The sequence below is a fragment of the Heptranchias perlo genome, chromosome 9 (assembly GCF_035084215.1).
Source record: "Heptranchias perlo isolate sHepPer1 chromosome 9, sHepPer1.hap1, whole genome shotgun sequence".
NCBI classification, from domain to species: domain Eukaryota; kingdom Metazoa; phylum Chordata; class Chondrichthyes; order Hexanchiformes; family Hexanchidae; genus Heptranchias; species Heptranchias perlo.
This window is the reverse complement of record NC_090333.1, coordinates 3,030,479-3,093,447: the sequence shown is the minus strand read 5'-3', so window position 1 is coordinate 3,093,447 and position 62,969 is coordinate 3,030,479. Positions and strand designations below refer to the sequence as shown.

Genomic DNA, 62,969 nt, shown 5'->3' with positions numbered 1-62,969 from the left:
ACGATTCCATCAGTCAAAATCCACACACACAACTCCGGTCAAGATCCACAGAGCAAGGAGTCTCGCACACACTCAATCACTGTTAGAGCAAGGAGTCCCGCACGCACCATCCTACAATACACTTTCATTACCTGTACAGTGAGACAGGGACCAAGAGTTTAAACATGCTTACACTCACCAGTCCGTCTTCAATAACACATCCCAGGAGAAAGAGTGAGAGAGAGAGGGGTCAGTGCACCTACCTGCCCTGATATAACAGAAGCTTGTCAGTCAAAAGTCCTCTCCTCCCAGTCCAAAGCCCCTATCCTACCAGCTAACTGCTTTCTCTGTCTCATTAATTTTATTTTTAATCCCACAAGCTTTCGGGGGCTTGTGGGATTAAAAATAAAATTGTTGGACTATAACTTGGTGTTGTAAAATTGTTTACAATTGTCAACCCCAGTCCATCACCGGCATCTCCACATCATTCTCTGTCTCAAACAGCCCCCTGCTGTGGAAAGGTCCAAGTTGAGTCCGTCTGTGAGGGGGGAGGGCATTTTGTCTTGGTGCAGTGACCCAGATTGTTCCTTCCCGGGGCTGTGTGAGGTGAGACCTCCTGCTGGGAGCCTGGTCTAAGGTCTGCTACCTGGAGAGGACAGAGCTCTTTTCACCATTGTGTGCAGACAGGCAGTGAGCAAATGAACTGAACGGAGCCCTCAATCACCTGCAAAGCTCCTTTGCTCACACCTTCCTTTCATTAAACTCACCTCAATTGTCTGATTTCAAAAGTTTCCTTTCTTTTATTTTAACCTGCTACTTCTTTGTCTGTTATCCATCTGCTTTTTGATTGCTTTTTCCCTGTTCCCTATCGGTCATAGAATCAAACAGCACAGAAGGAGGCCATTGGGCTGACTCTTTGAAAGATCTATCCAATTAATCCCACTCCCTGCTAATTCCCTGTAGCCCTGCAAATTTTTCCTTTCGAAGTATACATCCACTTTCTGCTTTTCCCTCTGCTCTTTTTCTCCGTCTCCCCCCGTTCCCTTTATAATCACGACGTTTGCTTCCATTTCCCCCTGTGACACTGTGCAGTCCGTGTGTACAGGTCTCTGTGTCTGTGCTTCAAGCAATGTTTGTCTCTCTCACTGTCTCTGTCTGTGGTAGTCACTGTACCTCAGCCTGTTTTTACTACGTTAATTACTTTGCGTCAGTATTTACAGTAGAGGAAGAGGATAGCATGCTGGACATCCCAAGGAAACTAATTTTGAATCAGGGATGGGGACTCACTGTAATCATAAATCATCAGGTGGCACGAATGTTACGTGCTGCCTGCATCGCAAACAACAGGCGAAGGTTAATCACCTACTGCGATCCCAGCACCTGTTTTCAGGAGTTAACAAATTTAACCCAAGAGTTTAAAGATAGAGAGACACTTGCACTGTCCTACAATATACTTTCATTGCTTGTACAGGCATCACTTGTCATTTAAATCCTTCTGTGCTGTAAGGTTCTATGATTCCATCAGCAAAAATCCACATTCAAAACATCAGTAAAAATCCACAGAGCAAGAGGTCTCCCACACACCATCCTCCAATACACTTTCATTACCTGTGCAGCAAGACAGAGATCAAGAGTAATACTCACCAACCTGCCGACAGTAGCACATCCCAGGAGTAAGAGAGAGAGGGGCCAGTGCATCTGCCTCCCCTGATGGAGCAGAAACTTGTCAGTCAAAAGTCTTCTCCTCCCAGTCCAAAGCCCCCAACCTACCAGGTAACTGCTTTCTCTGTCTCAAACCCAGCCCCCTTCTGTGGAAGGGTCCAAGGTGAGTCTGTCTGTGAGGGGGAGGGCCTTCTGTCTTGGTGCAGTGACCCAGGTGGTTCCTTCCTGGGCCTGTCTGAGGTCAGACCTCCTGCTGGGAGCCAGGAATAAGGCCTACTACCTGTGGAGGCCAGGGCCCTGTTAACCATTGTGCACAGAGTCAGTGAGCTGAAACTGAGGGGAGCCCTCACTCACCTCCAAAGCTCCATTGCTCACTGGAGCATTAATGAAAAGAAGGATCTTCCTTTCATTACAATCACCTCAATTGTCTCATTTCAATGTTCCTTGCTTTATTTTAACCTGCTGCTTCTTTGTCTGTTACCCGTCTGCTTTTTGGTTGCTCTTTCCCTGTTCCCCATCTGTTATAGAATCAGAATCAAACAGCACAGAAGGAGCCCATTGGGCCCATCGAGCCGGTGCCGGCTCTTTGAAAGAGCTGTCCAATTAGTCCCACTCCCCAGCTAATTCACCGTAGACAAATTTTTCCTTTGAAGTATCCATCCACTTTCTGCTTTTCCCTCTGCTCTTGTCTCTCCATCTCCCCCTGTTCCCTTTGTATTATAGTAGATACAGCACAGGAGGTGGCCATTCAGCCCCTCGTGCCTGTGCTGTCTCTTTGAAAGAACTATCCAATTAATCCCACTCCCTCTGCTCTTTCCCCACAGCCCTGTAAGTTATTTCCCTTCAAGTATTTATCTAATTCTCTGTTGAAAGTTACTATTGAATCTGCTTCCACCACCCTTTCAGGCAGTGCATTCCAGATCATTACAACTCACTGCATTAAAAAATGTTTCCTCTCGTCACCTCTGGCTCTTCTGCTGATTCATTTTGTCCCGGATTGTTGTCCCTAAAAGTTTCCCCACCACCGACGTTAGGCTGACTGCAATTGCCGGGTTTATCCCTCTCCCTTTTTTGAACAGGGGTATAACATTTGCAATCCTCCAGTCCTCCGGCACCATCCCCATATCTAAAGGAGGATTGGAAGATTGTGGCCAGACCCAACGCAATTTCCACCCTTACTTCCCTCAATCACCTCGGATGCATCCCATCTGGACCGGGTGATTTTTCTACTTTGAGCATTGCCAATCTTTTAAGCACCTCCTCCTCCTGTAATCCTGACATCCCCAGCCATTTCCCATTGTGACATCAATAGAACCATGGAAAAGATACAGCACAGAAGGGGCCATTCGGCCCATCGTGTCCGCACCGGCTCGAAGAACAACCAGGTGCCCATTCTAATCCCACCTTCCAGCATCCGGTCTGTCGCCCTGCAGCTTACAGCACTTTAGGTGCAGGTCCAGGTACTTTTTAAAAGAGTTGAGGGTCCCTGCCTCTACCACCAATTCAGGCAGTGAATTCCATACACCCACCACCCTCTGGGTAAAAAAGTTTTTCCTCATGTCCCCTCTAATCCTTCCGCCAATCATCTTAAATCAATGTCCTCTCGTTCTTGAACTCTCCGCTAGGGGAAACAGGTACTTCCTGTCTACTCTATCTAGGCCCCACATAATTTTGTACACCTCAATCAAGTCTCCCCTCAGCCTCCTCTGCTCCAAGGAAAACAACCCCAGCCTATCCAATCTCTCCTCACAGCTGCAATTTTCAAGCCCTGACAACATTCTTGTAATACTTCTTTGCACTCTCTCCACAGCAATTACATCCTTCCTGTAATGTGGTGACCAGAACTGCGCTCAATACTCCAGCTGTGGCCTTACCAGCATTTTATACAGTTCCATCATTACATCCCTGCTTTTTATTCTATACCTCGGCTAATAATGGAGAGCATTCCATATGCCTTCTTCACAACCTTATCAACCTGGACTGCCACCTTCAGGGACCTGTGCACACGCACTCCAAGATCTCTCACTTCCTCTACCCCTCTCAATATATTCCCGTTTACTGCGTATTCCCTTTTACTGTTTGCCCTCCCTAAGTGCATTACCTCACACTTCTCCGGGTTGAACTCCATTTGCCATTTTTCCGCCCACTCCACCAAACCATTGATATTTTCTTGGAGTCTACAGCTATCCTCTTCACTATCGACTACACGGCCAATTTTTGTGTCGTCTGCAAATTTGCCAATCATGCCCCTTACATTCAAGTCCAAATCATTAATATGTACCACAAACAGCAAGGGACCCAACACTGAGCCCTGTGGCACACCACTGGAAACGGATTTCCATTCACAAAGACATCTGTGTGCAGAAGTCCTCTGCACTTGAAGCATGTGCTTCAAGCATTGTTTGTCTCGCTCTCGCTGTCTGTCTGTGGGAGTCACTGTGCCTCAACCTGTTTTTACTGAACACTTTCATTTTTTACATGTATCACACAGAACAGTGCAGAACCGTTCACTGCACTGCATCACCCCTCATTTAAACAGGTGGAATGGTCAGGACCTTGATCAAACTCTTCCCTTTCTGTGTCTTTATATTTACCAATACACAACTGGATCTATCTCCCTCTGTATCACTCACACCTTTATCTATCTCTCTCTGTTGGTGTCTGTTTCAATTACTGTACTGAGTCTCACTTTTAACTACCTCCCTCTGTTGGATTCTCTTTGTATCACTCACTATACTGAGTCTCACTTTTAACTAACTCTCTCTGTTGGTTTGTCTCTATTACTCACTGTACTCAGTCACACATTATCCCTCTCTGCTGGTGTCTCTCTGTCGTACTGTACTGAGTCTCACCTTTATTTATCTCCCTCTGTCGGTGTCTATCACATGGGGACATGGAAGCTGAACGTGAAACTGTTGACCCCGGGAAACATTGAGGAACTGACGAGGGATTACAAAGGTTGGAGAACCGTACAGCCCCTCTTTGATTCCCCAGTGCACTGGTGGGAAGCCATCAAGGCGAACATCAAGAGGTTCTTCATCCTCAAAGGTGTTCAGAAGGCGAGAGAGGCAGAGGGAAACGTCCCGACTCCAGAAAAGCATGCAGAATCTTCTCCTGCTGCAGTCGATGGGGATCGATGTCGGGGAGGAACTCAGAGAGGTGAAGGACCAGCAAGCCTCGCTCTTTGCCTCCGAGGCCTCCAAGATCATCTTCCGGTCCAGAGTCCGCTCCGTGGAGCAGGACGAGACTTGCTCGCGCTTCTTCTTCCAAAAGGTGCACAGAGAGAGAGCTCTGTGATCAGCAGCCTGAAGGAAGAGAACGGCTCGGTCACGTCCTCGCAGCCCGACATACTGAGGATCTGCAAATCCTTTTATGCCGGACTGTACGACGCGAAGCCCACAGACAGCGCGGCCTCCCACTCCTTCTTGTCGTCTATCACGGAGGTTCTAGACGACAGCAAGCGGGAGAGTCTGGATCACCCGCTAACTCTGGACGAACTGACAAAGGCCGTCCGATCCTTCGAGAAGAGTAAGACTCCCGGAAGCGACGGCTTACCGATGGAGTTGTACTCGGCTCTGTGGGATTGGATAGGCCCAGACCTGCTGGAAGTGTACGGGGGTATGCTCCTGGCAGGCAGCATGTCAGACTCCATGAGGAAAGGCATCATCACCCTCATCTACAAGCAGAAGGGGGAGAGGGAAGAAATCAAAAATTGGCGACCCATCTCACTACTTAACGTGGACTACAAAATTCTGTCCAAGGTCATCGCCAATCGGGTCAAGTCAGCCCTGGAGGTGGTGATCCACCCCGATCAGACCTGCGCCGTACCCGGCAGGAAGATCTCTGATAGCCTGGCGCTACTCAGGGATACGATTGCCTACGTACAGGACAGGGGGGTGAACACCTGCCTGATCAGCCTGGACCAGGAGAAGGCCTTTGACAGAATATCCCACACGTAGGACCAAGAGAAGGACGACGTAGACATAGAAATACGGCAGGGGGACTGTGATATACTCGAACATATTAACATCGAGCGGGAGGAGGTATTGGCGGTTTTAGCAGGCCTAAAAATGGATAAATCCCCAGGCCCGGACGAAATGTATCCCAGGCTACTGTGTGAGGCAAAGGAGGAGATTGCGGGGGCTCTAACACATATATTCAGAACCTCTCTGGCCACAGGGGATGTGCCAGAGGACTGGAGAACCGCTAATGTAGTACCATTATTCAAGAAGGGGAGTAGGGAAAAACCGGGGAACTACAGGCCAGTGAGCCTAACATCAGTGGTAGGAAAATTATTGGAAAAAATTCTGAAGGACAAAATTAGTCTCCACTTGGAGAAGCAAGGATTAATCAGGGATAGTCAACATGGCTTTGTCAAGGGAAGATCATATCTGACTAATTTGATTGAATTTTTTGAGGGGGTGACTAGGCATGTGGATGAGGGTAACGCAGTGGATGTGGTATACATGGATTTCAGTAAGGCCTTCGATAAAGTCCTGCACAGGAGACTGGTCAAGAAGGTACGAGCCCATGGAGTCCAGGGTGCCTTGGCACTTTGGATACAAAACTGGCTTAGTGGCAGAAGGCAGAGGGTAATGGTCGAAGGTTGGTTTTGTGACTGGAAGCCTGTGGCCAGTGGGGTACCACAGGGATCTGTGCTGGGTCCCTTGCTGTTTGTGGTCTACATTAACGACTTGGATATGAATGTAAAAGGTATGATCAGTAAGTTCGCTGATGATACAAAAATTGGTAGGGTGGTAAATAGCGAGGAGGATAGCCTCAGTCTGCAGGACGATATAGATGGGTTGGTCAGATGGGCGGAACAGTGGCAAATGGAATTTAACCCGGAAAAGTGCGAGGTGATGCACTTTGGAGGGACTAACAAGGCAAGGGAATACACAATGAATGGGAGGACCCTAGGCAAGACAGAGGGTCAGAGGGATCTTGGTGTGCAAGTTCACAGATCCCTGAAGGCGGCGGAACAGGTAGATAAGGTGGTAAAGAAGGCATATGGGATACTTGCCTTTATTAGCCGAGGCATAGAATATAAGAGCAAGGAGGTTATGATGGAGCTGTATAAAACACTGGTTAGGCCACAGCTGGAGTACTGTGTGCAGTTCTGGTCGCCGCACTACAGGAAGGATGTGATCGCTTTGGAGAGGGTGCAGAGGAGATTCACCAGGATGTTACCAGGGCTGGAGCGCTTCAGCTATGAAGAGAGACTGGGAAGATTGGGTTTGTTTTCCTTGGAGCAGAGGAGGCTGAGGGGGGACATGATTGAGGTGTACAAAATTATGAGGGGCATAGATAGGATGGATACTAAGGAGCTTTTTCCCTTCGTTGAGGGTTCTATAACAAGGGGGCATAGATTCAAGGTAAAAGGCGGGAGGTTTAGAGGGGATTTGAGAAAGAACTTTTTCACCCAGAGAGTGGTTGGAGTCTGGAACTCACTGCCTGAGAGGGTTGTGGAGGCAGGAACCCTCACAACATTCAAGAAGCATTTGGATGAGCACTTGAAATGCCATAGCATACAAGGCTACGGACCAAATGCTGGAATATAGGATTAGATTAGACTGGGCTTGATGGCCGGCGCGGACACAATGGGCCGAAGGGCCTCTATCCGTGCTGTATAACTCTATGACTCTATGACTCTACATGATGGACGTGCTCTCCAAATTGGGGTTTGGGGAGGGAATCCGCAATTGGATCCAACTGCTCTACACAAACATCAGTAGCGCAGTTTCAATCAACGGGTGGGAATCAGAAAGCTTTCCGATCAAATCTGGAGTCAGGCAGGGCTGTCCTCTCTCCTCCGTCTTGTTCGTGTGTTGCATCGAACCCTTTGCCGAGTCCATCAGGAGGGATGCGGGCATAAGAGGGGTGACGATCCCAGGCGGCGGAGGCACTCAGGTCAAGGCCTCCCTGTACACGGATGACATCGTCGTCTTTTGCTCGGATCAGCTCTCGGTCCGCAGATTGATGAGCATCTGCGACCAGTTCGAACTGGCCTTGGGGACCAGGGTAAATCGTAGCAAGAGCGAGGCCATGTTCTTTGGGAACTGGACCGACCGATCCTTTGTCCCCTTCACCGTCAGGTCGGATTACCTGAAGGTGCTGGGGATCTGGTTCGGGGGGGCCGGGGCGTGCACCAAAAACTGGGAGGAGCGTATCTCCAAGGTTAAGCAGAAACTGGGACTGTGGGATCAACGATCCCTCTCAATCGTGGGCAAGAACCTGGTCATCAGGTGCGAGGTGCTCTCGGTGTTGCTGTACGTGGCGCAGGTCTGGCCCATACCTCGCTCCTGCGCCGCGACAGTCACCCGAGCCATCTTCCACTTTGTCTGGAGATCAAAAATGGACCGTGTCCGCAGGGTCACGATGTACAAATCTCCAGAGAAAGGGGGGAAAGGCGTGCCCAACGTGGCCCTCATCCTGATGGCCACCTTTGTGTGCGGCTGCATCAAGCTGTGCATCGACCCTTGGTACGCAAACACAAAGTGTCACTACGTGCTGAGGTTCTACCTGTCCCCGGTGTTGAAAAGGATGGGCCTGGCCACGCTGCCACGGAACGCTCCGTCCAGTTGGACCGTTCCGCCCCACCTGTCCTTCGTGGAAAGGTTTGTGCAGGAAAACACTTTTGACCACAAGGCGATCAGCAAGTGGTCCGCACGTAACGTCCTCGAGACCCTGCGGGAAAAGGAGATGGTGGATCCTGTCGGTTGGTTCCCCGAGCAGACTGCCAATGTCATTTGGCAGAACGCCTCATCGCCAGAGCTTTCAAACAAGCACCAAGACCTAGCTTGGCTGGTGGTGAGAAAGGCCCTTCCCGTCAGATCCTTCATGCACTCCCGGACTCAGCGCCACCGTGCGCTGTCCCAGAGGAGGCTGCGGTGGAGACGAGACCGTCACCCATCTCCTTCTGGAATGTGCCTTTGCAAAGAAGGTCTGGAGAGAGATGCAGTGGTATCTGTCCAGGTTCGTCCCGAGCAGTTCCGTAACACAGGATTCTGTGCTCTATGGGCTGTTCCCGGGGACGCACACTGAGACGGACATCAGCTGCTGCTGGAAGACCATCAACTCGGTGAAAGACGCCCTTTGGTCTGCCCGAAACTTGCTGGTCTTCCAGCACAAGGAGCTGTCCTCGACCGAGTGTTGCAGACTGGCACATTCCAAGGTCCAGGACTACGTGCTGAGGGACGCACTGAGGATGGGTGCGGCCGCCGCAAAGGCTATGTGGGGAAAGGCAACCGTTTAGAGCCTTCCCGCCATTGTAAACCGAGGGACTGCAATCAGGGAAAAACCCCCTCGGGCAGAATGTAAAATTCAAATTGATGTAATGTAACTGTAATGAATCTGTAATGAACCTGTAAAGAATCTGTAACGTACCTGTTATCAAAAATGTGCATTGAGTGTAATGCAATGAGGCACCCTCGAGTGTCATGAACTGTAATTATGTCCAATGTGTTTCATTGAACTGTACTTGATGTAACCTGCAGGTGAAACAGTGATTTCCTTGTACTTCTTTCAATTTACTATACTGTATCCGCTGCACACATGCGGTCTCCTCTACACTGGGGAGACCAAACGCAGACTGGGTGATCGCTTTGCTGAACACCTCCGCTCTGTCCACAAGTGTGACCCTGACCTGCCGGTCACTTGCCATTTTAATTCCCCGTCCCACACCTACTCTGACCTCTCTGTCCTCGGCCTCTTACACTGTTCCAATGAAGCTCAACTGAAGCTCGAGGAACAGCTCCTCATCTTTCGTTTAGGCACTTTACAACCTTCTGGACTCAACCATGATTTCAATAACTTCAGATCATAACCACTGCTCCCATTGTATCGGACAGCGAGTGCTGGTAATCGTTCCGCTGTTACCATTTACAGCTCCTCTGGACCATCTTTTGTTTCTTTCATTGTCCCGTTATCACCCTCCTTGCCTTGCACCATCATCTCTTTTGTCATTTAATCACTCCTGCCCACCACCCTATCACAGGCCTTTCCCTCCCTCCCCTTCCTACCGCCCATTCCCTGGCTCTGTACTTGCTTAAAAACTGTTAAATCTTTAGCTTCTTCCAGTTCTGATGAAAGGTCTTTGACCTGAAACATTAACTCTGTTTCTTTCTCCAGAGATGCTGCCTGACTTGATGAATATTTCCAGCATTTTCTCTTTTTATTTCAGATTTCCAGCATCCGCAGTATTTTCATCGAATCTTAGATTGGCTACAACACAGGAGGAGGCCATTCAGCCAATCGAGCCCGTGCTGGCTCTTTGAAAGAGCTATCCAATTAATCCCACTCCCCTGCTCTTTCCACATAGCCCTGTAACTTTTTCCCTTCAAGTATTTATCCAATTCCCTTTTGAAAGTTACCATTGAATCTGCTTCCACCGCCCTTTCAGGCAGTGTATTCCAGATCATCACAACTCGCTGCGTAAAAAAAAATGTTTCCTCATGTCGCCTCTGGCTCTTTTGCCGATCAACTTAAATCTGTGTCCTCTGGTTACAGACCCTTCTGCCACTGGAAACAGTTTCTCCTTATTTACTCTATCAAAACAGTTCATGATTTTGAACACCTCTATCAAATCTCGCCTTAACCTTCTCTGCTCGAAGGAGAACAATCCCAGCTGTCCCAGTCTCTCCAAATAATTGAAGTCCCTCATCCCTGGTACCATTCCAGTAAATCTCTTCTGCACCCTCTCTCAGACCGTGACATCCTTCCCAAAGTGTGGTGCCCAGAATTGGACACAATACTCCAGCTGAGGCCTAACCAGTGTTTTATAAAGGTTTAGCATAACTTTCTTGCTTTTGTACTCTATGCCTCTATTTATATAGCTCAGGATCCCATATGCTTAATTAACAGCGTTCTCAACTTGTCCTGCTACCTTCAAAGATTTGTGTATGTGCACCCCCAAGTCTCTCTGTTCCTGTACCCCTTTAAAATTGTACCATTTTGTTTATCACCCCTCCTCATTCTTCCTACCAAAGTACATCACTTCATACTTCTCTGCGGTAAATTCCATCTGCCTTGTGTCTGCCCATTTCAACAGTCTGCCTATGTCCTCCTGAAGGCTGTTATTATCCTCCACATTTTTTACTACATTTCCAAGTTTCGTGTCATCTGCAAACTTTGAAATTATACCCTTGATACCGGAGTCCAGGTCATTAATATTTATCAAAAAGAGCAGTGGTCTTAATACTGACCCTTGGAGACCACCACTGTGTACTTCCCTCCAGTCTGAAAAACAACCGTTCACCACTACTCTCTGCTTTCTATCCCATAGCCAATTTTGTATCCACGCTACCACTGTCCCTTTAATTCCATGGGCTTCAATTTTGTTAACAAGCCTATTATGTGGTACTTTATCAAATGCCTTTTGAAAGTTCATATACACAACATCAACCGCACTAACCTCATCAACCCTCTCCGTTACTTCATCAAAGAACTCAATCAAGTTCGTCAAATATGATTTTCCTTTAACAAATCCGTGCTGACTTTCATTTACCAGCCCATACTTTTCCAAGTGCCAATTAATTTTGTCGGGATTATTGTCTCCATAAGTTTCCCCACCACTGATGTTTGGCTGACTGGCCTGTAATTGCCGGGTTTATCTCTCACCCCCACTTTGTGAACAGGAGTGTAACATTTGAAATCCTCCAGTCCTCCGGCACCGTCCCCATATCTAAGGAGGATTGGAAGTTTGTGGCCAGAGCCTCCGTAATTTCTACCCTAACTTCCCTCGGTAACCGAGGATATATCCCATCAGGACGAGGTGACTTTTCGACTTTGAGACCTGCCAATCTTTCAAGTGCCTCCGCTCAGGACTACATGCATGTTAAACAGCGGAAGCAACATGCTATAGACAGAGCTAAGCGATTCCACAACCAACGGATCAGATCAAAGCTCTGCAGTCCTGCCACATCCAGTCGTGAATGGTGGTGGACAATTAAACAACTAACGGGAGGAGGAGGCTCTGTAAACATCCCCATTCTCAATGATGGCGGAGTCCAGCACGTGAGTGCAAAAGACAAGGCTGAAGCGTTTGCAGCCATCCTCAGCCAGAAATGTCGAGTGGATGATCTATCTCGGCCTCCTCCCAATATCCCCATCATGACATAAGCCAGTCTTCAGCCAATTCGATTCACTCCACGTGATATCAAGAAAGGGCTGAGTGCACTGAATCCAGCAAAGGCTATGGGCCCAACAACATCCCGGCTGTAGTGCTGAAGACTTGTGCTCCAGAACTAGCTGCGCCTCTAGCCAAGCTGTTCCAGTACAGCTACAACACTGGCATCTACCCGACAATGTAGAAAATTGCCCAGGTATGTCCTGTCCACAAAAAGCAGGATAAATCCAATCCGGCCAATTACCGCCCCATCAGTCTACTCTCAATCATCAGCAAAGTGATGGAAGGTGTCGTCAACAGTGCTATCAAGCTACACTTACTCACCAATAACCTGCTCACCGATGCTCAGTTAGGGTTCTGCCAGGACCACTCGGCTCCAGAGCTCAATACGGCCTTGGTCCAAACATGGACAAAAGAGCTGAATTCCAGAGGTGAGGTGAGAGGAACTGCCCGTGACATCAAGGCAGCATTTGACCGAGTGTGGCACCAAGGAGCCCTAGTAAAATTGAAGTCAATGGGAATCAGGGGGAAAACTCTCCAGTGGCTGGAGTCATACCCAGCACAAAGGAAGATGGTAGTGCTTGTTGGAGGCCAATCATCTCAGCCCCAGGAAATTGCTGCCGGAGTTCCTCAGGGCAGTGTCCTCGGCCCAACCATCTTCAGCTGCTTCATCAATGACCTTCCCTCCATCGTAAGGACAGAAATGGGGATGTTCGCTGATGATTGCACAGTGTTCAGTTCCATTCGCAACCCCTCAAATAATGAAGCAGTCCGAGCCTGCTCGCAGCAAGACCTGGACAACATCCAGGCTTGGGCTGATAAGTGGCAAGTAACATTCGCGCCAGACAAGTGCCAGGCAATGACCATCTCCAACAAGAGAGAGTCTAACCACCTCCCCTTGACATTCAACGGCATTACCATCGCCAAATCCCCCACCATCAACATCCTGGGGGTCACCATTGACCAGAAACTGAACTGGACCAGCCATATAAATACTGTGGCTACAAGAGCAGGTCAGAGGCTGGGTATTCTGCAGCGAGTGACTCACCTCCTGACTCCCCAAAGCCTCTCCACCATCTACAAGGCACAAGTCAGGAGTGTGATAGAATACTCTCCACTTGCCTGGATGAGTGCAGCTCCAATAACACTCAAGAAGCTCGATACCATCCAGGACAAAGCAGCCCGCTTGATTGGCACCCCATCCACCACCCTAAACATTCACTCCCTTCACCACCGGCGCACTGTGGCTGCAGTGTGTACCATCCACAAGATGCACTGCAGCAACTCGCCAAGGCTTCTTCGGTAGCACCTCCCAAACCCGCGACCTCTACCACCTAGAAGGACAAAAGCAGCAGGCACATGGGAACAACACCACCTGCACGTTCCCCTCCAAGTCACACACCATCCCGACTTGGAAATATATCGCCGTTCCTTCATCGTCGCTGGGTCAAAATCCTGGAACTCCCTTCCTAACAGCACTGTGGGAGAACCTTCACCACACGGACTGCAGCGATTCAAAAAGGCGGCTCACCACCACCTTCTCAAGGGCAATTAGGGATGGGCAATAAATGCCGGCCTCGCCAGCGACACCCACATCCCATGAACGAATTTTAAAAAAACACCCTCACTGGTATTCAACACTGAACTCTCAGTAGCTGGGGGGTGACCACCTCTTGAAACGTGCTATCCACAAAACTCTCAGCTTCCCGCATTCACTGTAGTGACGCCAGCCGCCCCTCAAACTCAGAAGCCCTGAGCTTGAACTCCAGCAGATGGCGGCACTTCCTGTACATGTGGTTTTCCAGGACACAAAGTGCGTTCTGGAGTTCCCACATGGCACAGGATGTGCATGGGACGGGCCCCAGCTGTCCTGCCACGTAAACTGTTTCTTTAGCTTTAAGGCACTTTACTGTTTATCTGACAGTAAAACACTAACCAACCACTAAAAAACACTAACCAATGAACTAAATACTTACTGACCTGCCCTCAGCGCGCCTCCTTGCCTTGATTTGATTCCTCCTGCGTCTCCCTTTATGCTCCGCTCAGTCCAAGTCTACAGTTCTTGGGTTTAAATCACTTAGCACCTCCTTCCCCCTCTGCACCTAATTCCCACATGCACCAAATTCCCAGTTGAATGTGTTCACTCCGTTCGAGGCTCACTCTCTGTCTTTCCCAAACTCTGTGCTCAATCTCCACACTCACATCATCAGTAAATCTCCACACTCACATCAGTGAAAATCCGCATTCATCAGTAAAAATACAGAGCAAGGAGTCTCGCACACACCATCCTACAATTTCCTTTCATTATCTGCAGCGAGACCGAGATCAGAGTTTAAACACACTAATACTCACCAACCTGCCTGCAATAGCACATCCCAGGATTTTTATTGAATTCTCTTATTCTCCATTTGTACCACACAGAACAGTGCAGATCCCTTCTCCTCAGGGCACTGCATCACCTGTTATTTAAATCCTCCTGTCCTATAAGATTCTACGATTCCATCAGTCAAAATCCACACACACAACTCCGGTCAAGATCCACAGAGCAAGGAGTCCCGCACACACTCAATCACTGTTAGAGCAAGGAGTCCCGCACGCACCATCCTACAATACACTTTCATTACCTGTACAGTGAGACAGGGACCAAGAGTTTAAACATGCTTACACTCACCAGTCCGTCTTCAATAACACATCCCAGGAGAAAGAGTGAGAGAGAGAGGGGTCAGTGCACCTACCTGCCCTGATATAACAGAAGCTTGTCAGTCAAAAGTCCTCTCCTCCCAGTCCAAAGCCCCTATCCTACCAGCTAACTGCTTTCTCTGTCTCATTAATTTTATTTTTAATCCCACAAGCTTTCGGGGGCTTGTGGGATTAAAAATAAAATTGTTGGACTATAACTTGGTGTTGTAAAATTGTTTACAATTGTCAACCCCAGTCCATCACCGGCATCTCCACATCATTCTCTGTCTCAAACAGCCCCCTGCTGTGGAAAGGTCCAAGTTGAGTCTGTCTGTGAGGGGGGAGGGCATTTTGTCTTGGTGCAGTGACCCAGATTGTTCCTTCCCGGGGCTGTGTGAGGTGAGACCTCCTGCTGGGAGCCAGGTCCAAGGTCTGCTACCTGGAGAGGTCAGAGCTCTTTTCACCATTGTGTGCAGACAGGCAGTGAGCAAATGAACTGAACGGAGCCCTCAATCACCTGCAAAGCTCCTTTGCTCACACCTTCCTTTCATTAAACTCACCTCAATTGTCTGATTTCAAAAGTTTCCTTTCTTTTATTTTAACCTGCTACTTCTTTGTCTGTTATCCATCTGCTTTTTGATTGCTTTTTCCCTGTTCCCTATCGGTCATAGAATCAAACAGCACAGAAGGAGGCCATTGGGCTGACGCTTTGAAAGATCTATCCAATTAGTCCCACTCCCTGCTAATTCCCCGTAGCCCTGCAAATTTTTCCTTTTGAAGTCTACATCCACTTTCTGCTTTTCCCTCTGCTCTTTTTCTCCGTCTCCCCCCGTTCCCTTTATAATCATGACGTTTGCTTCCATTTCCCCCTGTGACACTGTGCAGTCCGTGTGTACAGGTCTCTGTGTCTGTGCTTCAAGCAATGTTTGTCTCTCTCACTGTCTCTGTCTGTGGTAGTCACTGTACCTCAGCCTGTTTTTACTACGTTAATTACTTTGCGTCAGTATTTACAGTGGAGGAAGAGGATAGCATGCTGGACATCCCAAGGAAACTAATTTTGAATCAGGGATGGGGACTCATTATAATTAACGTGAGCACATTAACAGTAATGAAGAAAATAATGGCACTAAAGAGTGACAAATGCCCAGGATTTCCATCCCAGGGTTTTGCAGGAAGTAGGTGAGGACACTGCAGATGCCCGAACTATAATCGTCCATAGTTCTCTCAATTCAGGAACCATTCCTTTAGAATGGAAATTTGCACATCACTCCGCGATTCAAGAATGGTGAGAGGGGGAAACCAGGAAATTATAGACCAGTTAACCTAACATCTGTTGTCGGGAAATTACTAGAGTCTATAATCAAGGATAGAGTGACTGAACATCTTGAAAATTTTCAGCTGATCAGAGAGAGCCAGCATGGATTTGTAAAGGGTAGGTCATGGCTAATGAACCTGGTTGAATTTTTTGAAGAGGTGATTAAAGTAGCGGACAGGGGAATGTCTATGGATGTTGTTTATATGGACTTCGAGAAGGCATTCAATAAAGTCCCTCATAAGAGATTGTTAGATAAAGTTGAAGCTCATGGAACTGAGGGCAAATTATTGACCTGGTTAGGAAATTGGCTGAGCAGCAGGAGGCAGACAGTAGGGGTAATGGGCAGGAACTCCAATTGGCAGGATGTGACTAGTGGTGTCCCACAGGGATCTGCGTTGGAGCCTCAACTATTCACTGTATTTATTAACGACTTAGATGACGGCATAGAGTGTCACATATCCAAGTTTGCCGATGACACAAAAGATAGGCAGCATTGTAAGCAGTGTAGATGGAAGCATAAAATGACATATTAATAGATAAAGTGAATGAAATCCATTTGCCACAGTTTTGACCAATGTAAGCAAGTGTGAGGTCATCCACTGTGGACCTAAAAAGGATAGATCAGAATACATTGAATTTCTTCCTGCACTGCATCCAGATTCTTGGGGCTAATTCCTCCCACTGCCTCTGGAGGGCCTCTTGCCCTGATATGGGATGCCCCACCTTCTGTCCATCTCTTGCACCAAGGTCTCTAGTGCATCATCAGAGAACCTTGGTGTTCGCTCTTTCCCAGCTGCAGCCATTCTTCCAAATATCAGAGCCCAGGAATCACTTCTCTCACCACTTTCTGCAGCCACAGTGCACCTCCCTTTTAAGAGGTGCAGGCTGCCTTTAAGTAGTGCCAGTCACTCCCGATATTGGGGCCCCCTGCTCATGCGTGCAGCCAATGAAAAGTGCAGGTAGCGCTGATTGCACACAGCAATCACAAATCATCAGGTGGCACGAATGTTACGTGCTGCCTGCATCGCAAACAACAGGCGAAGGTTAATCATCTACCGCGATCCCAGCACCTGTTTTCAGGAGTTAACAAATTTAACCCAAGAGTTTAAAGATAGAGAGACACTTGCACTGTCCTACAATATACTTTCATTACTTGTACAGGCATCACTTGTCATTTAAATCTTTCTGTGCTGTAAGATTCTATGATTCCATCAGCAAAAATCCACATTCAAAACATCAGTAAAAATCCACAGAGCAAGAGGTCTCCCACACACCATCCTCCAATACACTTTCATTACCTGTGCAGCAAGACAGAGATCAAGAGTAATACTCACCAACCTGCCTGCAGTAGCACATACCAGGAGTAAGAGAGAGAGGGGCCTGTGCATCTGCCTCCCCTGATGTAGCAGAAGCTTGTCAGTCAAAAGTCCTCTCCTCCCAGTCCAAAGCCCCCAACCTACCAGGTAACTGCTTTCTCTGTCTCAAACCCAGCCCCCTTCTGTGGAAGGGTCCAAGATAAATCTGTCTGTGAGGGGGGAGGGCCTTCTGTCTTGGTACAGTGACCCAGGTGGTTCCTTCCTGGGCCTGTCTGAGGTCAGACCTCCTGCTGGGAGCCAGGAATAAGGCCTACTACCTGTGGAAGCCAGGGCCCTGTTAACCATTGTGCACAGAGTAAGTGAGCTGAAACTGAGGGGAGCCCTCACTCACCTCCAAAGCTCCATTGCTCACTGGAGCATTAATGAAAGGAAGGATCTTCCTTTCATTACAATCACCTCAATTGTCTCATTTCAATGTTCCTTGCTTTATTTTAACCTGCTGCTTCTTTGTCTGTTACCTGTCTGCTTTTTGGTTGCTCTTTCCCTGTTCCCCATCTGTTATAGAATCAGAATCAAACAGCACAGAAGGAGCCCATTGGGCCCATCGTGCCTGTGCCGGCTCTTTGAAAGAGCTGTCCAATTAGTCCCACTCCCCAGCTAATCCCCCGTAGCCAAATTTTTCCTTTTGAAGAAAACATCCACTTTCTGCTTTTCCCTCTGCTCTTGTCTCTCCATCTCCCCCCGTTCCCTTTGTGTCCGCAGGGTCACGATGTACAAATCTCCAGAGAAAGGGGGGAAAGGCGTGCCCAAAGTGGCCCTCATCCTGATGGCCACCTTTGTGTGCGGCTGCATCAAGCTGTGCATAGACCCTCGGTACGCAAACACAAAGTGTCACTACGTGCTGAGGTTCTACCTGTCCCCGGTGTTGAGAAGGATGGGCCTGGCCACGCTGCCACGGAATGCTCCGTCCAGTTGGACCGTTCCGCCCCACCTGTCCTTCGTGGAAAGGTTTGTGCAGGAAAACACCTTTGACCACAAGGCGATCAGCAAGTGGTCCGCACGTAACGTCCTCGAGACCCTGCGGGAAAAGGAGATGGTGGATCCTGTCGGTTGGTTCCCCGAGCAGACTGTCAATGTCATTTGGCAGAACGCCTCATCGCCAGAGCTTTCAAACAAGCACCAAGACCGAGCTTGGCTGGTGGTGAGAAGGGCCCTTCCCGTCAGATCCTTCATGCACTCCCGGGCTCTCAGCGCCACCGCGCGCTGCCCCAGAGGAGGCTGCGGTGGAGACGAGACCGTCACCCATCTCCTTATGGAGTGTGCCTTTGCAAAGAAGGTCTGGAGAGATGCAGTGGTATCTGTCCAGGTTCGTCCCGAGCAGTTCCGTAACACAGGTTTCTGTGCTCTACGGGCTGTTCCCGGGGACGCACACTGAGACGGACATCAGCTGCTGCTGGAAGACCATCAACTCGGTGAAAGACGCCCTTTGGTCTGCCCGAAACTTGCTGGTCTTCCAGCACAAGGAGCTGTCCTCGACCGAGTGTTGCAGACTGGCACATTCCAAGGTCCAGGACTACGTGCTGAGGGACGCACTGAGGATGGGTGCGGCCGCCGCAAAGGCCCTGTGGGGAAAGGCAACCGTTTAGAGCCTTCCCGCCATTGTAAACCGAGGGGCTGCAATCAGGGAAAAACCCCCTCGGGCAGAATGTAAAATTCAAATTGCTGAGATGTACCTGTAATGAATCTGAAATGAATCTGAAATCAATAATCTGTGTTGAGTATGATGCAATGAGACACCCCAGAGTGTCATGAACTGTAATTATGTCCAATGTGTTCATTGAACTGTACTTGACGTAACCTGCAAATTGTATAATCTGTATTGTGTTCGTTTGGAATGTGATATGACAACTGTTTTGTATGTACTGCTGCAAATTTTATGAATAAAGTATATTTTTTGAAAAAAAATCTGTTCTTATCAGTTTAATATCTGATACGTCCCCTATCTGGGGACCATATATTAAATTGATTTTTGGAACAGGGAGATGGAACAGGGGCTTGCTCCGTCCACTCCACGCATCGACCCAGTATTGCAGTGTCTCTGGGAACGGTGCACCTCCCTGTGGGGAGATATTCAAAAGGAAAAACAGCTCTTTCCCAGTGTCTCTCTACGTGTGTATGGATTATTACTCAGAATAAAGCTGATATATTGCACTTACTTTCTCAGCTCATTGCTATTCTTTTCTTCTCCTGGGCTGAGTGCCCCTCGCTCCCTCGCAGCGATATAATTCAAACTGCAAAATACCTTGACGTCGTTGACTTTAAACGAGCAGGGTCTGCGTGTCTTTGTGCGTACAAATGAAAACTGCGAGATTAAAGTGTGCGTGCTCCTGAACTCTCTGTCTGTCTGTCAAGGAGAGGAAAAGGCGGTGGTGGTGAGGGTGGAGCATCGCGCTCAGGAAAGGAGACTTTCTTTGATGGTGCCAATTAATCCGCACCAGAAAGTCGCTCCCCCCGACCGGGATTCGAACCCAGGTCTCAACGAGTTTGAAAGGTTGCGTCCTGTCAGAATTCTGGGAATTCCTCCTTTTCCGAGTATGTAAAACTGTGGCCATTGACCAAAATCCTAAGATGGAAGGATAGGTGAGACGTCACCAGTCTCTGTTTCAATGCAAAACCTACAGCAGGTGGTCAATGATCAGCACTAATTCGAGAGGCAGTCGGTCATTGAGAGAGGCAACTGCTCCAGACATGGCGGAGCCATGCCTCGGTTCTGATGCAAAACCAATCGACAGCGAGGACGTGGGGTGAAAAGGGAGCCTTGTGTGGCAAGTGCTCGACGATCGGAATGAATTCGAAGAACAATGGCCCATCGAGAGAAGCAATTGCAACATGATGAGAGACCATCAAAAACCATTAAAGACTCTTAACGACTTTGTAAGAACTGCTAAACAGACATGGAAGGGCCTCATTTAACAACGAAAACTATTGTAAGAGAGGGGTATATAAGTGGAAGCTCGAAACCCCTCTCTCTCTTGTTTGCTCTCTTGCGTTTGGTCTCTTGTTTTTTGCTCTTGTTTGCTGTCTCTGGTTCTTGCTCTCTTGCTTCTTAGCTCTTATCCCTTTTCCAGCTCTATCTCTCTTTCTCTCTCTCTTTGTTCCTGCTCGCTCTTTTTTTTTCACCCGAGCTCTCCAGGGAGACGAGCAGCTTCCAGTGAAACCAATGTGAGAGAACCGATCAGCCAGACCGAAGAGTGCAAAGGAATGGTGAGCCCCAACCATACGTGTGTGTGTGTGATAGGTGTCTCCAGGGTCCCCACCAGCCTCTTAGTTTAGCGGGATAAGGTACTGTAGTGGGTGTGTGTAACTCAATGTACTGTGCAGGACCGTTTTTATCGTTATTTTCTTCGTGTTGATGGAATAATAAAAGCAACATTCCAATTAAATTCAAACACCGAGTTTGTGTGTTCTCTGTGCTATTCGGCTACGTGATCCATCACCGGGTGCGTTAGCAAAAGTCCTGTCTTCCTGAACCCCCGGTCCGTGAGGTATAAGTGTTCCTTGGCTAGACCGGGGACCAGATATCTGCACCGATCAATAGGGTGAGAACAACCCCAAAGCACCCTACAGTCCTAACCACTAGACCTGCCTCAACCTCCCTGAGGAACCTGCACATGAGGCTGAGAACATGCACGCCGGCCCCACTGGCAGCACCGACCAGCAGGGAGCTGTCCGTCGGGTCCTTCCCTTTCACAGGCTTTTGGCCCTCGATTAAACGGCAAAGGTGTTCAGAAGGAAGGACGGGAGGGTGGGAAATCAGTGGAATGTCACACCTCCGACCCAGAAAACAGGTCTCCTGGTCAAAGCAGTCCTGCCCCGCCCTGCCATTAACGTGACAATGGACAGGGCCCAGCAGCTTGAGACACATCTTTCTTTCAATCTGCAAGTTCCTTTTAAAAAGCTTTCCTTCCACAGCAGCCTCTGAGTGAGAGAGAGAGAGAGAGAGAGACTCACTGACTGACACAACATGCACACACACACACACACACACACACACAACACCGCCTCCCATCCGATTGGTGGACTGCTGGATCGAAAATCAAACTTTTAGTTTCAATGCAGGGGAGAGCCCGAACGCAGTCCCCCACTACCACAAATTTTGCAGTTAAGTATCCCGCATTTGGGGACATCGCAGGCGTCAGCGCACCCCGTGTGCAATGGGCTAGCCTCATCCTGGGAGATCCACCTTCAGGATCACAGATTCTCCCCTGCCAGGTAAGTATGCCTTATGTCTCCACACAGTGCCACTTGACAGCATTCACTACCTCTTCACTCACAATGTGCTAATGCTCAGAGATTAATTTTGCTCCTGTATTGTAACATGTATCCGATAACATACTCAGAGAAAATACTGCAGCGATGCAGTGGTCTTTCCCCATGGCCCTGTCAATTTTTTTCCAAGTCAAGTATTTATCCAATTCCCTTTTGAAAGTTACAATTGAATCTGCTTCATCCACCCTTTCAGGCAGTGTATTCCAGATCATTACAACTGGCTGCATAAAAAAATGTTTCCTCATGTCGCCTCTGGTTCTTTTGCCAATCATTTTATCTCTGTACCCACTCGTGACTGACCCTTCTGCCTCTGGAAACAGTTTCTCATATTTACTCTGTCAAAACCGTTCATGATATTGAGCACCTCTAACAAATCTCCCCTTCGCCTTCTCTGCTCCAAGGAGAACAACCCAAGCTTCTTCAGTCTCTCCACATCACTGAAGTCCCTCATCCCTGGTTCCATTCTAGTAAATCTCTTTTGAACCCTAAGGCCTTTCCATCCTTCCTGAAGTGCGGTGCCCAGAATTGAACACAATACTCCAGTTGAGGCCTAACCAGTGTTTTATAAAGGTTTAACTTAACTTCCTTGCTTTTGTACTCTATGCTCTTAATAAAGCATATGGGATCCTGGACTTGATTCAGAGCCTTCTCAACTTGTCCTGTCACCTTCAAAGGTTAATGTATATACACCCCCAGTTCTCTCTGTTCCTGCACCCCCTTTAAAATTGTACCATTTAGTTTATATTGCCTCTCCTTATTCTTCTTACCAAAATGCATCACTTCACACTTCTCTGCAGTAAATTTCACTGCCATGTGTCTGCCCATTTCACCAGTCTGTCTACGTCCCCCTGAAGTCTGTTACTATCCTCCACATTGTTTACTACTTTTCCGAGTTTTGTGTCATCTGCAAACTTTGAAATTATACCCTCCAGATCCAAGTCCAGGTCACTAATATATATTAAAAATAGCAGTGGTCCGAATACTGACCCCTGGGGAACACCACTCTATACTTCCCTCCAGTCTGAAAAATAACCGGTCACCAGTACTCTCTGCTTTCTATCCCATAGCCAAGTTTATATCCATGCTGCCACTGTCGTTTTAATCGCAATGGGTTAGAAATTTGCTAACAAGTCTATTATGCGGTACTTTATCAATTGCCTTTTGAAAGTCCATAAACACAATATCAACCCTCTCCGTTACTTCATCAAAGAACTCAATCAAGTTAGTCAAACTCGATTTTCCTTTAACAAATCCACGCTGACTTTCATTTATTAGCCCATACTCTTCCAAGTGCCAATTTATTTTGTCTGGATTTTTGCCTCAAAGTTTCCTCACCACCGATGTTGGGCTGACTGCCTGGAATTGCCGGGTTTATACCTCGCCCCTTTTTTGAACAGGGGTGTAACATTTGCAATCCTCCAGCACCATCCCCGTATCGAAGGAGGATTAGAAGATTGTGGCCAGAGCCTCTGTAATTTCTACCCTTACTTCCCTCAGTAACCTGGATTGCATCCCATCTGGACCAGGTGACTTTTCTCCTTTGAGCCCTGCCAATCTTTTAAGTATCTCCTCTTTATCTATTTTTATCCTGTCCAACATCACTACCACCTCCTCCTTTACTGGTACAATGGCAGCATCCTCTTCTCTAGTGAAGACCGATGCAAAGTATTCATTTAGTACCTCAGCCATATCCTCTGCCTGCACAAGAAGATCTCCTTTGACTACCCTTTTACTATTCGTGTGTTTATGAAAGACTTTTGGGTTCCCTTTTATATTAGCCTCTAATCTATTCTCATCCTCTCTCTTTGCCCCTATTATTCCCTTTATTTTAAACAACGTCTCCACTGTACTTCCATTATTCAGCCTGGTTCTCTACTGTATTATGAACCTTACATTCATCATAAGCCTCCTTTTTATGTTTCATTTTAATCTCGATATCTTTAGTCATTCAGGGAGCTCTAGCTTTGTAACGCCCTTTTCCCCTCATTGGGATGTGTCTACTCTGCACTCGAACAGACTTCTCCTTACTGGCCTCCCATCGTTCAATTACCGTTTTGCCTGCCGATTTTTGATTCCACTCCACCTGGGCATGATCTCTTTTAACTGACTGAAATTTGCCCTTCTCCAGTCAAGCATTTTCACATTTGATTGTTCCTTGTCCTTTTCCATTACTATTCTAAACCTAATGATATTATGATCACTGTTCCCCAAATGCTCCCCCACTGAAACATGCTCTACCTGCCCCACTTCAATCCCCAGAACTAGGTCCAGCACTGTTTCCTTCCTGGTTGGGCTGGAAACACACTGTTCCAGAAAGCTCTCTGGAACACATTTCAGGAATTCCTCCCCCTCTTTGCCCTTTATACTGTTACTATCCCAATCTATATTAGGATAATTGAAGTCCCCCATTATTACTGCCCTATAGTTCTTGCATCTTTCTGTAATTTGCCTGCAAATGTTCTCCTCTCTCTCCTCCCCACTATTTGGTGGCCTGCAGTGTACACCCAGTAACATAATAGTTCCTCTATTGTCCCTTAATTCGAACCAAATAGATTCTGTCTTTGACCCCTCAAGAACATCATCCCTTTCCAGTGCTATAACAGTTTATTTGATCAACACTGCTAGTCCCCCCTCCTTTCTATCCTTCCCTCTTTCTCCTGAATACCTTGTAGCCAGGAATATTAAGTACGTAATCCTCCCCTTCTTTGAGCCAGGTCTCTGTTATTGCCACTATATCATTGTCCCATGTGGCGACTTGAACCTGCAGCTCACCAACCTTATTTACCACACTACGTGAATTTACGCAAATGCACTCCAATCTTTTTTCTGATTCGTTCATGGAATGTGGGTGTTGCTGGTGGTGGTGAGCCGCCTTCTTGAACCGCTGCAGTCCGTGTGATGAAGGTACTCCCACAATCTCATCTTAAACTGCCTCGCATTTTCCCCCTGATTGATCCCTATTTCTGAACTATTCTTTAATCGAGTGCTACTTGTCCCTTCCAGTCCTCTGTGCATCTTGTTTCTCCTCTCAAATATTTCCTCCTGGTGTCCATTCCCCTGCCAAATTAGTTTTCACCATAAGACCATCGAGATAGGAGCAGGAGTAGGCCATTCGGCCCCTCGTGCCTACTCCACCATTTAATGAGACCATGCCTGATCTGATTTTTACCTCAACTCCACTTTCCCGCCCTTTCCCCATATCCTTTGACTCCCTTGCTGATTAAAAATTTGTCTGACTCAGCCTTGAATGTATTCAATGACTCAGCCTCCACAGCTTTTTGGGGTAAAGAATTCCAAAGATTCACGATCCTCTGGGAGAAGAAATTCCACTTCATTTCAGTCTAAACCGGTCACCCCTTATTCTGAGACTATGCCCCCTGGTTTTAGATTCCCCCATGAGGGGTAACATCCTCTCAGCATCTACCCTATCGAGTCCCCTCAGAATCTTGTATGTTTCAAGAAGATCTCCTCTCATTCTTCTGAATTCCAATGAGTTTAGACCCAACCTGTTCAAGTTTTCCTCATAAGACAACCCTTCCATACCCGGAATCAACCTCGTGAACCTTCTCTGAACTGCCTCCAATGCAAGTATGTCCTTCATTAAATAAGGGCACCAGAACTGTATGCAGTACTCCAGGTGTGGTCTCACCAGCACCCTGTACAGTTGTAGCATGACTTCCCTGCTTTTATACTCCATCCCCCGAGAAATAAAGGCCAATAGTCCGTTTGCCTTCCAGATTACCTGCTGCACCTGTATGTTGACTTTTTGTGTGTCATGTACGAGGACACACAGATCCCACTGTAACACAGCATTTTATAGAATCATAGAAGTTACAACATGGAAACAGGCCCTTTGGCCCAACATGTCCATGTCGCCCAGTTTATACCACGAAGCTTGTCCCAATTTCCTGCACTTGGCCCATATCCCTCTCTACCCATCTTACCCATGTAACTGTCCAAATGCTTTTTAAAAGACAAAATTGTACCCGCCTCTACTACTGCCACTGGCAGCTCGTTCCAGACACTCACCACCCTTTGAGAGAAAAAATTGCCCCTCTGGACCCTTTTGTATCTCTCCCCTCTCACCTTAAATCTATGCCCCCTCGTTATAGACTCCCCTACCTTTATAGAATCATAGAATCATAGAATCATAGAAGTTACAACATGGAAACAGGCCCTTCGGCCCAACATGTCCATGTCGCCCAGTTTATACCACTAAGCTAGTCCCAATTGCCTGCACTTGGCCCATATCCCTCGATACCCATCTTCCCCATGTAACTGTCCAAATGCTTTTTAAAAGACAAAATTGTACCCGCCTCTACTACTGCCTCTGGCAGCTCGTTCCAGACACTCACCACCCTTTGAGTGAAAAAATTGCCCCTCTGGATCCTTTTGTATCTCTCCCCTCTCACCTTAAATCTGTGCCCCCTCGTTATAGACTCCCCTACCTTTGGGAAAAGATTTTGACTATCGACCTTATCTATGCCCCTCATTATTTTATAGACTTCTATAAGATCACCCCTTAACCTCCTACTCTCCAGGGAATAAAGTCCCAGTCTGTCTAACCTCTCCCTGTAAGTCAAACCATCAAGTCCCGGTAGCATCCTAGTAAATCTTTTCTGCACTCTTTCTAGTTTAATAATATCCTTTCTATAATAGGGTGACCAGAACTGTACACAGTACTCCAAGTGTGGCCTCACCAATGCCCTGTACAACTTCAACAAGACATCCCAACTCCTGCATTCAATGTTCTGACCAATGAAACCAAGCATGCTGAATGCCTTCTTCACCACCCTATCCACCTGTGACTCCACTTTCAAGGAGCTATGAATCTGTACTCCTAGATCTCTTTGTTCTATAACTCTCCCCAACGCCCTACCATTAACGGAGTAGGTCCTGGCCCGATTCGATCTACCAAAATGCATCACCTCACATTTATCTAAATTAAACTCCATCTGCCATTCATCGGCCCACTGGCCCAATTTATCAAGATCCCGTTGCAATCCTAGATAACCTTCTTCACTGTCCACAATGCCACCAATCTTGGTGTCATCTGCAAACTTACTAACCATGCCTCCTAAATTCTCATCCAAATCATTAATATAAATAACAAATAACAGCGGACCCAGCACCGATCCCTGAGGCACACCGCTGGACACAGGCATCCAGTTTGAAAAACAACCCTCGACAACCACCCTCTGTCTTCTGTCGTCAAGCCAATTTTGTATCCAATTGGCTACCTCACCTTGGATCCCATGAGATTTAACCTTATGTAACAACCTACCATGCGGTACCTTGTCAAATGCTTTGCTGAAGTCCATGTAGACCACGTCTACTGCACAGCCCTCATCTATCTTCTTGGTTACCCCTTCAAAAAACTCAATCAAATTCGTGAGACATGATTTTCCTCTCACAAAACCATGCTGACTGTTCCTAATTAGTCCCTGCCTCTCCAAATGCCTGTAGATCCTGTCCCTCAGAATACCCTCTAACAACTTACCCACTACAGATGTCAGGCTCACTGGTCTGTAGTTCCCAGGCTTTTCCCTGCCGCCCTTCTTAAACAAAGGCACAACATTTGCTACCCTCCAATCTTCAGGCACCTCACCTGTAGCGGTGGATGATTCAAATATCTCTGCTAGGGGACCCGCAATTTCCTCCCTAACCTCCCATAACGTCCTGGGATACATTTCATCAGGTCCCGGAGATTTATCTACCTTGATGCGCGTTAAGACTTCCAGCACCTCCCTCTCTGTAATATGTACACTCCTCAAGACATCACTATTTATTTCCCCAAGTTCCCTAACATCCATGCCTTTCTCAACCGTAAATACCGATGTGAAATATTCATTCAGGATCTCACCCATCTCTTGTGGTTCCGCACTTAGATGACCTTGTTGATCCTTAAGAGGCCCTACTCTCTCCCTAGTTACCCTTTTGCCCTTTATGTATTTGTAGAAGCTCTTTGGATTCACCTTTGCCTGATCTGCCAAAGCAATCTCATATCCCCTTTTTGCCCTCCTGATTTCTCTCTTAACTCTACTCCGGCAATCTCTATACTCTTCAAGGGATCCACTTGATCCCAGCTGCCTATGCATGTCATATGCCTCCTTCTTATTTTTGACTAGTGCCTCAATCTCCCGAGTCATCCAAGGTTCCCTACTTCTACCAGCCTTGCCCTTCACTTTATAAGGAATGTGCTTACCCTGAACCCTGGTTAACACACTTTTGAAAGCCTCCCACTTACCAGACGTCCCTTTGCCTGCCAACAGACTCTCCCAATCAACTTCTGAAAGTTCCTGTCTAATACCATCAAAATTGGCCTTTCCCCAATTTAGAATTTTAACTTTTGGGCCAGACCTATCCTTCTCCATAGCTATCTTAAAACTAATGGAATTATGATCACTGGTCCCAAAGTGATCCCTCACTAACACTTCTGTCACCTGCCCTTCCTTATTTCCCAAGAGGAGGTCAAGTTTTGCCCCCTCTCTAGTCGGGCCATCCACATACTGAATGAGAAATTCCTCCTGAATACACTCAACAAATTTCTCTCCATCCAAGCCCCTAATGCTATGGCTGTCCCAGTCAATGTTGGGAAAGTTAAAGTCCCCTACTATTACCACCCTATTTTTCTTGCAGCTGTCTGTAATCTCCTTACATATTTGCTCCTCAATTTCCCGTTGACTATTTGGGGGTCTGTAGTACAATCCTATCAAAGTGATCTCTCCCTTCTCATTTTTCAGTTCTACCCATATGGACTCAGTGGGCGAACCCTCGGATATATCCCCTCTCACTACTGCCGTGATGTTCTCCCTAATCAAGAACGCAACTCCCCCTCCTCTCTTACCTCCTGCTCTATCTTTCCTATAGCATCTGTACCCTGGAACATTGAGCTGCCAGTCCTGCCCCTCCCTTAGCCATGTTTCAGTAATAGCTATAACATCCCAGTCCCATGTACCCATCCATGCCCTGAGTTCATCTGCCTTGCCCATCAGACTTCTTGCATTGAAATAAATGCAGTTTAATCTAGACTTCCCTTGGTCTTTGCCCTGCTTTCTCAGACCATCTGTCCGGTCATGTTCTGTACACTCTCCCTTACTGCCTTTTGTTTCTGTCACCACTTTATTTCCCACTGACTTCCTGCATCGGTTCCCATCCCCCTGCCACATTAGTTTAAACCCTCCCCAACAGCACTGGCAAACACTCCCCCTAGGACATTGGTTCCAGTCCTGCCCAGATGCAGACCGTCCAATTTGTACTGGTCCCACCTCCCCCAGAACCGGTTCCAATGGCCCAGGAATTTGAATCCCTCCAGCTTGCACCATCTCTCAAGCCACGTATTCATCTTAGCTATCCTGTCATTCCTACTCTGACTAACCCGTGGCACTGGTAGCAATCCTGAGATTACTACCTTTGAGGTCCTACTCTTTAGTTTAACTCCTAACTCGCTAAATTCAGCTTGTAGGACCTCATCCTGTTTTTTACCTATATCGTTGGTGCCTATATGCACCACGACAACTGGCTGTTCACCCTCCCCCTCCAGAATGTCCTGCAGCCGCTCCGAGACATCCTTGACCCTTGCACCAGGGAGGCAACATACCATCCTGGAGTCTCGGTTGCGTCCGCAGAAACGCCTGTCTATTCCCCTTACAATCGAGTCCCCTATCACTATAGCTCTGCCACTCTTTTTCCTGCCCTCCTGTGCAGCAGAGCCAGCCACGGTGCCATGAACCTGGCCACTGCCACCTTCCCCTGGTGAGCCATCTCCGCCAACAGTATCCAAAACGGTATACCTGTTTTGGAGGGAGATGACCGCAGGGGACCCCTGCACTGCCTTCCTACTCTTCCTCTGTCTGTTGGTCACCCATTCACTATCTCCCTCAGTAATTTTTATCTGCGGTGTGACCAACTCACTGAACGTGCTATCCACGACTTTCTCAGCATCACGGATGCTCCAAAGTGAGTCCATCCGCAGCTCCAGAGCCGTCAAGCGGTCAAACAATAGCTGCAGCTGGACACACTTCCCGCAGGTGAAGGAATCAGGGATACAGGAAGGAGCCCTGAATTCCCACATCCCACAAGAGGAACATGACACGGCGCTGGGATCTCCTGCCATGACTTAACCCTTAAATTAGCTTAAGAACAACTACAATGTCAAGAGAAAAAAAAAGGAAAGAAAAACTACTTACCACTCCCTTTAAGGAGTTTACTCCTTTAAATTGTTCTCAATTTAGAGAATGTTAACTACACTGGGGACCTTGATTCACTAAAAAATAAACGCTACTTCCTATAAGACCTGCAGACCTTCCCTTTCCTTTTACTTCAGTTACTGTAGATAAGGAGAAATACTCACCTGAACCTACTCACCAATCAGGTGCCTCCCCTGTGTCGCGTCCCGATCTGATTCCTGACGTCACTTCGAACTCGGTCGCAGCTCCGCTCGGCTCCTCTCAGCGCTCTGAAATCCCGCCTTTTATCGGACGCTCCCTCCGCTCGGCTCCTCTCAGCTGTTCTCAGCGCTCTGAAATCCCGCCTTTTATCGGACGCTCCCTCCGCTCGGCTCGGCTCCTCTCAGCTGTTCTCAGCGCTCTGAAATCCCGCCTTTTATCGGACGCTCCCTCCGCTCGGCTCGGCTCCTCTCAGCTGTTCTCAGCGCTCTGAAATCCCGCCTTTTATCGGACGCTCCCTCCGCTCGGCTCGGCTCCTCTCAGCGCTCTGAAATCCCGCCTTTTATCGGACGCTCCCTCCGCTCGGCTCGGCTCCTCTCAGCTGTTCTCAGCGCTCTGAAATCCCGCCTTTTATCGGACGCTCCCTCCGCTCGGCTCGGCTCCTCTCAGCGCTCTGAAATCCCGCCTTTTATCGGACGCTCCCTCCGCTCGGCTCGGCTCCTCTCAGCTGTTCTCAGCGCTCTGAAATCCCGCCTTTTATCGGACGCTCCCTCCGCTCGGCTCGGCTCCTCTCAGCTTTGGGAAAAGATTTTGACTATCTACCTTATCTATGCCCCTCATTATTTTATAGACTTCTATAAGATCACCCCTTAACCTCCTACTCTCCAGGGAAAAAAGTCCCAGTCTGTCCAACCTCTCCCTATAAGTCAAACCATCAAGTCCCGGTAGCATCCTAGTAAATCTTTTCTGCACTCTTTCTAGTTTAATAATATCCTTTCTATAATAGGGTGACCAGAACTGTACACAGTACTCCAAGTGTGGCCTCACCAATGCCCTGTACAACTTCAACAATACATCCCAACTCCTGCATTCAATGTTCTGACCAATGAAACCAAGCATGCCGAATGCCTTCTTCACCACCCCATCCACCTGTGACTCCACTTTCAAGGAGCTATGAACCTGTACTCCTAGATCTCTTTGTTCTATAACTCTCCCCAACGCCCTACCATTAACGGAGTAGGTCCTGGCCCGATTCGATCTCCCAAAATGCATCACCTCACATTTATCTAAATTAAACTCCATCTGCCATTCATCGGCCCACTGACCCAATTTATCAAGATCCCGTTGCAATCCTAGATAACCTTCTTCACTGTCCACAATGCCACCAATCTTGGTGTCATCTGCAAACTTACTAACCATGCCTCCTAAATTCTCATCCAAATCATTAATATAAATAACAAATAACAGCGGACCCAGCACCGATCCCTGAGGCACACCGCTGGACACAGGCATCCAGTTTGAAAAACAACCCTCTACAACCACCCTCTGTCTTCTGTCGTCAAGCCAATTTTGTATCCAATTGGCTACCTCACCTTGGATCCCATGAGATTTAACCTTATGCAACAACCTACCATGCGGTACCTTGTCAAAGGCTTTGCTGAAGTCCATGTAGACCACGTCCACTGCACAGCCCTCATCTATCTTCTTGGTTACCCCTTCAAAAAACTCATTCAAATTCGTGAGACATGATTTTCCTCTCACAAAACCATGCTGACTGTTCCTAATTAGTCCCTGCCTCTCCAAATGCCTGTAGATCCTGTCCCTCAGAATACCCTCGAACAACTTACCCACTACAGATGTCAGGCTCACCGGTCTGTAGTTCCCAGGCTTTTCCCTGCCGCCCTTCTTAAACAAAGGCACAACATTTGCTACCCTCCAATCTTCAGGCACCTCACCTGTAGCGGTGGATGATTCAAATATCTCTGCTAAGGGACCCGCAATTTCCTCCCGAACCTCCCATAACGTCCTGGGATACATTTCATCAGGTCCCGGAGATTTATCTACCTTGATGCGCGTTAAGACTTCCAGCACCTCCCTCTCTGTAATATGTACACTCCTCAAGACATCACTATTTCTTTCCCCAAGTTCCCTAACATCCATGCCTTTCTCAACCGTAAATACCGATGTGAAATATTCATTCAGGATCTCACCCATCTCTTGTGGTTCCGCACATAGATGACCTTGTTGATCCTTAAGAGGCCCTACTCTCTCCCTAGTTACTCTTTTGCCCTTTATGTATTTGTGGAAGCTCTTTGGATTCTCCTTTGCCTTATCTGCCAAAGCAATCTCATGTCCCCTTTTTGCCCTCCTGATTTCTCTCTTAACTCTACTCCAGCAATCTCTGTACTCTTCAAGGGATCCACTTGATCCCAGCTGCCTATGCATGTCATATGCCTCCTTCTTCTTTTTGACTAGGGCCTCAATCCCCCGAGTCATCCAAGGTTCCCTACTTCTACCAGCCTTGCCCTTCACTTTATAAGGAATGTGCTTACCCTGAACCCTGGTTAACACACTTTTGAAAGCCTCCCACTTACCAGACGTCCCTTTGCCTGCCAACAGACTCTCCCAATCAACTTCTGAAAGTTCCAGTCTAATACCATCAAAATTGGCCTTTCCCCAATTTAGAATTTTAACTTTTGGGCCAGACCTATCCTTCTCCATAGCTATCTTAAAACTAATGGAATTATGATCACTGGTCCCAAAGTGATCCCTCACTAACACTTCTGTCACCTGCCCTTCCTTATTTCCCAAGAGGAGGTCAAGTTTTGCCCCCTCTCTTGTCGGGCCATCCACATACTGATTGAGAAATTCCTCCTGAATACACTCAACAAATTTCTCTCCATTCAAGCCCCTAATGCTATGGCTGTCCCAGTCAATGTTGGGAAAGTTAAAGTCCCCGACTATTACCACCCTATTTTTCTTGCAGCTGTCTGTAATCTCCTTACATATTTGCTCCTCAATTTCCCGTTGACTATTTGGGGGTCTGTAGTACAATCCTATCAAAGTGATCTCTCCTTTCTTATTTATCAGTTCTACCCATATAGACTCAGTGGGCGAACCCTCGGATATATCCCCTCTCACTACTGCCGTGATGTTCTCCCTTGAAGAGTATTTCTCCATTCAAATAATATTTTGCTTTTTTATTTTTCCTCCCAAAGTGGATGACTTCACATTTTCCCACATTATATTCCAATTATATTATATTAAACCTCCCCCACAGCACGAGTTAACCTCCCCATGAGGACACTGGTCCCAGTTCTGTTGAGGTGTCACCCGTCCATCTTGAACAGATCCCTCCTACAGAACTGGTCCCAATGCCCCAGGAACCTGAAGCCCTCTCTCCTGCACCATTGCTCCAGCCACGCATTAACTTGTCTTATCCTACTATTCCTACACTCACCAGCACGAGACACTGGGAGTAATCCAGAGATTACTATCTTTGAGGTCCTGCTTTTTAACTTCCTCCCTCGCTCCTGAAACGCTGCAGAACCTCAACCCCTTTCCTTCCTATGTCATTGGTTCCCACATAGACCACGACTTCTGGCTGTTCCCCTGCCCCCCCTCAAAATGTTCCGCACCCTCTCAGTGATGTCCTTTACCCTGGCACCAGGGAGGCAACACACCATGTGGGACTCACGTCGCCGGTTGCAGAAATGCCTGTCTATCCCCCGGACTTTCGAATCCTCTATAACAGCTGCATTTCTTGTGCCCCCCCTCCCCCCGACCCTGTGCAGCCGAGTCTCCCACGGTGCCGTGGATTTGCTCCAGACTGCACTCCCCCATGGTGTCAACACCCTCACTGGGACTCAACACTGAATACCAATTTGTGAGTGCCACACTCCCAGGGGACTCCTGCACGGCCTGCCTGTTCCTTCTTGTCTGTCCGGTGGACACCCACTCCCTCTCCACCTGAACTCTCAGGTGACCACCTCCTGAAACGTGCGATCCACAAAACTCTCAGCTTCCCGCATTCATTGTAGTGACGCCAGCCGCCCCTCAAACTCAGAAGCCCTGAGCTTGAACTCCAGCAGATGGCGGCACTTCCTGTACATGTGGTTTTCCAGGACACAAAGTGCGTTCTGGAGTTCCCACATGGCACAGGATGTGCATGGGACGGGCCCCAGCTGTCCTGCCATGGAAACTGTTTCTTTAGCTTTAAGGCACTTTACTTTTTATCTGACAGTAAAACACTAACCAACCACTAAAAAACACTAACCAATGAACTAAATACTTACTGACCTGCCCTCGGCGCGCCTCCTTGCCTTGTTTTGATTCCTCCTGCGTCTCCCTTTATGCTCCGCTCAGTCTAAGTCTACAGTTCTTGGGTTTAAATCACTTAGCACCTTCTTCCCCCTCTGCACCCAATTCCCACATGCACCAATTTCCCAGTTGAATGTGTTCACTCCGTTCGAGGCTCACTCTCTGTCTTTCCCAAACTCTGTGCTCAATCTCCACACTCACATCATCAGTAAATCTCCACACTCACATCAGTGAAAATCCACATTCATCAGTAAAAATACAGAGCAAGGAGTCTCGCACACACCATCCTACAATATACTTTCATTATCTGTGCAGCGAGACCGAGATCAGAGTTTAAACACACTAATACTCACCAACCCGCCTGCAATAGCACATCCCAGGATTTTTATTGAACTCTCTTATTCTCCATTTGTACCACACAGAACAGTGCAGATCCCTTCTCCTCAGGGCACTGCATCACCTGTTATTTAAATCCTCCTGTCCTATAAGATTCTACGATTCCATCAGTCAAAATCCACACACACATCTCCGGTCAAGATCCACAGAGCAAGGAGTCTCGCACACACTCAATCACTGTTAGAGCAAGGAGTCCCGCACGCACCATCCTACAATACACTTTCATTACCTGTACAGTGAGACAGAGACCAAGAGTTTAAACATGCTTACACTCACCAGTCCGTCTTCAATAACACATCCCAGGAGAAAGAGTGAGAGAGAGAGAGGGGTCAGTGCACCTACCTGCCCTGATATAACAAAAGCTTGTCAGTCAAAAGTCCTCTCCTCCCAGTCCAAAGCCCCTCTCCGACCAGCTAACTGCTTTCTCTGTCTCAAACAGCCCCCTGCTGTGGAAAGGTCCAAGTTGAGTCTGTCTGTGAGGGGGGAGGGCATTTTGTCTTGGTGCAGTGACCCAGATTGTTCCTTCCCGGGGCTGTGTGAGGTGAGACCTCCTGCTGGGAGCCTGGTCTAAGGTCTGCTCCCTGGAGAGGTCAGAGCTCTTTTCACCATTGTGTGCAGACAGGCAGTGAGCAAATGAACTGAACGGAGCCCTCAATCACCTGCAAAGCTCCTTTGCTCACACCTTCCTTTCATTAAACTCACCTCAATTGTCTGATTTCAAAAGTTTCCTTTCTTTTATTTTAACCTGCTACTTCTTTGTCTGTTATTCATCTGCTTTTTGATTGCTTTTTCCCTGTTCCCTATCGGTCATAGAATCAAACAGCACAGAAGGAGGCCATTGGGCTGACTCTTTGAAAGATCTATCCAATTGGTCCCACTCCCTGCTAATTCCCCGTGGCCCTGCAAATTTTTCCTTTTGAAGTATACATCCACTTTCTGCTTTTCCCTCTGCTCTTTTTCTCCGTCTCCCCCCGTTCCCTTTATAATCACGACGTTTGCTTCCATTTCCCCCTGTGACACTGTGCAGTCCGTGTGCACAGGTCTCTGTGTCTGTGCTTCAAGCAATGTTTGTCTCTCTCACTGTCTCTGTCTGTGGTAGTCACTGTACCTCAGCCTGTTTTTACTACATTAATTACTTTGCGTCAGTATTTACAGTAGAGGAAGAGGATAGCATGCTGGACATCCCAAGGAAACTAATTTTGAATCAGGGATGGGGACTCACTGTAATCATAAATCATCAGGTGGCACGAATGTTACGTGCTGCCTGCATCGCAAACAACAGGCGAAGGTTAATCACCGACCGCGATCCCAGCACCTGTTTTCAGGAGTTAACAAATTTAACCCAAGAGTTTAAAGATAGAGAGACACTTGCACTGTCCTACAATATACTTTCATTACTTGTACAGGCACCACTTGTCATTTAAATCTTTCTGTGCTGTAAGGTTCTATGATTCCATCAGTAAAAATCCACATTCAAAACATCAGTAAAAATCCACAGAGCAAGAGGTCTCCCACACACCATCCTCCAATACACTTTCATTACCTGTGCAGCAAGACAGAGATCAAGAGTAATACTCACCAACCTGCCTGCAGCAGCACATCCCAGGAGTAAGAGAGAGAGGGGCCAGTGCATCTGCCTCCCCTGATGGAGCAGAAACTTGTCAGTCAAAAGTCTTCTCCTCCCAGTCCAAAGCCCCCAACCTACCAGGTAACTGCTTTCTGTCTCAAACCCAGCCCCCTTCTGTGGAAGGGTCCAAGGTGAGTCTGTCTGTGAGGGGGAGGGCCTTCTGTCTTGGTGCAGTGACCCAGGTGGTTCCTTCCTGGGCCTGTCTGAGGTGAGACCTCCTGCTGGGAGCCAGGAATAAGGCCTACTACCTGTGGAAGCCAGGGCCCTGTTAACCATTGTGCACAGAGTCAGTGAGCTGAAACTGAGGGGAGCCCTCACTCACCTCCAAAGCTCCATTGCTCACTGGAGCATTAATGAAAAGAAGGATCTTCCTTTCATTACAATCACCTCAATTGTCTCATTTCAATGTTCCTTGCTTTATTTTAACCTGCTGCTTCTTTGTCTGTTACCCGTCTGCTTTTTGGTTGCTCTTTCCCTTTTCGCCATCTGTTATAGAATCAGAATCAAAGAGCACAGAAGGAGCCCATTGGGCCCATCGAGCCGGTGCCGGCTCTTTGAAAGAGCTGTCCAATTAGTCCCACTCCCCAGCTAATTCACCGTAGCCAAATTTTTCCTTTGAAGTATCCATCCACTTTCTGCTTTTCCCTCTGCTCTTGTCTCTCCATCTCCCCCTGTTCCCTTTGTATTATAGTAGATACAGCACAGGAGGTGGCCATTCAGCCCCTCGTGCCTGTGCTGGCTCTTTGAAAGAACTATCCAATTAATCCCACTCCCTCTGCTCTTTCCCCACAGCCCTGTAAGTTATTTCCCTTCAAGTGTTTATCTAATTCTCTGTTGAAAGTTACTATTGAATCTGCTTCCACCACCCTTTCAGGCAGTGCATTCCAGATCATTACAACTCACTGCATTAAAAAATGTTTCCTCTCGTCACCTCTGGCTCTTCTGCTGATTCATTTTGTCCCGGATTGTTGTCCCTAAAAGTTTCCCCACCACCGACGTTAGGCTGACTGCAATTGCCGGGTTTATCCCTCTCCCTTTTTTGAACAGGGGGTATAACATTTGCAATCCTCCAGTCCTCCGGCACCATCCCCATATCTAAAGGAGGATTGGAAGATTGTGGCCAGACCCAACGCAATTTCCACCCTTACTTCCCTCAATAACCTCGGATGCATCCCATCTGGACCGGGTGACTTTTCTACTTTGAGCATCACCAATCTTTTAAGCACCTCCTCCTCCTGTAATCCTGACATCCCCAGCCATTTCCCATTGTGACATCAATAGAACCATGGAAAAGATACAGCACAGAAGGGGCCATTCGGCCCATCGTGTCCGCACCGGCTCGAAGAACAACCAGGTGCCCATTCTGATCCCACCTTCCAGCATCCGGTCTGTAGCCCTGCAGCTTACAGCACTTTAGGTGCAGGTCCAGGTACTTTTTAAAAGAGTTGAGGGTCCCTGCCTCTACCACCAATTCGGGCAGTGAATTCCATACACCCACTACCCTCTGGGTAAAAAAGTTTTTCCTCATGTCCCCTCTAATCCTTCCGCCAATCAGCTTAAATCTATGTCCTCTAGTTCTTGAATTCTCCACTCGTGGAAACAGGCATCTCCACATTATCACTCACTGCACTGAGTCTCACTTTTAACTAACTCCCTCTGTTGGATTCTCTTTGTATCACTCACTGTACTGAGTCTCACTTTTAACTCACTCCCTCTGTTGGATTCTCTTTGTGTCACTCACTGTACTGAGTCTCACTTTTAACTAACTCCCTCTGTTGGTTTGTCTCTGTTACTCACTGTACTCAGTCACACATTATCCCCCTCTGCTGGTGTCTCTCTATTGTACTGTACTGAGTCTCACCTTTATTTATCTCCCTCTGTCGGTGTCTATCACTGTTCCAGAGCAACTTTCTAACAAATCCCTCTGTCTGAAGGCCACACAATTAACCAGATGTGTGCACCAAGTCATGAAAACAGCAGTTTTAAAAATACTGCAAAAGCTTGACATGAAGAACCAGGAATTCTTTAACCACATGAATCGATTATGACAATCAAAAATCTCAATGAACAAGCACAGAACCATCAAATGTTTCCTTAACCCCACAAATACCCTCTTGGCCAGTCACCAGTAAACCTCTCCAGCAGTGGTTTCATCAGAGCAGGGTCTTTAGTTGCAAATTCTTGAATAAAGTTGTTGTGGCAGATCTGCTGTGAACACACATTTTATTAAGATCCCATCTTTCAGGGACAAAAAAAATTCATGTGTTACATTTAAAGCAGCACCTAGTCTTTTTTTTAAAAAATGTCAAATTAAAATTCTATCAGAACACCTTACAAGGATTTGATTTGAGTTTAACAACAGTTGTCTGTAGTGACGATTTGACACGTGCATGACTTTTTCCCCACCATCACCACCATAACCATGTCAAAAGGTTTAAAAGCAAAATAATTTCAGATGTTACAGTACTTCACATAACCTACATAAACAAAGATTCAAAAATCATTGCAATATTTTAAAATTAAAAACTTCACAAAAAAGTTTGCACCTACTCCTTTCATAATCAATAGCAAAAGAGAAAGACAAAAAGAGCTCACGTTTAAAATGCGATTCTTCAGACCCATTTACACGTAAACATAGTGCAGCTCCGGCAAACCAAAAATCATCCAGGCGTCGTAGTCACAACTGTCACCAGTTTCCACTCGACATACAAAGTGCTGCCTGAAGTGATCTTCAGTTCACAATGTCACCATAACATGTGCATTATTTCAATGGAACACTACATTCCAAGGACCCTAGACAGTTCACAGAATCTGAAGTTGTAGTTTCTGCCTTGTGCACAATCATTTGAGATTAGGCTCATTTGTAGATTGTAGAGAATTTCCACTCGAGTCCTCCTCCTGCGAATCGTTCCAAAGTGTAGAACACCCGTTATAATATCTGTGATCGGGGGCTGGCTTTGCAGTGCTCCTCCATTTCTCATGAGGTCTTCCATTACTGTTTCTTTTCACATCGTAACTGCCCCCGTTTCCTCTTTTTGGTATAGGTCTCGAGCTGCAATGAAAATCAATGAACAAAATCATTACACTTTAATCTGGAATGCATGCCCCGAGATTTAGCACAAAGATCTCCTATCTGGTTAAAAAACCACACAACTGAACCTAATCAGATCTTTGTATTTCTACATCACAACAGCAATTATACTTCAAGTACTTCATAAAGTGCTTTGGGACCTCCTGAGATGGTGAAAGGCTCTATATAAATGCAACTTCTTTCTCACTCTACTGTGCATATTTTCAGCAACGAGCATCATTCCTCAAAAGTTTACCAAATGTCAGTTTTTTTCAGATGGTTGCTACTAGAATACCTTAAGCAGACCCATACCATTTGAGATCGATTAATTACCTGGAGCTAACTGGCAAAACTCCTTCATGTTCGGCCCCACATCCACTCTTTCATTCCTCCAAAATGAACATGGAATTCTTATAGTATTGAAAGCATGATTCATCAACTAGAGGTGTTCAGTACCAAACAATTTATCTTCATTTTAATTTATAATTTGCAGAAAAATTGTAACAGGAATATACTGGTCTGACTTCAAGGACTGAAGCTTCAAGATTCTTGCTGCTGGTTGCAATTTCCTGTAAAGTATTTTTTCCTAAAATAACCTGGTGACCCACTCCAGTCCCAAAACTCCTATTCCTACTATCACCTGGTCTATTAAAAAAAACCCACACAAAATGCACAAGAGATTCGTGAACACACCTAGTTCCTGGATTGAGGCGCACTGTTCGACCAGATTCTGTGGACACGGGCGTGGCACTATTTATTGGAGGAAATTTGGTATTTGTTGAGAGTTCAGGTGCAGCTACTGGAGCTGTATTAGGTCGGAGGTAAGTAGACATATTTGGCTGTGACTGTATCTTGTGCTTCTCCTGCTCTGGACCTAGAAGATATTTATGGTATATATAAACCAAGTTAATCAAATAAATAGAAGTAGCTCTAAGTAGTTGATCTACTCCTGAAAGTTCAAGCAACCACAGTGGGAACAAAGAAAAAATAAAAGGCACACACCATGTTCACACTTGATGAAGGGACTGTATTTGAAGTTGCTGTGCTTATTTGTAAATGTTGTTGGGAGGATGTTCAATCATGGGCATCGTAACAGAACCGAATCATACCCGGTTAATGGTAAGGACCAATAGATGGGAATAAGGAATAGGAAACCTGGCCGGTTTTAACTCCCCCACCGAGCCCGAGCTGCTGAAATCAACACTACTTCACCATTAGCACTCGAGCTGAAATCAGCTCATTCAGCATAGACAGGGATCAAATCCCTGGTCTTCCTGAATACTGGACCATATTTGGTTCATTTAACTGCTGAGTAATTGGGGAGCTCAAAACCTTCTTCCAGGTTTACTGATGTGACATTTTAATAACAACCCCTCCCCAGCACTAGAGAAATGCTTCTTTCATTTTTAATATAGATCTCACGCAATCAGCAAAATCTCAATAAATCTTTATAACAAGTCCATTCAAAATAAATCAGATCATTGCTTTTCATCTCACAAAGGAAGTGGACCCAAATCACAGTGTCAAAATACTATGCGAGTCATGTTGGCCTAACTGAACAGCACAATAAATTCTATATTCGTTCATTCAATGGGTTGCCATCAAACACTCTTTATCTTACAAGTTCATTTAATACACGATGCGAGAGCACTCGATTCTAGCCTGGAATGTGAATTGAAAGAGCACCGTAATATCTCCCATGTATTTCTGTGAATCTCATTCATCTCCGCCCCACTTTAAAAATCCCAGCAGGATGTTTTGAAAAGGACCACAAGTGCCCTGGAACATGAACACATGGAAGGATGAAAAATGTTGTCCCTCCATTTCCACTCAGTTCCCAATGTCCACTCCGTGCAGTTGGTGTCGCTAAGAACCCATGCCCCCCAGGGGTGGGTGAAAGAATCAAGGAAGGTTGAATGGGATTTCCTGTTGGGCCACACTTCTCCTTGGCCATAGTGGTGGAGGTGGAGGAGGTGGTGGGGGAGAAACAGCGTGAAGGAGAGAGAGCGCAGAAGAAAGAGAGAGAAATAAATCACCCAGAAGTTAACTTACACGCTTGAGGATGCACCTAACTATAAATTTTAATAACCAGTCACGGAATCAGTTTGTATTTCGTGCTCCCTGACCATGTGGCTCTCATAATACTAAAGGAGCAAATATTAGTGTCAACCGTTAGCTTCCAACAAAAGGACCACCGCACAAGTTCTCTCTCAAACTGCCGATTTAAAATGTTCATATTTATGGTGCAAAAAAAATTGCAGTGGATTGCTTACTGAGGAACATAGGAGCAGGAGGAGGCGATTTATCCTCTCAAACCTGTTACTAAGTCTTGGTATTTGTAAATTTTGGAGCATTGACTGAGGTTGGTCAGTTGAGGCAGCACACTAGAGAAAGAAAATGAATCTAACAAGAAAACACACGAAAAATGTATGAATCTAAACATGAGCTGCTTCAAAGGCATCGGAGGACAGTAACACAAGTGGGCAAGGTATCACTTTCCATTGAATGTTCAGTTTTTTTGTACATTTGATTGTAAAACTCACTAATGGAAAAGGCACTTTGTGGCTTCATTATTTTGGGATTCTTGAGCTCCATAAAGGGAGTCATGTTCAAAAACTGCTGCTTCAACCATGTGGCTCGATCTTCCTCAAAAACCTTCCTCTGCGGATAGAAATGGGCAAAGTCAAAAAATGTCACTTCTGGATCCATCAACGCATTCCTCCCACAACCGTTGTAACATCAGAATGTACATGTAAATTCTGTGTGTAACAGCTTCATGAATGTGAAATGCACTTTATTGAGAATCAAGATATAAAAATCAAAAAAAATATATACTTCCAAGACTGGAGTAAAGTTTATGCCAACTTTATCTCATGGATTGGTTTTGTGAAGAAGTATTCTATAATATCTGGGAGTGCCAGTGCTGTGGACTCTGTTCTGTTTATAATACAGGGTGAACTGTACAGCTCTGCAGAACCTCCACATACAGTTGTTTACAAGTTGCAATTTATAATTTTCATACCCGCTGGAAATTATGTCATTAGAGCTGACTGCAAATTATGGAGTCTGTACAATCTTTCTGCAGGTCACAAAACAATTAATCTCATACTGTATTGATCTTTTGCACCACAATACTTAAAGGCCAGATGTTCATACAAAATGAATTTCTTTTTCCCAAATGATTAAGATAACTGCTCACCATTTCATAGTAACAAATCAGAGATCTCAATCAACTGTGACAAGCATGACCATTTCACAGCAAAAATAACAGCTTTCACAGCAATTCCAAATTTAGCATTAAGGGACAGGTTCGTCTGCAGAAGGTTTATAAAATGATGGGGCTAATTCCATTCTACGTGGAGACCAACAAACGTAAAATAACCAAAAGTGCTACCTCGTGCCCCAGTCTGATAGCTGCTTCTGTAAAGTTTCTTCTCTCCCTTTCAAAGTTTTTCTTCTGATCATTAAATAGTCTCCACTCTTCTTTCAATCGTTCCTTCTCTTCCAGTAAGTAGCAGTCTCGCAGTAGTATGGCTGTTTCGTCATCGCACTGGGCATTAATCTGTTGCTTTGGAAAGAAAAGGTAACACTAACCTTCACATTTCAAAAATGATAAAGTAGGCATTTTTTGACTTTATATATAAAAGAAATTCAATACCTAACACCTTAAAAATTGATTAAAATCAATCAGCTCCATTTGCAATTCCTCAGATAATGAAGCAGTCCTGGACAACATCCAGGCTTGGGCTGATAAGTTGCAAGTAACATTTGCACCACACTAGAGCCAGGCAATGACCATCTCCAACAAGGAAGAGAGAGAGTCTAACCACCTCCCCTTGACATTCAATGGCATAGCCAACACTGAATCCCCCACCATCAACATCCTGGGGGTGGCCATTGACCAGAAACACAACTGGACCAGTCACATAAATGCTGTGGCTACTAGAGCAGGTTAAAGGCTGGGTATTCTGCAGCAAGTGGCTCACCACCTCACTCCCCAGAGCATCTCCACCACCTAAAAGGCTCAAGACAGGAGTGTGATGGAACATTCTCCACTTGCCTGTATTGGTGCAGTTACAACAAAACTCAAAGCTCGACATCATCCAGGACAAAGCAACCGGCTTGATCGGCACTCCATCTCCCACCTCCACCACTAGTGCACCATGTCTGCAATGTGTACGATCTACAGGATGCACTGCAGCAACTCGCCAAGGCTTCTTCCACAGCATCTCCCAAGCCCATGACCTCCACCACCTAGAAGGACAAGGGAAGCAGGTGCATGGGAACACATCCCATGTCCCCCCATACCCTATACTGACTGCAATAATTGGCCACCGCTCGCTGTTCAAATCAGCAGCCGGCTTTACAGCTACAAAGTTGCTTTCACAGTGCAGACTTGACACATCGGAGGCATTTATTTTAAAATATAAACCATACCTGTAACAGCTGTTGCTGGGCTTTGATCACATCCCTGCACTGCTGGATTTCCACTTTTAGTTTCTCAATCTCTTGCTCATGATCTTCTCTGCTGATTATATCATCATCCTCCAGAAAACCAGACTTCACCAAGGATGCTGCAATAAGTGAAACTTAGCCCATCAACACTAACAATCGGATGTATTTAAAATAAACCATATATCTGCAAGTATTTTAAATATAATTACAGTAAAGCTTTGCACTTTCCAGCTACATTTAAAATAAAATCAGGGCTTCAAAATGGCAAAATTTGAGGAGATTCCTACTTTCTATTTAACCTTTCCCCATACATTACACAAGTCACAGTAAACTGTGGAAGCCCAGCACCAAATATAGATGGCCCATCCTTCCAGTCTGTCTCATCAGAAAACTAGCTCAAACTGGCCAAGTGAGGAGGTTTTTGCAGGGGAGGGAGACACTTACCTTATAATCAGACCAGAGTTCAGAATTGTAGGTATTTTGGAATGCCAATTACATGGGGATAAATCGCCTTTGTATAACAGGAGGCATAAATAGTTTCCTAGTCACCTTTTCCTTTAACCTAGGATTTCTTTTGGTAATAGTAGAGTTAATGCTTTTCTGAATAGACGCATTTTTGAGACAATTAGTGAACACCTTTTCCTGTATTTGTTCTGAAATATTTCCCAGTTTCAGTCGTCAAGATCTAATTCGCCGTCCTCAAAACTACTGAAGAAATGAAAAGTGCGATATAGTACAATGGAATTTCTTATTTTCCACACTCCACTGTTGTAAAGCAGAGGGTGTTTAAACAATGGACCTGGAGCCACACATGGACCACAAACCCAGGTAATCCAGCACACAAAGCTCAGGCAACTCATTTCCATTTGCACTTTTATTTCTTGCTCCATGTGAATTTTGTGGGCCTGGAGGTTCACAAACAGTTGCTATTGGCACTTTCTTTATGGCCCATGGAATTCCAGGGCATTCACCCAAGTGACCCACAAAAAGACCAAGATTGGGCAGTGCTGCCCTAAACTATTCAATTCGACACAAGCCAATCATACCTTGAGAGTCTAGTTTCTCGACATGGTTTTTCAGTATTCTCCATTGTTGTCGAATGCTGTTGGTGAGCTGCTCTCTGACTGTATCACACGAAAGCTCCAAGCTACGTTCTTTGTTTTGTTCACCAGAATCCTCTTCATTGTCCGACCCAGCCTGGGAAATCAAAAAAACGAGCAAACTTCTTCTTGGATGACAGAATAAAGTGCTGAGAAGTGGCCAAACAGCTGCTTCATTTATAAAAAAAAACTCTCCATTCCCCAACACGAAATCAACAATTCCACTTTTCAAAAAAAGGAAAAAATATGTTGTTAAACTAAATTGGTAATATTCAAAACACCCTGTGAAAGAGCAACACCAGGGTTAGGAATAGCATAATATTTTGAGGTGGCAGTTTTACTGGACTCATTTACCGCTATGTGTGGTGAGCCTTTTGCAGTAAAATAATCCTCCGGAGACTGAATCAGTCTATTTCACCAATAGATGAGAGAGAACCAGTTGTTGCACATACACTGCTGGCAGTTGGGTTTAATCCTATCCAGGAGGTCTTTGGCAGCAGAGGGGGGATACGTTCGGGACAACTTTGGGACTTTAGTTATTTCACAGAATAAAAGGATCCAGATACACATCACTGCATCAAACTGGAAATATGCTTGATTTGTAATTATAAATCTTACGAACAGAAGAATTGTGGCCCGTTCCAATCTCCGGCCTAGTCGGCCCTGAAGACCACACTCTGTGTCCTGTTCAATAGCTGGGAAGTCAGTATTGGGGTGACCTGGGTTACATATCTGAATGGTGCCTGCTCTTTCGACAAAGGGGCCTACTTTTCCAGTATGGGGAAAAAGATACATCACCTGGAGAGCAAGGAGGTCAGAGTACTAAAGGTTTCTGAAGCTAGTTTCGTCATATCTGGAACACTTTGTTCTGCTGGTCCTAATTTTCAGTGTAACTTTGGGAATTAGAGGGGGGAAAAATAGAAACTCCAAACTCAGAATCTGTTGCAGGTTCTTCCTGGAGTCAGACACGTTCACCTGTGGAAGCCTCCACTGCCATAACATCTTTCGAGGTTACTCCTGCCTGCTCACTGAGAGGTTTGGATCGTACTTCTGCTGATGTGGCCTAAATGCTAGACCCTTACCATAAGTGAGGCCGTATGTCTCCTGCACTGGCATCTTATCTCTAGCGCATCTTGGGACTAATCCTCGAAGATTCCAATTGCAGCGGCACTTATGAAACTGAATTGCTGTAAATTTTTAAATGGCAAAAAGCAGAACCAGCTGTTTGCCGGGCATTTAAATATTCTTAATTTTGGTTCATGAAGTACTGCCAAGAGTTAAGGCATCACCCAAAAGGTACAGTTTTAAATCCAAAATTCATTTGAAAATCACTTTCACTGTGCTGTTTGGTAGAAATTTGCTGTGTTCCTGAACCATGAAAGGGAAAGTGAATTTAAGGGATGGAGAAAGAGGATGATTACGCATTGTGATGTTGCTTATGTTTTGCAACAAGTTGACTTGTTCATTATCCAATCATGTCCGAAAGTTGTATGAACGCCAGCTCCTTATCGAGAAATGTCAGCGTTTGTATTTGGTTTAGTTATTCACAGAAGTGAAAGCAGAGGTACTCAACACTCGTTTGTGCGCTATGTTACATTGAAAAGATGAACTGCGGCCCCACGAATCACCATATCACATAGATGCAGTGCTATTTGAAACAGTATAAAGTACAATCATCTGAACAAATTTATGCAATTCAATAAAATATCTCGCCATAATCAAAGCTTGTATTTTATGATAGAGATCCACCAACAATCACATTTTACACATGGTTGCGGGGGGGTTAAATCTACAAGAATGCAGAAAACGATCCAGATGTGAACAGTTCTGGTCTCCGTATTATAGAAAGGATATAGAGGCACTGGAGAAGGTGAAAAAAAGATTTACTAGGATGATACCGGAACTGAGGTTATCCCTATCAGGAAAGATTGAACAGGGTAGGGCTCTCATCTCTGGAAAAAAGACTGAGGGGTGACCTGAAAGATGTCTTCAAGGTTATGAAAGGGTTTGATAGGGTAGACGTAGAGAAGATGTTTCCACTTGCAGGGGAGACCAGAACTAGGGGCCATAAATATAAGATAGTCACTAATAAATCTGGTTCAGTTCAATATTTTCCACCATTAGTTCTTCATGATGCCATTCATAGATGGTTATGAGGTTAGAATGTGAAACTTACCACCATTAGGAGTAGTTGAGGAGAATAACAGATACATTTAAGGGGAAGCTAGATAAACACATGAGAGAGGAAGGAATAGAAGGATGTGCTGATTGGGTTAGATGAAGTAGGAATGGAGTAGGCTCGTGTGGACCATAAACACCAGCATGGACCAGTTGGGCCGAATGGCCTGTTTATTCTGTATATTCTATGTAATTCTATGTTATGATTTTTGTAAGCATGATAGTTCAATGGAATAAAATGTTACAGTTTCATAATAAAAACTGAAAGCACATATTAATAGAAACAGTATTGTGAAACTCACTATACCGCTGCTATCTTCCACATTCTCTTTTGGCCTCTGCTTTCTACGACTAAGTATGGACATCATATCTTTCTTCATTTGCTGCAGAACTTGTTTCAGTTCAATATCTTCCACCATTAGCTCTTTATGATGCCATTCATAGTTCGAGCGAGTGGGCGAGCGAGGAGAGGGGAAGAACTTGCATTTATATATAATTTTATTATATCCTCAGGATGTTCCAAAGTGCTTCAAAACCAATGGATTGTTTTTACAGCGCAGTCACGGTTGTACAGGCAAACACAGTAACCAGTTTGTGCACAGCACAGCAAGGTCCCACAAACAGCAAGTGATAAAATGAGCAGATAATCTGTTCTTGATAAGAGAACGCTGGCCAGGAGACTGGGAGAATTCCTTGCCCTTCTTCAAATAGTGACATGGGAATCTTTTACATCCACGTGTGCAGGCAGATTGGGCCTCATTTTATCAGCTCACCCGAAAGATGGCACCTCTGACATGGCAGCACTTGCTCAATAATGCAATGCACTGAAGTGTCTGTTAAATCATGCGCTCAAGGAAATTGAAACTATTAGAACAGGCAGTCCAGTTTCCACAATGGTAATATTACGAGCAGGATTTACACTACCATCTGCACATCTTAGTGGCCTCCATCCTGATAAGGATATAGTTCTGTTGAATAAATGGGGGGGCGGGATGTGTACACTATTGGTTCTAAACTCGTTAAAGAAATTTTTTAAAAATGGGACCAGCTCAAAATGGACTTTTACCACTTAAGTCAATTTTTCACAGCAATATTGATGTCTAGTAAAGTATTCCATCTTACCCATTCCCCAAAATAAAATGTCAAATTCTTCCTTGTACACTGACAATATTTATGAAGAACATATCAATTAAAAAAAGTGAGTCAGATCAGCTGATAAGAATTGATTTTCTCCATTTGAACTGAGGTATGTCCTGTCCATAAAAAGCAGGCAATCCGGCCAATTACCACCCCATCAGTCTACTCTCAATCATCAGCAAAGTGATGGAAGGTGTCGTCGACAGTGCTATCACACGGATATGGGGCTAAGGCGGTTATATGGAGTTAGGTCATTGAATGATCTCATTGAATGGCGTAACAGGCTCGAGGGGCTAAATGGTTTACTCCTGTTCCTGTGCTATAGAATCATAGAAAGGTTACAGCACGGAAGGAGGCCATTCAGCCCATCGAGTCCATGCCGGCTCTGTGCAAGATCAATCCAGCTAATCCCACTCCCCCGCTCTTTCCCCGTAGCCCTGCAATTTTTTCCCTTCAAGTACTTATCCAGTTCCCTTTTGAAGGCCATGATTGAATCTGCCTCCACCTCCCCCTCGGGCAGTGTATTCCAGATCATAACCACTCGCTGTGTAAAAAAGTTTTTCCTCACGTCAACTTTGGTTCTTTTGCCAATCACCTTAAATCTATGTCCCCTGGTTCTTGACCCTTCTGCCAATGGGAACAGTTTCTCTCTATCTACTCTGTCTAGACCCTTCATGATTTTGAATACCTCTATCAAATCTCCTCGCAACCATCTCTGCTCCAAGGAGAACAACCTCAGCTTCTCCAGTCTATCCATGTAACAAAAGTCCCTCATCCCTGGAATCCTTCCAGTAAATCTCTCTGCATCCTCTCTAAGGCCTTCACATCTTTCCTGAAGTGTGGTGCCCAGAACTGGACACAATACTCCAGTTGTGGCCGAACCAGAGTTTTATAAAGGTTCATCATGCCTTCCTTACTTTTGTACTCTATGCCTTGATTTATAAAGCCCAGAACCCCGTATGCTTTTTAACCACTTTCTCAACCTGCCCTGCCACCTTCAACGATTTGTGCACATATACCCCCAGAACTCTCTGTTCCTGTACCCCTTTTAGAGTTGTGCCCTCTAGTTTATATTGCCTCTCCTCGTTCTTCCTATCGAAAGGTATCATTTAGCATTTTTCTGTGTTAAATTTGATCTGCCACATGTCCGCCCATTCCACCAGCTGGTCTATATCCTCTTGAAGTCTATCACTATCCTCCTCACTATTCACTAGACTTCCAAGTTTTGTGTCACCTTCAAATTTGGAAATTGTGCCCTGTACACCCAAGTCCAAGTCATTTATATATATCAAGAAAAGCAGTGGTCCCAGCACTGACCTCTGGGGAACACCACTGTACACCTCCTTCCAGTCCGAAAAACAACCTTTCACCACTACTCTCTGTTTCTCGTCCCTTAGCCAATTCTGTATCCATGTTGCTAGTGCCCCCTTTGTTCCATGGGCTGTAATCTTGATGGTCAGCCTACTGTGCGGCACTTTATCAAATGCCTTTTGAAAGTCCATAGACACCACATCAACTGCATTGCCCTCATCTACCCTCTGTGTTACCTCATCAAAAAACTCTATCAAGTTAGTTAAATATGGTTTGCCTTTAACAAATCCATGCTGGCTTTCCCGAATCAATCCACCCTCGTCCAAGCGACTGTTAATTCTGTCCCGGATTATCGTTTCTAAAAGTTTCCCCACCACTGAGGTTAAACTGACTGGCCTATAGTTGCTGGGTTTATCCTTGCACCCTTTTTTGAACAAGGGTGTAACATTTGCAATTCTCCAGTTCTCTGGCACCACCCCCGTATCTACGGATGTTTGGAAGATTATGGCCAGTACCTCCGCAATTTGCACCCTTACTTCCCTCAGCAACCCAGGATGCATCCCATCCGGACCGGATGGGAACTTATCTACTTTGAGTACAGCGAGCATTTCAAGTAACTCTTCTTTATCAATTTTTAGCCTTTCCAGTATCTCACCTATATCTTCCATTACTGAGCCTCTGGCAGCATCTTCTTCCTTGGTAAAAACAGATGCAAAGTACTCATTTGGTACCTCAGCCATCCCCTCTGCCTCCATGAATAGATCTCACCTAATCGGTCCCACCCCTCCTCTTACTACCCGTTTACTGATTATATACCTGTGGAAGACTTTTGGATTCCCTTTTATGTTGGCCGCCAGCTATTCTCATACTCTTTGCCCCTCTTATTTCCTTTCTCACTTCCTCTCTGAACTTTCTATATTCTGCCTGGTTCTCACTTGTGTTACCAACCTGACATCTGTCATTTGCCCCTTTTTTCATTTCATCTTACTCACTATCTCTTTTGTCATCCAGGGAGCTCTGGCTTTAGTTGCCTTACCTTTCTGCCTCGTGGGAACGTGCCTAGACTGTACCCGAACCATCTCCTCCTTAAAGGCCGCCCACTGTTCAATTACAGTTTTGCCTGCCAATCTTTGATTCCAATTTACCCGGGCCAGATCTGTTCTCATCCCATTGAAATTGGCCCTCCTCCGATTGAGTATTTTTACTTCAGAGTGGTCCGTGTCCTTTTCCATAGCTATTCTAAAACTTATGATACTATGATCGCTGCTCCCTAAATGCTCTCCCACTGACACTTGCTCCACTTGGCCCACCTCATTCCCTAGAACCAAGTCCAGAAATGCCTCCTTCCTTGTTAGGCAGAAATGTATTGGTTAAGAAAGTTATCCAAGACACACTTCAAAAATTCCTGCCCCACTGTGCCCCTTATTATTGTTATCTCAGTCTATATTAGTTGAATTCCCCAGTTATCACTACTCTATAGCTTATGCACCTCTGTAATTTCCTTGCAAATTTGCTCCTCTATATCCTTCCCACTAGTTGGTGACCTATAGAATACACCCAGTAGTGTAATGGCACCTCTTTTATTTCTTAACTCTAACCAAATAGATTCTGTCCTTGACCCCTCCAGGACACCCTCTCTCTCCAGTAGTGCAATATTCTCCTTAATCAATACTGCCACCCCCACCTCTTTCTTTCCTTCCTTATCTTTCCTGAACAGCTTGTATCCAGGATTATCTAGTACCCAATCCTGCCCTTTTTTGAGCCAGGTCTCCATTATCACCACGACATCGTATTCCCATGTAGCTATTTGCACCTGCAGCTCACCAATCTTGTTCCTACTGATTATCTTGCCTTTTGAGAATAATACAATGTATGGCCTAATACAGCTTTCCTTATCACTCGTATGGAGATGTTTATCATTATAATGGGCCAGTGAAGTAGCCCTGCATCAAACATGTGTATGGATACCGGTGGGAACAGGAGTCGGCCATTCAGCCCCTTGAACCTGTTCTGCATTGAATTAGAAAATGGTTGATCTGCATCTCAACTCCATTTACCCGCCTTTGTTCCATATCCCTTGATACCCTGACATAACAAGGATCTAGCGATTTTAGTCTTGAATATTTCAATTGATTCAGCATCTAACTGGGCAGCAAGTACCAGCTTTCCACCACCCTTTGTATGAAAAAGTGCGAATTGATTTCATTTGTAAACGGCCTAACTCTAATTTTAAGATATGCCCTCTTGTTCTGGATTCCCCCACCAGAGGAAATAGCTTCTCTGTATCCTTTAATTGTAAACACCTTGATTAGATAACTCCTCAATCTCCTATACTCGAGTGAATACAAACCAAGTTTATGCAGTCTGTTCTCGAAATTTAACTCTTTCAGCCCTGGTGTCATTCTGGTGAATCTGTGCTGTACACATTCCAAGACCAATATATCGTTCCTGAGTTTGGTGCCCAAAACTGAACTGAACTAAACCCAACTCCAGATGGAGTCCGACGAAGGCTCTGTACAACTGAAGCATAACTTCCTCACTTTTGAATTCCAACCCCCTTGAGATAAAGGCCAACAATCCATTAGCCTTTTTGATTACTTTTTGTACCTGTGCAGTAAGTTATAGTGATTTGTGGACACGGACACGTAAATCTATTTGTTCCCCACAGCTCCTGGTCTTTCACCATTAAGAAAATATTCTGACTTGTCTTTCTCAGATCCCCACATTGAACTCCATCTGCCATAGTTTTGCCCGCTCACTCAGTCTGTCTATGTCCATTCCAGCTCCCATCCACACAACTTATTGTGCTTCCCAACTTGATGTTATCTGCAAACTTGGAGATACAATTCTCTATTCCTTCATCCAAGTCGCTAATATATATGGTTAAAAGCTGAAGGCCCAGTACAGATAACTGGGGAGAACACTACTTGTTTCATCCCGCCAATCGGAGAATATGGCCCATATTCTTGATGCAATAAGTTGTGAATAGTTTGTACCTATAACCATGTTGTTCCACTGATCATCATTATTCCAGTTCCTTTGAGGCCACATGAAATCTCAAGCACCTATTAGACATCCCTCCATGAGGATATGTGGTGAAACATAGTCTAAACTTGTGCAAGGACGTTGCTCTCGAGCCCTTCTCCTGTGCGATCTAAAACAATCCCGTCACATTCTTAATTATTTCAGAACTTGATTCCATGTATTCATGTACATAATTAATGAGTTATACCATGTCTTTGTAACCCATAGAGACAACCTTATCTTCACTGCCTTGTGCTTAACTGTGTATTAAATATGTATTATGATTTGACTGAATAATTAAACTCTCAAAATTAAAATGCAGTCTACTTCGAACTCTATGTCGGTCATTGTAGACGGGTGAATGACGAGCAGGACTTACTGCAAGACAGGATACATGCAGCAGAGTTTTGGACATGTTTGAGTTTATGGAGGGTGGAAAGAGGTCAGCAAAGAGAGCACTGAAGTAATGTTTGGAGGTGACTTGAGGTTATGCATGAGGATACTGGCTGTGAAGGGGTTAAGGTCGGGGCAGAGGCATGTGTTGTTGTGGAAGTAAGTGCTTTTAGTGATGGAAAGAATACGGAGTCTGAAACTAAGCTCAGTTGAGCAGGATGCCAAGGCTGCAAACAGTCTGGTTGAGCCTGAGATAGCGGCGAGGGAGAGGGTTGGAATCAATGGCAATGGAGCGGAGTTTGTGGTGGGGGCTGAAGACAACCATTTCAATCTTCCTGGTATTGAGCTGGAAGGAGCTGTGGCTCATCCAAGACTAGATGTCTTTACGAGTAGTCTGATAGCACAGAGACAGTTGAGGGAGGTCGCAGGGAGATAGAATTGGGAGTCATTGGCATATATGTGGAATCTGACTGCTTACCTGTGAATGATGCCACCACATAGATGATGCTCTCCGTTATTACCCGAGGTATAGAATACAAAAGCAGGCATGTAATGATGGAACTGTATAAAAAGCTGGTAAGGCCACAGCTGGAGTATTGAGCGCAGTTCTGATCACCACATTACAGGAAGGACGTAATTGCTCTGGAGAGAGCGCAGAGAAGATTTACAAGAATGTTGCCAGGGCTTGAAAATTGCAGCTACGAGGAGAGATTGGATAGGCTGGGGTTGTTTTCCTTGGAGCAGAGGAGGCTGAGGAGAGACTTGATTGAGGTGCACAAAATTATGAGGGGCCGAGATGGAGGAGACAGGAAGTACCTGTTTCCCCTAGCGGAGAGTTCAAGAACGAGAGGACATAGATTTAAGATGATTGGCGGAAGGATTAGAGGGAACATGAGGAAAAACTTTTTTACCCAGAGGGTGGTGGGTGTATGGAATTCACTGCCCGAATTGGTGGTAGAGGCAGGGACCCTCAACTCTTTTAAAAAGTACCTGGACCCGCACCTAAAGTGCTGTAAGCTGCAGGGCTACAGACCGGATGCTGGAAGGTGGGATTAGAATGGGCACCTGGTTGTTCTTCGAGCCGGTGCGAACACGATGGGCCGAATGGCCCCTTCTGTGCTGTATCTTTTCCATGGTTCTATTGATGTCACAATGGGAAATGGCTGGGGATGTCAGGATTACAGGAGGAGGAGGTGCTTAAAAGATTGGTGATGCTCAAAGTAGAAAAGTCACCCGGTCCAGATGGGATACATCCTCGGTTATTGAGGGAAGTAAGGGTGGAAATTGCGTTGGGTCTGGCCACAATCTTCCAATCCTCCTTTAGATATGGGGATGGTGCCGGAGGACTGGAGGATTGCAAATGTTATACCCCTGTTCAAAAAAGGGGAGAGGGATAAACCCGGCAATTGCAGTCAGCCTAACGTCGGTGGTGGGGAAACTTTTAGAGACAATAATCCGGGACAAAATGAATCAGCAGAAGAGCCAGAGGTGACGAGAGGAAACATTTTTTAATGCAGTGAGTTGTAATGATCTGGAATGCACTGCCTGAAAGGGTGGTGGAAGCAGATTCAACAGTAACTTTCAACAGAGAATTAGATAAATACTTGAAGGGAAATAACTTACAGGGCTGTGGGGAAAGAGCAGAGGGAGTGGGATTAATTGGATAGTTCTTTCAAAGAGCCAGCACAGGCACGAGGGGCCGAATGGCCACCTCCTGTGCTGTATCTACTATAATACAAAGGGAACAGGGGGAGATGGAGAGACAAGAGCAGAGGGAAAAGCAGAAAGTGGATGGATACTTCAAAGGAAAAATTTGTCTACGGTGAATTAGCTGGGGAGTGGGACTAATTGGACAGCTCTTTCAAAGAGCCGGCACCGGCTCGATGGGCCCAATGGGCTCCTTCTGTGCTGTTTGATTCTGATTCTATAACAGATGGGGAACAGGGAAAGAGCAACCAAAAAGCAGACGGGTAACAGACAAAGAAGCAGCAGGTTAAAATAAAGCAAGGAACATTGAAATGAGACAATTAAGGTGATTGTAATGAAAGGAAGATCCTTCTTTTCATTAATGCTCCAGTGAGCAATGGAGCTTTGGAGGTGAGTGAGGGCTCCCCTCAGTTTCAGCTCACTGACTCTGTGCACAATGGTTAACAGGGCCCTGGCCTCCACAGGTAGTAGGCCTTATTCCTGGCTCCCAGCAGGAGGTCTGACCTCAGACAGGCCCAGGAAGGAACCACCTGGGTCACTGCACAAGACAGAAGGCCCTCCCCCCTCACAGACAGACTCACCTTGGACTCTTCCACAGAAGGGGGCTGGGTTTGAGACAGAGAAAGCAGTTACCTGGTAGGTTGGGGGCTTTGGACTGGGAGGAGAAGACTTTTGACTGACAAGTTTCTGCTACATCAGGGGAGGCAGATGCACTGGCCCCTCTCTCTCTTACTCCTGGGATGTGCTACTGTAGGCAGGTTGGTGAGTATTACTCTTGATCTCTGTCTTGCTGCACAGGTAATGAAAGTGTATTGGAGGATGGTGTGTGGGAGACCTCTTGCTCTGTGGATTTTTACTGATGTTTTGAATGTGGATTTTTACTGATGGAATCATAGAACCTTACAGCACAGAAAGATTTAAATGACAAGTGATGCCTGTACAAGTCGTGAAAGCATATTGTAGGACAGTGCAAGTGTCTCTCTATCTTTAAACTCTTGGGTTAAATTTGTTAACTCCTGAAAACAGGTGCTGGGATCGCGGTCGGTGATTAACCTTCGCCTGTTGTTTGCGATGCAGGCAGCACGTAACATTCGTGCCACCTGATGATTTATGATTACAGTGAGTCCCCATCCCTGATTCAAAATTAGTTTCCTTGGGATGTCCAGCATGCTATCCTCTTCCTCTACTGTAAATACTGACGCAAAGTAATTAACGTAGTAAAAACAGGCTGAGGTACAGTGACTACCACAGACAGAGACAGTGAGAGAGACAAACATTGCTTGAAGCACAGACACAGAGACCTGTACACACGGACTGCACAGTGTCACAGGGGGAAATGGAAGCAAACGTCGTGATTATAAAGGGAACGGGGGGAGACGTTGAAAAAGAGCAGAGGGAAAAGCAGAAAGTGGATGTCGACTTCGAAAGGAAAAATTTGCAGGGCTACGGGGAATTAGCAGGGAGTGGGATTAATTGGATAGATCTTTCAAAGAGTCAGCCCAATGGCCTCCTTCTGTGCTGTTTGATTCTATGACCGATAGGGAAGAGGGAAAAAGCAATCAAAAAGCAGATGGATAACAGACAAAGAAGTAGCAGGTTAAAATAAAAGAAAGGAAACTTTTGAAATCAGACAATTGAGGTGAGTTTAATGAAAGGAAGGTGTGAGCAAAGGAGCTTTGCAGGTGATTGAGGGCTCCATTCAGTTCATTTGCTCACTGCCTGTCTGCACACAATGGTGAAAAGAGCTCTGTCCTCTCCAGGTAGCAGACCTTAGACCTGGCTCCCAGCAGGAGGTCTCACCTCACACAGCCCCGGGAAGGAACAATCTGGGTCACTGCACCAAGACAAAATGCCCTCCCCCCTCACAGACGGACTCAACTTGGACCTTTCCACAGCAGGGGGCTGTTTGAGACAGAGAAAGCAGTTAGCTGGTAGGATAGGGGCTTTGGACTGGGAGGAGAGGACTTTTGACTGACAAGCTTCTGTTATATCAGGGCAGGTAGGTGCACTGACCCCTCTCTCTCTCGCTCTTTCTCCTGGGATGTGTTATTGAAGACGGACTGGTGAGTGTAAGCATGTTTAAACTCTTGGTCTCTGTCTCACTGTACAGGTAATGAAAGTGTATTGTAGGATGGTGCGTGCGGGACTCCTTGCTCTAACTGTGATTGAGTGTGTGCGAGACTCCTTGCTCTGTGGATCTTGACCGGAGTTGTGTGTGTGGATTTTGACTGATGGAATCGTAGAATCTTATAGGACAGGAGGATTTAAATAACAGGTGATGCAGTGCCCTGAGGAGAAGGGATCTGCACTGTTCTGTGTGGTACAAATGGAGAATAAGAGAGTTCAATAAAAATCCTGGGATGTGCTATTGCAGGCGGGTTGGTGAGTATTATTGTGTTTAAACTCTGATCTCGGTCTCGCTGCACAGATAATGAAAGTATATTGTAGGATGGTGTGTGCGAGACTCCTTGCTCTGTATTTTTACTGATGAATGTGGATTTTCACTGATGTGAGTGTGGAGATTTACTGATGATGTGAGTGTGGAGATTGAGCACAGAGTTTGGGAAAGACAGAGAGTGAGCCTCGAACGGAGTGAACACATTCAACTGGGAATTTGGTGCATGTGGGAATTAGGTGCAGAGGGGGAAGGAGGTGCTAAGTGATTTAAACCCAAGAACTGTAGACGTAGACTGAGCGGAGCATAAAGGGAGACGCAGGAGGAATCAAAACAAGGCAAGGAGGCGTGCTGAGGGCAGGTCAGTAAGTATTTAGTTCATTGGTTAGTGTTTTTTAGTGGTTAGTTCGTGTTTTACTGTCAGATAAACAGTAAAGTGTCTTAAAGCTAAAGAAACAGTTTACGTGGCAGGACAGCTGGGGCCCGTCCCATGCACATCCTGTGCCATGTGGGAACTCCAGAACGCACTTTGTGTCCTGGAAAACCACATGTACAGGAAGTGCCGCCATCTGCTGGAGTTCAAGCTCAGGGCTTCTGAGTTTGAGGGGCGGCTGGCGTCACTACAGTGAATGCGGGAAGCTGAGAGTTTTGTGGATAGCACGTTTCAAGAGGTGGTCACCCCCCAGCTACTGAGAGTTCAGTGTTGAATACCAGTGAGGGTGTTTTTATAAAATTCGTTCATGGGATGTGGGTGTCGCTGGCGAGGCCGGCATTTATTGCCCATCCCTAATTGCCCTTGAGAAGGTGGTGGTGAGCCGCCTTTTTGAACCGCTGCAGTCCGTGTGGTGAAGGTTCTCCCACAGTGCTGTTAGGAAGGGAGTTCCAGGATTTTGACCCAGCGACGATGAAGGAACGGCGATATATTTCCAAGTCGGGATGGTGTGTGACTTGGAGGGGAACGTGCAGGTGGTGTTGTTCCCATGTGCCTGCTGCTTTTGTCCTTCTAGGTGGTAGAGGTCGCGGGTTTGGGAGGTGCTACCGAAGAAGCCTTGGCGAGTTGCTGCAGTGCATCTTGTGGATGGTACACAATGCAGCCACTGTGCACCGGTGGTGAAGGGAGTGAATGTTTAGGGTGGTGGATGGGGTGCCAATCAAGCGGGCTGCTTTGTCCTGGATGGTATCGAGCTTCTTGAGTGTTTTTGGAGCTGCACTCATCCAGGCAAGTGGAGAGTATTCCATCACACTCCTGACTTGTGCCTTGTAGATGGTGGAGAGGCTTTGGGGAGTCAGGAGGTGAGTCACTCGCTGCAGAATACCCAGCCTCTGACCTGCTCTTGTAGCCACAGTATTTATATGGCCGGTCCAGTTAAGTTTCTGGTCAATGGTCACCCTCAGGATGTTGATGGTGGGGGATTTGGTGATGGTAATGCCGTTGAATGTCAAGGGGAGGTGGTTAGACTCTCTCTTGTTGGAGATGGTCATTGCCTGGCACTTGTCTGGCGCGAATGTTACTTGCCACTTATCAGCCCAAGCCTGGATGTTGTCCAGGTCTTGCTGCGAGCAGGCTCGGACTGCTTCATTATTTGAGGGGTTGCGAATGGAACTGAACACTGTGCAATCATCAGCGAACATCCCCATTTCTGTCCTTACGATGGAGGGAAGGTCATTGATGAAGCAGCTGAAGATGGTTGGGCCGAGGACACTGCCCTGAGGAACTCCTGCAGCAATTTCCTGGGGCTGAGATGATTGGCCTCCAACAAGCACTATCATCTTCCTTTGTGCTGGGTATGACTCCAGCCACTGGAGAGTTTTCCCCCTGATTCCCATTGACTTCAATTTTACTAGGGCTCCTTGGTGCCACACTCGGTCAAATGCTGCCTTGATGTCACGGGCAGTTACTCTCACCTCACCTCTGGAATTCAGCTCTTTTGTCCATGTTTGGACCAAGGCCGTATTGAGCTCTGGAGCCGAGTGGTCCTGGCAGAACCCTAACTGAGCATCGGTGAGCAGGTTATTGGTGAGTAAGTGTAGCTTGATAGCACTGTTGACGACACCTTCCATCACTTTGCTGATGATTGAGAGTAGACTGATGGGGCGGTAATTGGCCGGATTGGATTTGTCCTGCTTTTTGTGGACAGGACATAGCTGGGCAATTTTCTACATTGTCGGGTAGATGCCAGTGTTGTAGCTGTACTGGAACAGCTTGGCTAGAGGCGCAGCTAGTTCTGGAGCACAAGTCTTCAGCACTACAGCCAGGATGTTGTTGGGCCCATAGCCTTTGCTGGATTCAGTGCACTCAGCCCTTTCTTGATATCACGTGGAGTGAATCGAATTGGCTGAAGACTGGCTTATGTGATGATGGGGATATTGGGAGGAGGCCGAGATAGATCATCCACTCGACATTTCTGGCTGAGGATGGCTGCAAACGCTTCAGCCTTGTCTTTTGCACTCACGTGCTGGACTCCGCCATCATTGAGGATGGGGATGTTTACAGAGCCTCCTCCTCCCGTTAGTTGTTTAATTGTCCACCACCATTGACGACTGGCATGTGGCAGGACTGCAGAGCTTTGATCTGATCCGTTGGTTGTGGAATCGCTTAGCTCTGTCTATAGCATGTTGCTTCCGCTGTTTAACATGCATGTAGTCCTGAGCGGAGGCACTTGAAAGATTGGCAGGTCTCAAAGTAGAAAAGTCACCTCGTCCTGATGGGATATATCCTCGGTTACCGAGGGAAGTTAGGGTAGAAATTACGGAGGCTCTGGCCACAAACTTCCAATCCTCCTTCGATATGGGGACGGTGCCGGAGGACTGGAGGATTTCAAATGTTACACTCCTGTTCACAAAGTGGGGGTGAGAGATAAACCCGGCAATGACAGGCCAGTCAGCCAAACATCAGTGGTGGGGAAACTTATGGAGACAATAATCCCGACGAAATTAATTGGCACTTGGAAAAGTATGGGCTAGTAAATGAAAGTCAGCACGGATTTGTTAAAGGAAAATCATATTTGACGAACTTGATTGAGTTCTTTGATGAAGTAACGGAGAGGGTTGATGAGGGTAGTGCGGTTGATGTTGTGTATATGAACTTTCAAAAGGCATTTGATAAAGTACCACATAATAGGCTTGTTAACAAAATTGAAGCCCATGGAATTAAAGGGACAGTGGTAGCGTGGATACAAAATTGGCTATGGGATAGAAAGCAGAGAGTAGTGGTGAACGGTTGTTTTTCAGACTGGAGGGAAGGACACAGTGGTGGTCTCCAAGGGTCAGTATTAAGACCACTGCTCTTTTTGATAAATATTAATGACCTGGACTCCGGTATCAAGGGTATAATTTCAAAGTTTGCAGATGACACGAAACTTGGAAATGTAGTAAAAAATGTGGAGGATAATAACAGCCTTCAGGAGGACATAGGCAGACTGTTGAAATGGGCAGACACAAGGCAGATGGAATTTACCGCAGAGAAGTATGAAGTGATGTACTTTGGTAGGAAGAATGAGGAGGGGTGATAAACAAAATGGCACAATTTTAAAGGGGTACAGGAACAGAGAGACTTGGGGGTGCACATATACAAATCTTTGAAGGTAGCAGGACAAGTTGAGAACGCTGTTAATTAAGCATATGGGATCCTGAGCTATATAAATAGAGGCATAGAGTACAAAAGCAAGAAAGTTATTCTAAACCTTTATAAAACACTGGTTAGGCCTCAGCTGGAGTATTGTGTCCAATTCTGGGCACCACACTTTGGGAAGGATGTCACGGTCTGAGAGAGGGTGCAGAAGAGATTTATTGGAATGGTACCAGGGATGAGGGACTTCAATTATTTGGAGAGACTGGGACAGCTGGGATTGTTCTCCTTAGAGAAGATAAGGTTAAGGCGAGATTTGATAGAGGTGTTCAAAATCATGAACTGTTTTGATAGAGTAAATAAGGAGAAACTGTTTCCAGTGGCAGAAGGGTCAGTAACCAGAGGACACAGATTTAAGTTGATCGGCAAAAGAACCAGAGGCGACATGAGGAAACATTTTTTTTTACGCAGCGAGTTGTGATGATCTGGAATACACTGCCTGAAAGGGCGGTGGAAGCAGATTTAATAGTAACTTTCAAAAGGGAATTGGATAAATACTTGAAGGGAAAAAGTTACAGGGCTATGTGGAAAGAGCAGGGGAGTGGGATTAATTGGATAGCTCTTTCAAAGAGCCAGCACGGGCTCGATGGGCTGAATGGCCTCCTCCTGTGTTGTAGCCAATCTAAGATTCGATGAAAATACTGCGGATGCTGGAAATCTGAAATAAAAAGAGAAAATGCTGGAAATATTCATCAAGTCAGGCAGCATCTCTGGAGAAAGAAACAGAGTTAATGTTTCAGGTCAAAGACCTTTCATCAGAACTGGAAGAAGCTAAAGATTTAACAGTTTTTAAGCAAGTACAGAGCCAGGGAATGGGCGGTAGGAAGGGGAGGGAGGGAAAGGCCTGTGATAGGGTGGTGGGCAGGAGTGATTAAATGACAAAAGAGATGATGGTGCAAGGCAAGGAGGGTGATAACGGGACAATTAAAGAAACAAAAGATGGTCCAGAGGAGCTGTAAATGGTAACAGCGGAACGATTACCAGCACTCGCTGTCCGATACAATGGGAGCAGTGGTTATGATCTGAAGTTATTGAAATCATGGTTGAGTCCAGAAGGTTGTAAAGTGCCTAAACGAAAGATGAGGAGCTGTTCCTCGAGCTTCAGTTGAGCTTCATTGGAACAGTGTAAGAGGCCGAGGACAGAGAGGTCAGAGTAGGTGTGGGACGGGGAATTAAAATGGCAAGTGACCGGCAGGTCAGGGTCACACTTGTGGACAGAGCGGAGGTGTTCAGCAAAGCGATCACCCAGTCTGCGTTTGGTCTCCCCAGTGTAGAGGAGACCGCATGTGTGCAGCGGATACAGTATAGTAAATTGAAAGAAGTACAAGTAAATCACTGTTTCACCTGCAGGTTACATCAAGTACAGTTCAATGAAACACATTGGACATAATTACAGTTCATGACACTCGAGGGTGCCTCATTGCATTGCACTCAATACACATTTTTGATAACAGGTACGTTACAGATTCTTTACAGGTTCATTACAGATTCATTACAGTTACATTACATCAATTTGAATTTTACATTCTGCCCGAGGGGGTTTTTCCCTGATTGCAGCCCCTCGGTTTACAATGGCGGGAAGGCTCTAAACGGTTGCCTTTCCCCACAGAGCCTTTGCGGCGGCCGCACCCATCCTCAGTGCGTCCCTCAGCACGTAGTCCTGGACCTTGGAATGTGCCAGTCTGCAACACTCGGTCGAGGACAGCTCCTTGTGCTGGAAGACCAGCAAGTTTCGGGCAGACCAAAGGGCGTCTTTCACCGAGTTGATGGTCTTCCAGCAGCAGCCGATGTCCGTCTCAGTGTGCGTCCCCGGGAACAGCCCGTAGAGCACAGAAACCTGTGTTACGGAACTGCTCGGGACGAACCTGGACAGATACCACTGCATCTCTCTCCAGACCTTCTTTGCAAAGGCACATTCCAGAAGGAGATGGGTGACGGTCTCGTCTCCACCGCAGCCTCCTCTGGGACAGCGCGCGGTGGCGCTGAGAGTCCGGGAGTGCATGAAGGATCTGACGGGAAGGGCCCTTCTCACCACCAGCCAAGCTCGGTCTTGGTGCTTGTTTGAAAGCTCTGGCGATGAGGCGTTCTGCCAAATGACATTGACAGTCTGCTCGGGGAACCAACCGACAGGATCCACCATCTCCTTTGCCCGCAGGGTCTCGAGGACGTTACGTGCGGACCACTTGTTGATCGCCTTGTGGTCAAAGGTGTTTTCCTGCACAAACCTTTCCACGAAGGACAGGTGGGGCGGAACGGTCCAACTGGACGGAGCGTTCCGTGGCAGCGTGGCCAGGCCCATCCTTCTCAACACCGGGGACAGGTAGAACCTCAGCACGTAGTGACACTTTGGGTTTGCGTACTGAGGGTCTATGCACAGCTTGATGCAGCCGCACACAAAGGTGGCCATCAGGATGAGGGCCACATTGGGCACGCCTTTCCCCCCTTTCTCTGGAGATTTGTACATCGTGACCCTGCGGACACGGTCCATTTTTGATCTCCAGACAAAGTGGAAGATGGCTCGGGTGACTGTCGCGGCGCAGGAGCGAGGTATGGGCCAGACCTGCGCCACGTACAGCAACACCGAGAGCACCTCGCACCTGATGACCAGGTTCTTGCCCACGATCGAGAGGGATCGTTGATCCCACAGTCCCAGT

The 62,969-nt window shown here is 46.3% G+C and overlaps 1 protein-coding gene, 1 non-coding gene and 1 pseudogene across 2 annotated transcripts; 1 reads left to right on the top strand and 2 right to left on the bottom strand.

The window, feature by feature from the left end:
* The first annotated feature begins 19,024 nt into the window (after window positions 1-19,024).
* On the top strand, window positions 19,025-19,195 carry LOC137325810 (U2 spliceosomal RNA; annotated as a pseudogene).
* Window positions 19,196-21,193: 1,998 nt separating this feature from the next.
* On the bottom strand, window positions 21,194-21,357 carry LOC137326069 (U1 spliceosomal RNA). Its single transcript, XR_010964086.1, has one exon. It is a non-coding gene; the product is annotated as a U1 spliceosomal RNA (small nuclear RNA).
* A 16,869-nt stretch (window positions 21,358-38,226) lies between these two features.
* Window positions 38,227-49,908, bottom strand: LOC137325591 (afadin- and alpha-actinin-binding protein-like). Its single transcript, XM_067990856.1, has 8 exons — window positions 49,824-49,908; window positions 47,023-47,228; window positions 44,489-44,639; window positions 43,425-43,561; window positions 42,382-42,555; window positions 41,531-41,648; window positions 39,681-39,861; window positions 38,227-38,969 (listed from the first exon to the last, which is right to left on the bottom strand). The coding sequence occupies exons 1-8, from the start codon at window positions 49,906-49,908 to the stop codon at window positions 38,759-38,761; spliced, it is 1,263 nt and encodes a 420-aa protein (XP_067846957.1). The 3' UTR covers window positions 38,227-38,758.
* Window positions 49,909-62,969: the final 13,061 nt, after the last annotated feature.

Bases quoted from the DNA above. Each gene is read 5' to 3' on its own strand.
- LOC137325591 (XM_067990856.1), bottom strand. From the start codon at position 49,908: ATGGCTGAGGTACCAAATGAGTACTTTGCATCTGTTTTTACCAAGGAA. The intron at 43,562-44,488 runs GTATGATTGGCT...CACTTATTGCAG, and splicing joins CGAGAAACTAGACTCTCAAG to CATCCTTGGTGAAGTCTGGT. The intron at 42,556-43,424 runs GTATGGTTTATA...TTCTTTCCAAAG, and splicing joins CCCAGCAACAGCTGTTACAG to CAACAGATTAATGCCCAGTG.